Source organism: Cupressus sempervirens, chromosome 5 (genome assembly GCF_028749045.1).
Source record: "Cupressus sempervirens isolate cs-2001-9-10 chromosome 5, ASM2874904v1, whole genome shotgun sequence".
NCBI classification, from domain to species: domain Eukaryota; kingdom Viridiplantae; phylum Streptophyta; class Pinopsida; order Cupressales; family Cupressaceae; genus Cupressus; species Cupressus sempervirens.
In genome coordinates, this window is record NC_143122.1 from 956,951,068 (window position 1) to 957,023,156 (window position 72,089).

The 72,089-nt window shown below is 33.4% G+C and overlaps 1 protein-coding gene and 1 pseudogene across 1 annotated transcript; one reads left to right on the top strand and one right to left on the bottom strand.

Moving 5' to 3' along the window:
- Positions 1-25,669: 25,669 nt before the first annotated feature.
- LOC149559134 (putative polygalacturonase At1g80170) lies at positions 25,670-40,992 on the bottom strand (annotated as a pseudogene).
- A 21,956-nt stretch (positions 40,993-62,948) lies between these two features.
- LOC149559135 (putative UPF0481 protein At3g02645) lies at positions 62,949-64,487 on the top strand. The gene has a single exon (XM_089831257.1). The coding sequence runs from the start codon at positions 62,949-62,951 to the stop codon at positions 64,485-64,487; it is 1,539 nt and encodes a 512-aa protein (XP_089687383.1).
- The last annotated feature ends 7,602 nt before the right edge of the window (positions 64,488-72,089 follow it).

Below are 72,089 nucleotides of genomic sequence, written 5' to 3' on the forward strand. Positions count from 1 at the left end.
CTCAACATTAACTAGCTTCTGATGGTTGAACAATACTACATTGCTCAACATCCACTATCAAATCACTTGGCATGAACTAAAGTTTACTAATGTTTGATATCAACAAAACTTTACTCAGCATCCATTTTTTTACTTGACTTACACTAAAATTGACTTTTTCTTAGCTCCAACTAATTTTCTACTTGGGTTGCACTAACTTTGCTTAGCACCTACTATGCAAATTGTCATGCTTGGCAGACACACTTTGTTTAACTTTTTCTTCTAAACTTAATTAGTGTAACCAACCTTTGCAACCTCAAATAGATCATCAGTACACTATAATATCACTATCTTAACTAATTCTTGTACTCCTTTTACATATCATAACTCTTGTACTTAAAACATATAAGAAATTGTCTTACCAGAAAATAGCAAGTCAAGATCTAATTCAGCAATTGAGGAACACGTAGCAATATAAAAAGAAACTAAATTTTGTAAATTATAGTTTTACACTATCCTAAAACTATTGCATATTTGAGCATACCATTCCATCCGCCAGGGCCTACATAAGTAGCCCACTTATCAATCTTGTCAGCTGTAAATGTCATTCTAAAAATTTGAAACTTCAGTAGTAAGAATTATATATAAAGAGGGAATTTTCCATGTTTGAAATCAAATCCTAACAATGAAGTGTCATATATGTTTAATACTAGTGGATACAATTGATTAATTATGTATTGTCTTTGATGTTACACAAATGTCATATAATTATCAATTAGTCTATGCCGAGCTCACTTGGGTACGTAAGATAGTTTTCTATGTCTAACAAGCATTCCAAAGTTTTCCTAGTTTAAAAGGTGGTGTCTACCAAGTTCACTTGAGGGCCAAAGGAAATTTTATAGAAGATGAGTGTTAACTAAGCTCACTCGATTAATGATAGAAATATTCGATGGAACTAGTGTTAACCAAGCATGGCTTGCTAACAAAAGATTTTCTTATTTTGGCATATTGGGTTTAATTATTTTCTCTATTGGTTCTATCTGACTAAGAAGATGAATATTTTTTATTCTAAGTTGTATTCTAACCAACTTGAAAATATGAAAAATATAAGTATAAGGTCAAGTTATGGGTTAGAATGTGAGATGTAGTGTGTGTGTGTGAGTGTATTGAAGATTTGATGATGGTAAGAGGAAGTGAATCAAAAGGATAAGTAGAATATCCTTGTGAAGTTGAAAAGATATATTTGATAAAAAAGGATCAAGTATACAAGCCAAAATAGAGATATGTAATCAGCAATTTAGTTGCATTATAAATCAAGTCATCTCATTGTTACTGTCTAACAATTGTAGTAGTGATCTAAAATCTCTTAACAGAGTTGGCTTACCAACTATTTGTAAATCCTCTAACAAGGTGGCAATTCTATTGAATCATCTAAAGACCTCTAACAAGGCCACTCCTAACAAGGTAATTAAATTCTCTAATAGAGTCACACCTAATAGTTTCTTTTGTAACCTTTAATAGGGTTGGCTCCTAGCAAGGCTCACTTTAGAAGAGTGAAAATAGTAATAGGTTGCAATTGGTGGTTTTTCACAAATTAGGTTTCCATGTTAAATCTTGGTGTCAATTGTGTTCATGCTATTTTCTTTTATGTTTTTGTAATAGATTTAATGTAATGTTAATCATAGATAACATCTAAATTTTTCATCTTAGAAATTTACCAAGCATATTTAATATTTACTAAGTTACAAAATTTTATGTGTGTTTGTCAAGCATCAACAATGTTTAGTTTTTAGAGTTTGTTTTGTATTGACATCTAAGGGATCTAAGATTTATTTTTTTAGTAACTAATTCACCCCTCCCCTCTCATTTACTCCTTTTATATTTCCAACAATTGGTATCAGAGCTCTTGATGCTTGTAGAGAAGGTTTCAAGGACCTAAGCTAAAGATCAGGATGTCTTATAGAAGAGAGATTCCTAAGTTGAAAAAAGACTATTTTGTAGCATGACAAGGACTTATAAGGCTACATATAGAAACTATCAATGATTCAATTTGTAAATATCTTAATGCTGAATACAAGACTCCCACTGGAACTTTATCAATTGAAGACATTGCTGAAAAGAAGAATCATAACATCACGATCATTGATATTGCATATGCTTTTAGTTATGTTGAATTTGATGAAGTAAAAGACTATCAAATAGCCCATGAAATGTGGACCAAAATAAAAGACATTTATCAAGGAAATGACAATGTAAGAAGTGTATGCGTGAATTGTGGCCTCTGTTAACACACACACTTCAACACGATCATTATATGCAGATTCATCCTAGAATGAACATAAGATTATTCACCCAAGTTTTGCCCTAAAAGCCAACCTATTGCCTTTTATCTAAAGGGATTTTTCTTGTTAATATCCTCAGAATCAAGGTGCAGGCAGCCAGACCCTCTATGAAAGAAGGATTTGATATGCAAGCTAATCTATGTGAGAATGCAATGTAGTCTATGATGAGATATGCATTTAATCTAAGAACAAGTGAAGGAAACTAGATTAATCATATGCATATTATACTAAATGAAATTAAACTAAGGATGAAAATATATGCAAAATATGAGCAAATGTGAGCAAATGTGAGTATAAATTTCAACAACACTTCGATAGCAATTCAATTCATCCTTTTCCAGAATGAAGAAATGAGGGTCTCTTAAATAGATTTTCCTAGAATCTATCAATGGTTGAGATCAATTTCAATCAACGATCAACATTAAAGATTAGGTTCAGTTAAGGTGGAAGATTTCCAAATTAAACGAAGTTAACTAACTGAGATCTGAGTGTAAGAGTCAGTTTGCTCAGATAGACTTTAGTGTGAAAGCAAGTGATCTAGATCACTTCTAATTTGATTAGTAGTGAACTGGGAATTTCCATTTTTGAACTAAAGAGAAGAATTAGAAAGAATATTTAATTTAATAAAATGAGATATACTCTCATAAATACTTTTTGTATTTAATTAAATAATTTTATTTAATTAATTAGAGACACTTTTCTTATTTAATTAAATAACTTTGCTTAATTGATTAGAAATAGCTTTTCTATTTAATTAAATAATTTCATTTAATTAATTAAAATAAGCATATTTATTAAATTAAATAAATTTAATTCCATAGTACATTAACCTTGGGAGATAATTTTATTTAATAAAGTATGAATACTTTAGATTAAATTAAATTGAAATCAAATAGGTTTAACATGGCTAATATGAGTGCGTACTATAGAAATTAAATAATAAGTATGATGAATGCATATTAGGGTTTTTTGTATCTGACAATTAAGTCAAGTAGCGAGTAGCAGAATGAGAATTTGCCTAGTGAAATAGGTCTTAGAATTGATCAGAATAGACTAGAATTGGTGATCATGGCAATGAGCCAATTTTGGGGTATTAAATTTTTCCCCTCTTTGAATGAATGTGTGAGTAGCACGTTCAATTCAAAGAAAATCAGAAAGCATGATGCGAAGATCAAGAAATGAGATTGGTTCCAAAGTTGATGATAAGGAGACCGATTGATAAGCTTTTAAGGACTATCCCTAGAATAGAGCTTAATCCCAAGGAATCCATGTAGAATACCTAGATACCTAAAACTGATGAGCATTTAAAAGGTTTCTTTAGAATGAAGTTTGACCTTTAAGGATCCAGATAGAACACCTAGATACCTGAGACTGAAAGCATTTAAAAGATCATCTCCAAAATGAAGCTTAACCTTTAAGGATCTAGATAGAACACCTAGATACCTGAGATTGAAAGCATTTAAAAGATCATCTCTAGAATGGAGCTTAACCTTTAAAGATCTAGATAGAACACCTAGATACCTGAGATTGAAAGAATTTAAAAGATCATCTCCAGAAGAGAGCTTAATCTTTAAAGATCCAGATAGAACACCTAGATACCTGAGATTGAAAGAATTTAAAAGATCATCTCTAGAATGGAGCTTAACCTTTAAGGATCTAGATATAACACCTAGATATGAGATTGAAAGCATTTAAAAGATCATCTCTAGAATGGAGCTTAATCTTTAAGGATCTAGATGGAACACCTAGATACCTAAGATTGAAAGCATTTAAAAGGTCATCTCCAGAACAAAGCTTAACCTTTAAGGATCTAGATAGAACACCTAGATACCTGAGATTGAAAGCATTTAAAAGATCATCTCCAGAATGGAGCTTAACCTTTAAGGATCTAGATAGAACACCTAGATACCTAAGATAAATAAAAGATAACAAGATTCAATCATGAGTTTTAGAATTATCCCCAGAACAAGGCTTGATCCTCAGGAGTCGAGGTCTAGACTATCCCAATACCTATCCATCGAACCCTGAGATGAGTTGTTATAAGATTGATCAATTGATGAAAATATAAGATAGATAGCAAAGATGCCAGATAGGAGGGAGCTAGATGCCCTAGGTGATGAGATGTCCCAAGTGATGAGGACATAAGATAGGAACAAGGTGCCCCAAGTGATGAAGATTCAGATTGATTTGAAATTCAAATTCAATGATGTAACCATCCTACCCCCTCAAGAGTGAAATTGAAAGATGACACACCAGAAATACGATGTAAAGCAATATATAAAGAGATATAGAAGAAATCTGAGATGTAATAGAGTGTAGAAGAGATCAAAACAATCAAGAGAAAAGATGAAGAGATCAGAATGATCTTAAGAAATTTGGAAGTCGATCCAAAGTGATTTCAAGGTCCAAAAAATCAATTTTGACCAAGGATTTGACCAGAATTGAGCATAGTTGACTTGAGTTGACTATATCCAAAATGAGTTTAGAAAACATGAAGAATATAGAGTTGAAAGGATTCCAAGAATCGTAAAGGATTGAAAGATTTGGGCCACACAAGCGTTAAATTGTGTCGGTCCCCAAAATTTTAAAATGCATTTTTTAGGCACTTAAGTGTGTCAAATTTCAAATTTGATCCCAAAAATAGATTCAAAGTAGGCAAAATAGCCAAGAGGGTGATTGATCGATCATTTGTGCAGTCATTAAGAAATGTGATACTTCAAAGAGATTAGCAATCCCTCATTATAGAAGGTGAAAGTAGATTTTTAATTGAATCACATGCTTATGCAAGTGAATTATGTAATGCAAGACTATATTAAGTGCAACCCTAGGTCTAGTTATCAAGCCTCAACAATTTATCATCATTGGATATAGAACAAAGCTCATATGTTATAAAATTCCCACTAACATTGCAATCATGGGAAAATGAATAGAACATACGTTATAGGTTTGTCGAGATTAAATGTAAGCATTCGAGGCACAAGAAGCCAAAATGACCAGAACATTTGTCCCTTTTAATATAACAGGTTAACATAAACATCAAAGCATAAACGCTAGGATGACCTGAATGTTTCTTGCATGACAAGAACACCAAACACATGGAAGATCCTTCTCATGCTCAGTATTCAGTAAATATTCTATCCCCAATGACCCTTGTGCTCATAACTTGAGATAAAAATGTGCTAGCTATACTCGTAGTGACCCATACATTCACTTAAGAGGATGAGTATTAGTATATATTGTAGCATGAAGAGTTAACTTTAACAAACAAGGAGAAGTACCAACATTATTGATGTACTCATATAAAAGGAGTTGAGGTACACCTAGCCATCTAATGCGAGATGGAGGCTCTTATAGTCAACACCCCTCTTATAGGAATATGTCAACTAATTGGAGCTAAACTACAAATAGAAAGTAAAGAAAAGACCATGCCCCTAGTCATTACCTCTCTAATCAGAAATGACATCATCAAGTTTCTTGAGGGGACATGATAAAGTGAGAACAAAGAAAACAAAGAAAGAGTTTAGTATATCCAAACAAATATATCATTTTTGAGTTTAATGTTTTTGGGATTGATGTCAAGAGTCAATGTCCAGAACATGTTTGAGAGAAATCTCTTTAGTAGGGTGACAATAGTAGGCAGACACAATTAGAACGACTAGTGATTGAGGTCAAAGGGGAAATCTTCACAATGAAGAACCTAAAGAGGACTAAGTGACAGTAGATAGGCACAACCAAAATGACAGGTGACTGATGCAAGAGAGATCTTCCATAAAGGAATCTTGAGACATGACCCAAGCAATAGTAGGCAGACATAGCTGAAACAACTGGTGACTATTGTGAAAGAGATTTTATGAGGAGAATCTTGAAAAAGAGGTATAGTGGTGACAGTAGGAAGATGTAGTGAGGACCACTGGTGAATGTCATGAAGGAGATTCTATTAGGAGAATTATGAAAATAGTGACACTAGCGACACTAGGCAGATGTAGTGAGGACCATTGGTGACTATCGCGAAGGAGATTCTATGAGGAGAATCTCAAAAATAGTGACACTAAAGGGGAATTCCCTTGAGCTGTGACAAGACTCAATCCATGGATACATGAGGAGAAAGCAGGAAAAGAAGGAAAGCAAAAGCATGAAAGTGACTATACAGAATAGCCAGAAGATGCGCTACAAGATGGAGCATTGGGAACAAGAGGTGCCTATTTACTGGGTTTTCACCTTCTCTTTTTTTTGCTACCATGATGCCTGTTTCCAGGTTTTCACTAGTGGCACTTTTCTTGTTTTTCAAAATTTTTGGTATTTTTCTTTTTATTTTATTTTTTGCATTTTGTATTTTTGATTTTCACTTTTTTTGGTGTTACCAAGGCGCCTATTGCTAAGTTTTCACCAGGGTAACAAATTTTTTTTTTCAGGATTTTTTCTGATTTTTAAGATTTTTTCAAGACATATAGATATGTATAAAGAGCTTACTAACATTAGATCAACTGTAAAATTGCTTCAGGTGGAGAGTGTTGATAGGTTCTTTAAGCACTTCTCCTTTGGTTGTGGAAAGTTGATAGGTGCCATATCCATATACTGCAGTAATGATGTAAGGATTGAGCTAGTTCAGTTCAAACTTTCCTTTTTGGACTCGTTGTTGTTGATTCTTAGGGTTCTCTTTTAGGACAAGGTCACCTAGTTGGAAGTCACATGGCTTGACCCTCTGATTGTAGCTTCTTGCCATTCATTTTTGATATGCTTGCAAATGATCACATGCCACTTATTGATGCTCATCCATTAACACAAGCTCTTGAAGTCAAGCTATCTTGTAGTCATCATCAGTGATAAGGCCCTTCATAGAGATTCTCAAGGTAGGAATCTCGACCTCTATTAGAAGCATAGCATCCAAGATATACACCAACATAAAGGGAGTTGTGCCTGTTGGAGTTCTAATGCTTTCCTATATGCCCATAGGGCTGGATTGATTTGGAGATGCTAGTCTCTCCCTGATTTGCTGACTATGTGATGAAGAATTTTGAGGATCACCTTATTGGATGCCTTATCCTGGCCATTACCTTGGGGGTAATAAATGGAATACTAATGTTGTGTGATTTTGAAGTTCTTGCATAATTCCTTGAGGTCTTTATTCTTGAATTGTCGTCCATTGTCAGTAATGATTGAGGATGACACACCATATCTACAGATGATGTAGTTTGTGATAAAAAGTGCTACAATTTTGCCATCAGAAATTGTGAGAGGTACTGCCTCTACCCACTTTGTGAAATAATCTATAGTCATGATAATGAACTTATGTCCATTAGAGGAGGTTGGGTGGATCTTTCCCACCAAGTCAAAGGCCCATTGTTGGAATGGCCATGTTGTAGTAGAGGGAATCAGTTCTCTGGTTGGAGCATGGATGAGATCCCCATGTAGCTGACACTGCTTGCAGGATCTAGCATACTTGATAGCTTCTTGCTCCATTTTGGGCCAATAGTAACTAGTGCAAAGGAGTTTGTGAGCTAGTGTCAGGCCATTGGAATGAGATCCACAAATACCCTCATGAACATCAATTAGTGCGCATTTGGACTCTTTGGTTTCTAAAAACCTAAGGAATGTTCCGTCGAGACCTCTCCTATAAAGATTGTTAGCAATAATGACATAATGCAAAGCATTACATATTAAGTAACATTTCTCAATCTAGGTTAGACCTTCTGAAATGGTTTGATTGTGAAGGTAGGAATAAATGTGATGGTAGTGAGATGATTCTTGTCCTATAATAGAACAGATCATCTTAGAATTAAGGGTGTCATAGGCTGGGTAGTGTAATGCTTCCACCAAGAACTCATGTCGGAGATCATTTTTAGGCATTTGTAGCAAGGAGGCCAGAGTGGCCATGGCATTAGCCACTTTATTATCTACTTGTGGAACTTGCTATAAGGTGATAAGTGCAAAATAGTTCTTTAAGTCATCAACCATGCACTTGTAAGGAATTATTTTCTCATCCTTTGTTTGGTACACATCATTAACCTAGTTGATGATAAGCTGAGAGTCACCAAAGATATCTAACTGATCCACTCTCCATTCAGCTACAATTTTCATGCCATTGATCAAAGCCTCGTATTCAGTAATGTTGTTTGTACAAGGAAACAAAATCTTGTACACTTTGGGTAGTGAATATCTCTGTGGTGTAATGAAGAGTAATCCAGCACCTGATCCTTATTGTGTAAAGGACCCATCAAAGAACATAACCCATGTGTATTGCATGAGTGTCAAAATTGACTCATATGGGAAATCAATGTTCATTGGTAGAAGACTCTGTATGGGTGCATCGGCTAGCTGATCTGCAATTGCCTATCCCTTTATAGCCTTGCGTTCAACATATTAAATGTCAAATTTACTGAGTATCATAACCCATTTAGCCAATCTTCCTGTGAGAGCAGCCTTACTGAGCAAGTACTTTAGTGGGTCTATCTTAGCCACAAGCCTCATAGTGTGGGTAAGCATGTAGTGTCTAAACTTCTGGGAAGCAAAGAAAACTACCAAGCAAGCTTTCTCAATAATGCTATAGTTCTTCTCATAAGAGACCAGTGTTCGACTCAAGTAGTAAATAGCTCTTTCTTTTTTGTCATCATCTTCTTGAGCCAAAAGGATTCCCGCAGACATTTCAGTTGCCGAGATGTATAAAAGAAAAGGCTTCCCATGAATGGGAGGCATAAGGATTGGCAGATTGACAAGATATTGTTTGATCTGTGTTAAGATTTGCTCATAATCTTGGCTCCAATTGAATTTCACACCCTTATGTAAGGTCTTTGTGAAGGGTTGTGATCTATCAACCAATTGTGGAATAAACCTGCGAATAGATTGAAGCCTTCCCTATAGTCCTCTCATCTGACTGATGTTCTAAGGTAGTGGCATGTCATTTATTTCTTGTAACTTCTTTAGATCTACCTCAATTCCTTTTGCAGAAATAATGTATCCCACCAACTTTCCTAATGTGACACCAAATGTGCATTTCTTAGGATTGAGTTGAAGACTAAATTTTTCCATATGATCTAGGATGGGCTCCAAATCTTGCAGATGAGTATTGCGTTTAGCACTTTTGACCAAGGTATCATCAACGTAGTCCTCCATGGTTCTATGCATCATGTCATGGAAATTTTTAGTAACAACTTGCTGATACGTAGCATCAGAATTCTTCAAACCAAATGGCATCACATTCCAAGAAAAGGTTCCCCATGCACATGTGAAAGTCATTTTCTCCTAGTCTTCTGGTGCAATTTTTATCTGATTATATCCAGAAAAACCTTCCATAAGTGAGTATATCTCATAGCCAGCCATCATGTCCATGATCATATCAATATTAGGGAGCAGAAAGTCATCTTTAGGACATGCCAAGTTAAGATCACGAAAGTCTATACAAACCTTGATGAATTTATTATGCTTGGAAACTAGAACAATATTGGATAATGATTCGGCATAATCAATTGCACAGATGAAACCAGCTTTTAGAAGTTTCTCAAATTTTTCTTTAATGAGCAATGCAATGTGAGGATGCATTTTCTAAAGCTTTTTCTTAATTGGTTTGATTCCTGGTGCTATGGCCAAGTGATGCATGATAAGATCAAGATCCAATCCTGGCATGTTAGAGTATGTCCAAGAAAAATTTATTTTCTTTTCTTTGAGAAAGGCAATCAATTTTTCCTTCTCTTCAAGTGATAGTGACTATGCCAGATGTATCATATAAGGATGTTCTTCTATGCCTAGGTTAATTGGCTGTGTTGTCTCTATCAACAATGATGATCTCTCCTAAAAGTGACTGGGAAGTGGATCAAATATCTCATCTTCGGGCACCTCAGAGAGGTTTTCACCCTTGGATACATCTTTTGTTTTTACTTTTTTGGGTTCCGACACTGCCACAATGTGGTTTTCACCATCGGACCTTTTGCATTTTTTATTTTTAATTGTATGACTGAGATATTTGATGTCAGCCTCAATAATATTGATACTCTGCTCATTGGTGGAAGATGTTACAGGTTTGATAGCGTTTAGGTAATAGGTGATAGCATAGTCATTCTGGAACATGGGGACTTCACTAGATGCATTAGGGTTCCAGTCTATAAGCTCAGGATGTGTGAGTGAGATAGTAGTGGCTGGTTCAATTGCATTTACAATATAGTTATTAAGTGCTTGGACCAATAATTTGAGACCTACGATGAACTCATTCACAGGTGTATTCAAATGCCTTGAAGTATGAACATCAATAATTAATGACTCTAGGACACTGGTTGGATCAAACCCACATGAACTAACCCTAGATGTTTCACCCACTTCAATTTGGTTTTCATAGATATGCACTTGGTCAATGTCTTTATCAATAGTTGCTTCTAAAAGAGAGTCAAACTCATATTCTTTAGAATTAGTGTTACATGGCGAGAGATTATAGAACTCCCCAATAGTGATACGGACATACTTGCCTTCATCCTCTGGGTTCTTATGCAAATACTCAATACAAAATGACTGACTAGATTCTCCCTTTTCTGAATGATACTTGAGTTGCTCAGTATTGTCCTTAGAAGAGTCACTAGTAATTTCCATAGTGCTAACGTGTAGCACAAAGTCATCTAGCTTAGCAAAGAATTTAGTGAGATCATAAGGAATAGGATGAGGATAAAAATCTTCATGATCAGATTCTTCCTCTTGAGTATCTGATTCAGCTTGTAACTCATTTTCAGATGAACTCTTAGGTGTTGGTATAAATTTATTTGGTCCCAAATGAAAAGGAACCTTCTTAAATCCTAGGCTAGTTGTATCACTATTGCTTCAAGATCTTGCTTTTATAGGATCAATTAGGCCATTATTATTGCACCCAATAGGGCCAGCTCCCTTGTAACTGAAATGCTTCATAAGCCTAAGACTAGGCCCATATTTCTCAGGAGTGATTTCTCAAGCTTGCTCTATTAGGTCCATTGGATCCTCTTCTCTATAAAGCCATGCTACAATGGCTCTATTTTAACTTTCATCTTCTAAGGGTACTATAGCCTTGACAAAAGTGCCATTATACTTGGTCTGAGGTGTTGGCATGAATGACTTCTTTGCCTCTGAAGGTCTCCCATAATGTCAAGGAGACTCTGGGAGAGATGTTACTGAGAGCAGTGGTTCAATGTGGTACTCTCTGATGACAATTTTTTTCAATTTGAATGACTTTTTGATTTATTTCAGCTTATATTCATGATAATCAATGGATTCATAGTTAGCAAGGATGAAACTTTCAGTAGCCTTGAGCATGTTGTAGGTATAGCTAGTAGTCATAGGAATAGTAACTTTGGAGCCATGAAATGGGGACTTGATGCATTGGTGGTATGTGGATGGCATAGCATGCATCTCATGTATCCATGGCCATCCTAATAGAATGTTGTAAGCCAAGGGAATGTCAAGCACTTGACAGGTGACATCCCTTTCTATAGGACCAATGTGAATGGGTAAAACCACAAGACCTAGAGACTTTCTTTCCACTTCATCATTCGCTTTGATAGTGATCTTACGTTGAGGATTAATAGAGTCCTCAAAATAATTCAATTGTCTAAGTAGAGCAGTAGAGACAATATTTAGGCCAACACCATTATCGATGAGTACTCGACGAACACATGTCTGATGGATCATAACCTTGATATGTAGCGGTTGATTGTGTGGGTGACTCAGCGAGTTATCATCCTCCTTGGAGAAGGTCATGAGATAAGGTGAGGTTAGGTGACCTACAGTGGATTGAAATTGCTCAAGATCAAGATCTTGAGGAACATTTTCCTCCACAAGGGCTTTGTCCAGAGTCTACTTGTGAGCAGGCAAGATTTTAAGTAGCTCAAAGATGGAAATCTGAGCATTAGTTCATTTCAATTGATTGAGAACACTATAACTAGTTTTTGTCATGTTTGTTGTAGGCTTTGCACCTTTGCCAGATGGACTAGTAAGGGCTTTATCTTTGTGTTGTTCAAGATCTAAAGTAGGAGGTGCAAGGCCTTTGAGCACAAAATTGGCATGAGAACACATGACAACATTAGCATAGTGCTGTGAGGGTGTATTATCCATTGTATTGAGAGTAGGGACCCTTAAGACAAATGGTATCTTGGGTTTGTCATCATCTTGTTTTCCCTTAATGGTAATAACATCATAATATTCAAAATCTATAGGTTCAACCATATGAATGACATTGTCATCATTGAAATATGTATAGTTGATCTTGTTGTAGGGTTTTAGTTTTGAAGTCTCTCCTTTTTCATATGCTGGGAAAGGTTCTTTGAATGCCTTGTGATCTGAATTTTTGTTATATCCATCTACCACAAGATCACCAGCATCAATTATGTCCTGGACTTTATGGTGCAAGTTTATGCAGTTGCTATTTTTGTGTCCCTTATTTTGGTGATACTCATAGAATGAAGTTTCATTCCACCATGGTGGATGTGGTTGCAGATCATAGGGACAAGGATTATCCATTGGTGAAATAAGCTTATGTTGTAGCAATGTTTTGTAAACCATGTCCAAAGGTTCTCCCAAGGGTGTATACTCTCACTTAATGTGTGTGGCCTAGGAATTTCTCGGTTGTTTTCAGATGTTTTGTTGTTAGGAGGAGGTTTCTCAGCATTTTTGGCCACTTTGAGGCAATCTATGAGATTAAATGCCACTTTAACAAGTTTGGGTGTGAAATTTTCAATAACTCCATCATGTACAATTTCTAAGTTCTTGTTGACATGTTTGGTTTTATTCTTATTGGATGTGGAACCTTGTTTTATGTCCCTCTGAAGAGTAAGTTAAACTTTCTTGACCATAAATTCCTTGATACAGATAGCTTGCGTGATCATGTCTTCAAAGGTACATGGACCTTGAAGTTGGACTTTATATCTGAGATCAGGTAGGAGGTTATCAGTGAAAATATCAAGATTTTCCATTTCTTGAATTTTGTGGAAATACTTAGTGTATAGTTGTCTCCATTGTTGGAGGAATGTGAGAAAACGTTCTCCAACTTTCTGTTTAAGGTTGCATAAATCTCGAATGTTGATAGGGTGTTGTATGTTATGAGAATACCACTGAACAAATAGATTGGCAATTTCATCAAATGTCTTGATACTAGGAGGTAAATGTGAGAACCACTCCAAAGCCTGACCATCTAGGCTTCAAGGGAATAAATGCATGAGGTATGTTTGGTTGTGTATAAAATCCATAGACAAAGCACGAAATTCTCACAAGTGATCTTGGGGATCTATAGTACCAAAGTACTTGTCAGACTTGGGTAGCTCTATGCCTCATGAAAAAGGTGGCATGTTTATGCTTTTGTCAAATGGAAATGGACAAAGAGCATCTAATGTGTATGTCTTCGTGGGTTTCTCCTTCTCATGCATCATCTAAGCCAATTGATCTTGCATAATTTTCAATTGTTTGTGGAGTTTAGAAGTCTCAGTTTCTTCTTTAGGCATGATAATTGTTTCCACATCGAAATGAGAGGGTAGCTTAGCTCCCTCTTGGTCAAGTTTGAGAAAGTACTTTTCTTTTTCTTTGTTGAGTAGAATTCCCATGACCTTTTCAAAGCTTTTGTGTTTTCAACATTTTTCTATGTGTTCAGGGAGTATTTCCTCCTCTTCTTATTCCTCATCGGTGTCATAGTCTTTCTCTTTCTCTATCATTCCTAGGTGGTTCTTGGTTTCTACTATGACCACCATGTTCAGGTTCATGATTTGTAGGAACGTGTTCAGTTTCAATTTGTTGTGTTTCAAAAGTTCCTCTGAAAAAGGTATCATACATCATGTTTGGTGATAGAAGACCTCTACTTGTCTCAGTGTCCTCTTGATATAAAGGATTCCTAATTTGTTGCAAGTTTATGGAAATTTTTTTCCAAATTCTAGGTGACTTGGCAGGTGAGGGAGATCGTGAAGATGTGTCACTAGCCGAACTAGATATAGATTGTGTAATGAAAGGTAAGCGACCTCTGCCATGATTATGACCCCTAGCACAACCACATCTAAGGTTATGAGGATAAAACATGTTTCCAATCCTTGTCACTATAGTCATAGATGAGGGAAAATAGCAAAAAACCTATACAAGTACTAAACTAGAACTAAGTCTCAAAAGGAGAAGATAACAGTAAGAATGTTGTCCACCAAGGCACAAATGGTCTGGTTTAAAGCCTAGAATAGCTAGAGATTATGACCAATGTGACACAAAGCATGAAAAGCATTTGAGAGATGAAGACAAAAGATAACTCAAGAGATGAGACCAGTCAAAGTACAAGACACAAGTCTTTAGCTAAGAAAAGTGCCACTATTTCAAGATTGTACATAGACAGAAAAGGACAAATCAGTGCAAGAAACTGACTGGACTAAGATCGAAAATTGATCAAACTGATTGATTTGACTGTTCAGACTCAAGATCTCATGTGAATATCCTTTGAGAGGTGCATGAGAATGTACAGAGGGCCATGCAAAGACTTAGGATAGAATAAAGATTTCACACGAGGATGTGCTCCAGGCCACACAAAGTAGTTCAAGGTTAACAAAAAAAAAAGACATCTGAGGCAAGATCTTGCATGGAGATGTGCAACTAGTTGCATGAGAACTTGGATAGAGTTTCATGAAGAAGTGGTAGGAAAACAAGTATTTTCACAAAAGTTTGCAAACTGTGTGTGAAAATAGAAACTAGACTGACAACTGAACTAGATTTTGAAAAGACTTTGAAGATTTCAGACAATTTTGGATAGATTGTTGATTCATTTGGAAAATTTTAGATAGATAGGAAGGTTGATTTCTAAGTGTTTAAATAGCATTTGGTTTTGAACAAGGCAAGTGTTTTCAACAAGACATGGGAAGCAAGTAGTAGTCGAATACAATCCAACTGAGGGCAAAGAAACTCAAAAGGATAAAGGAGTCTTGACTTTTAGTTTGTTTGAGCAAGTTTGGACATGTTTAGGACTCAATAAAAAAGATGCTTTATCCCTAGAAATAGAAAATGGTAGAGAAGGAAAAACCTTTGTCCCACATCTTATGTGCATGCGTGTACCTCACACAGTCATGTCAACCCCTAGAGGGCACTTGTGTTTTTGGTGTATTCAAAGGACTCAATAGTATACGCTGAATGAGTGCCCTTGTGGTAGGGGATGAGCCACACTAGTATCTGAAAGTGTGCACTACTTTCTTAGCAAGCTAGGGGCTGGCACTGAGCAGTGCATAGACAGAGCCTCTCCTTGATGTGCGATGTCAAGAGTGAAGGAGAGGAAATTAATTCAGCCTTAGAGTCTTTCACTCTACAAGGCTTCTTTATTAGAGTGAGTTGGAATCTCCACCAAAAGGAGTGTGCTCACTTGGGTCATTCTTGGAGGTTGGATCACTCTGGTAGGCCCTCTAAAGGATTGAATCAGACTGGTGGATTGATCACAAGGGTCAAAGTTTCTAATTTCTCGCAAGGGGAAAGAGCATACTCCTCTACCTTACTTTCTTGCCCAAACATGCAAAACAAGTTAATCACCGACTTAGCTTAATCAATCCCACCTTGGCCTATTCCAAGACTTTGATTCCTGAAAAGGTAATCATCATCCCTTCATTAAAGGTTTCATCTGGGAGAACAACTAAGTTTCTTGCCTCCCTCGAAATGCCATCTTTCAGAAGTGTCTAGGTTTCTGATTCACCCTTGGTCATGACCTCCAAGTGGTGAAGAGCATAATCTCCCATTCTTCTATCTTGCACCCTAAGAAGTTCACAAGCCCTATTTAATCTAGTTTAGAAAGCAAGAAAAGAAGACACATTGTTTTGTGGGTTTTAAGTATAGTCTTCAACAAACGTGTCTTTGATAGTGTCCTGCAAACACATAGTCAGTTCATGTTTGGGAAAGTTTGTGTAAAGGAGTCTTCATCAAATGTCCTGCAGACAACTATTAGGCTGCAAAAAATTAGAAAAATCAAAATGAAGATGCTTCAGAGAAAACACGTTAGTGAAAATGAAAGCTTAACTATGGGAAAATAAAATTTAACTTTTTTTGTACTTTTTTATACCCATAAAATTGATTAGAAAATCTTGTGTAGGACTGTGTGAAGTCTTTCACTGTCTTGTGCAAAATCTTGCTATCTCACACGAAATCTTTTATCGAGCCATGCAAAAAAATTATGTGTCACGTGAAGATTTGTGCAATGGGGCACTTTTATGCACGATATAGTTTAAAATTTTGCGCGAGAACTCAAATCTTCATGTGAAAATGGAAGGTCTCGCATGAAGATTCAAGGTTCTATATGGAACAGTACAGACATAATGCTAAAATAATAGAAAAAAAATGTAGATGAGGCCAAAGAAATTGATTTCCTTGGCCCCATGGTGGGCACCAAAAATGTATGCATAAATTGTGGCCTCTGTTAACACACACACTTCAACATGGTCATTGTATGCAGATTCATCTTGGAATGAACATGAGATTGTTCACCCAAGATTTTCCCTACAAGCTGACCTATTTCCTTCTATCTAAAGGGATGTTGCCTATTAAATTTCCTCAGAATCAAGGTGCGGGCAACCAAACCCTCTAAGAACGAAGGGTTTCATATGAAAGCTAATCTATGTGAGAATGCAATGTAGTCTATGATGAGATATGCATTTAATCTAAGAATAAGTGAAGGAAACTAGATTAATCATATGCATATTATACTAAATGAAATTAAAATAAGGATGCAAATATATGCAAAATATGAGAAAATGTGAGCAAATGTGAGTATGAATTTCAACATCACTTCGATAGAAATTCAATTCATCCTTTTCCAAAATGAAGAAATGAGGGTCTCTTAAATACATTTTCCTGGAATCCATCAACGGTTGAGATTGATTTCAATCAATGGTCAAGATTAAATATGAGGTTCAGTTAAGGTGGAAGATTCCCAAATTAAAGGGAGTTAACTAACTCAGATCTGAGTGTAAGAGTCAATTAGCTCAGATAGAGTTTAGTATGAAAGCAAGTGATCTAGATCACTTCTAATTTGATCAGTAGTAAACTGGGAATTTCCATTTTTGAACCAAAGAGAAGAATTAAAAAGAATATTTAATTTAATAAAATGAGATATGCTCTCATAAATACCTTTTTTATTTAATTAAATAATTTTATTTAATTAATTAGAGACACTTTTCTTATTTAATTAAATAACTTCATTTAATCAATTAGGAATGGCTTCCTATTTAATTAAATAACTTTGCTTAATTGATTAGAAATAGCTTTTCTATTTAATTAAATAATTTCATTTAATTAATTAAAATAAGCATATTTCTTAAATTAAATAAATTTAATTCCATAGTACATTAGCCTTAGGAGATAATTTAATTTAATAAAGTATGAATACTTTAGATTAAATTAAATTGAAATCAAATAGGTTTAACGTGGTTGATATGAGTGCGTACTATAGAGATTAAATAATGAGTATGATGAATGTAGATTAGGATTTTCTGTATCTGACAATTATGTCAAGTAGCGAGTAGCAGAATGAGAATTTGCCTAATGAAATAGGTCTTAGAATTGATCAGAATAGACCAGAATTGGTGATCATGGCAATGAGCTAATTTTAGGGTATTATAAGAAGAGCTAAAGTTGAAAGTATTAGAGGTCATTTTGATTAGATTAAAATGAGAGAAGATGAGAACATTGCAAAATATGTAGAAAGAATCAAAGCAAGTGTGAGCACAATCAAAGCATCTAGAGGAGACATTGATGAAAAAATAGTTGTAAGTAAGGTACTTAAAACCCTTCTTCCTATTTATGCAATTAGAGTGTCTATTATTCAAGAGATGAGATGTGATCCAAATAATAAAATAACCTCAGATGCTCTAGTTGGAAGATTGATATCTTTTCAGTCGGATAACTATGATATCTATGTTTCTAGTTCCAAAGATATTGAGTCTACATTTGAAGCTAAACTCTCACTCAAGAAAAAGAAAAAGAAATCGAAAGCCAATCAATCAAGAAGTGAAGAAGAAGAAATAGAAGAAAGCTTAGATAGTTATCTTGAAGTTGTTGAAGCCCTACTTGCAAAAAAAGTATTCCAAAGGTAGAGGAAAGTACAAAGGTAAGGTTCCTGATCTATTTTTCTTGTGAATAAGTTGGTCACATTGCTGCAAGATGTCCAAATAGAGAAAAAAAGGATGAAAAGAAAAACAATATTCAGAAAGGCAAGAAGGATTTCAAAAACTACAAGAACTGCAAGTACAAAGGTAAGAAATCTTATTTTATGGCTAAAGATTCTGATAACAGTGAAGATGAAATAGTATATATTGTTCTAGAAAATGAGTCTGATGATGAAGGAGATAAAATGGCACTTATCTCTCATATTAGCAAAAATGATACATGGATTATTGACAGTGGTTGTTCACATTATATGATTGGAGATAAAAAAAAATTGAACACATAGAGTATTATGGTGGTGGTAGTGTGAGATTTGAAAACAATGAACTTGGTAACATAAAAGGAAAATGAGGTATTTCTTTGACTAATAAACTTGTATGTGATAATGCTTATTGGGTTGAAGGATTAAACCATAATCTACTAAGTGTGGCACAGTTGAATAACATTGGATTTAAGGTAGAATTAATGGATGGAAAGACCAAACTAATGGATGGAAAGAGAAATTTGGTTGGATTTGGCAAGCAAACAAAAGGTAATCTATTTTATTGTGGTCCTAGTGAAAGTTCATGTTTTATTGCTGAAGTAGAAGAAAGCTAGTTATGGCACAAAAGACTATGTCTTGTAAAATTTAATAATCTAGTTAAGATAAGAAAAAATAGAAGAGTAAGATAGATTCCTAGTTTGAAGAAACCTGATATGGGTCTATGAAAAAATTTCCAAGTTGGTAAGATGGAAAAGACCAGTTTCAAAAGAAAAAACTATCATTCAGAAGAAGTCTTATAGCTTGTGCGTACAGACTTATGTGGACTTATTGGAATAGAGAGTTACAGTAGAGATAAGTTTTTGATTATTTTTGTTGATAACTATTATAGAATGATGACTGTAATGCATCTAAAATAAAAATTGAAAGCTTTTCAAAAGTTTAAATGGTATCTAGCAAGAGTAGAAAAAGAATCTGTAATGAAATTGAAATGTTTAGAATTAGAAAAAGGTGGTGAATTCATCTCCAATGAATTTAATGAATTTTTCATTGAAAGAGGAATTAAAAAACAAATATCATCCCATGGTACATCTCAATAGAATGGCATAGCTGAAAGAAGGAATAGATCCATCATGGATTGTGCAAAAAATTGATGATAGAAAAAAATGTTGCAATCAGATACTTGAAGGAAGCTATCAGCACTATAGTTCATTCCTTGAATAGAGTACAATCAAAGAAAGACTCAAATCAAACTCCTTATGAAATATGGTACGACTAAAAACCTAATGTAAGTTACTTGAAAGTATTTGGTAGAAAATGTTATATCTTGAAAGAATCTAGAAAAGGAAAATTTGATGTCAAAAGAAACTCTTGTAGAAGTGAAACATACAAATGTTTGAATTTGTCTACTCATAAAATCATAGAAAGTGCACATGTGAGAATTGATGAGTTTGCATAAAAGAGTGAAGAAGAAAGCAACAAAGAGTCTAAGGATTATAGAAGATTTGTTTACTATGAATTTTATACCCTACCAAATCTATCTAGAAGAAAGGAGGATTCACTTCCTAAGTCTAAAAAAACTCCAATAGTTACCAAGTTGTAGACAGTGCAACCCAAGTCATAGCTTGAAGGATTCAAGTCATAGTCTAAGGCTACCGAGCTATTGCAATTTTAGTTTCATGGACCCAAGTCATAGATAGTGGGAACTGAGCTTGATACTAAAGTTCATGATGAAATCAATGAAACTCATTCCATATCCAGAGAACCTATGTTAGCAAGATATGTCAGAAGGCATCATGTACTTGATTAGATCATTGGAGACAAATTGGATGAAACAATGAAAAAAATAAAATTGAAAGGTACATGTTTACTTGTTGAATTTGAACCTAGAAATGCTAATGATGCAATGGATAATGAAAGTTGGATTGAAGCAATGAATGAAAAAATAGAATAGATAGAAAAGTACAAAACTTGGACTCTTGTTCCTAGACCCAGGGATAAAAATGTAATTGGCACAAAGTAGGTGTTTAGAAACAAGCTAAATGAAGATGGAAAAGTTTCAAGAAAAAAAGCAAGATTTTTATGTAAAGGTTATTATCAAGAAGAAGGTATTGATTATGGTGAAACTTTTGCTCTCGTTGCAAGACTAGAAGGTGTTAGAACTTTACTAGCATATGCAACACACCAAGTTTTTAAAGTGTACCAAATGGATGTTAAATTTACATTCTTGAATGGAATTCTTGATGAGGAAGTTTACATTGAACAACCAAAAGGTTTTGTAGATCATAGAAAAAAGGACATGGTCTACAAATTACACAAGAAATCATATGATCTCAAGCAAGCTCCTAGAGCTTGGTATATAGACTTCATAATTACCTAATACATATTGGCTTTCAAAGAATAAATGATAATAGTAGTCTATATATCAAAGAAGGACCAGACAAGAAGATTGTGTTAGCAAAAATATTTGTTAATGATACCATATCCATAAGAAATGATGGCTCATGTAGAGCATTTTTAGAATAAATGAGTAAAGAATTTGAGATGTTTATGTTTAGAGAGATAAAATTCTTTCTTGGTTTACAAATTTAGTAGAAGAAAGATAGTATCTACATTATTGAGTCTAATTAAATTAAGAAAATACAAAAGAATTTTGGAATGGAAAATTCAAGACTATTTGGAACCCCTATGTCTACTAGACATAAGCTTTCCAAGAATGATGATTCCAAAGAGGTAGATCAGACCACATACAAATAATTGATTGGAAAATTGTAGTATGTAGTGTATACAAGGCTTGATATTGCATTAGCAGTTTGTATGGTGGCAAGATTCTCAGCAAATCAAAAAGTAAATCACATGATGGAATCAAGGGAATCATGAGATGTCTTAAAGATACTAAGACTATAGCTTATGGTACAAAATTGGAGGAAATTTGGAATTGAAGGTATTCATTGATGCTGATTGGGTAGGAAGTCTTGATAATAGAAAAAGCACTCATGGTGGAGCATTCTTTATTGGTAAAATACTAGTGCCTTGGACAAGAAAGAAACAAAATTGTATCTCTCAATCCACAATAGAGGCAAAATATGTGGTAGAAATAGTTAATTGTTCTAAAATTGTTTAGTTCAAACAACTGATGTCAGGTATGAAGATAGAGATCAAAGATCTGGTAGTCATATATTGTGAAAACACCAGTGTAATCAATATATCAAAGAATCTAGTGATGCATACCAAAACAAAGCACACTGTTATAAAATATCACTTCTTAAGAGAATTGGTGCAAGATAAAGAATTTAGATTAGAATATATGAACACAAAAGAACAAATTGCAGACATATTCACAAAAGCATTACGTAAGGATGTATTTTTTTATCTATGAGGTAAGCTAAGGGTCATTCACCTATCTATAGCTCACTAAAAAAAGATTAGTGATGCATCAACCAGATCATGTTGAAGATCAATCAGTTGGTGCAGTATTGACAAGGGCATATTGTAAATGAATCATTACTTAAGGTACATTGATTTTCACCAAATATTGTCTTTGGCATGTGTTTTCAAATAGGGAGATGTTTACTATCATATCTCATAGATTTTTTTTTGAAAAATGGGAGAAGTTTGCTATCAGAAGTCGTTGTAGACAAAAGTTATTTGACAGAGGGAGAAACTAAAAGTAGAAAGAGTTCACACTAACAGAGGGAGTTCTCATGGATGAGAATTAGAATAAAACTAAGGATATATTCCTTATTTTATTCTTTCTTCAAAAATTTCATAATGTTATGACATGTTGTATTTCCATCAATGCTAAAGAGGGAGATTGTTGGATATAATTGATTAATTTTGTATTATCTTTGATGTTACTCAAATGTCATATCAACATCAATAGTGTATGGCATACTCACTCGGCTAGTGAAGACAATTTTCTGTGTCTAATCAGTTTTCCAAAGTTTTCCTAGTTTAGAAGGAAGTATCTACCAAGTTCACTTGGGCACCAAAGGAAAGTTTGCAGAAGATGAGTTAACCGAGCTCGCTCGATTACCAAAGGAACTTGAAAATATGCAATAATAACCGTGTTCACTTGGTTAACATAGGAAAATTATTTTTGAGTTAGTGTCTACTAAGCAAGTTCAACTAACAAAGGATTTTCTAGTTTTGGTATATTGAGTTTAATTGATTTATCTATTGGTTCTAGCCAAATGAGAAGATGCATATTAGGTAGTCTAAGTTTTATTCTATCTGTATTGATAATATGAAAGATATAAGTATAAGGTGAATTTGTGGGTTAGAGTGTGAGAAGTAGTGTGTTGAAGATTTGATGATGGTAAGAGGAAGTGAATCAGAAGGATACACAAAATATCCTTGTGGAGCTAAAAAGATATATTCGATTAGAAAGGATCAAGTATACAAGCTTGAATAGAGATTTGTAATCAACAATTCAGTTGCATCATAAATCAGGTCATCTCATTGTTGCTCTCTAACCATTGTAGCAGTCATCTAAATCTCTTAACAGAGTTGGCTTAACAACTATTTGTAAATCCTCCAGCTAGGTGGCAATTCTATTGAATTGTTTAAACACCTCTAACAAGGCCACTCCTAATAGGGTGATTAAATCATCTAACAAGATCACACCTAATAGTGTGTTTTGTAACTTTTAATAGGGTTGGCTCCTAACAGGGCTCACTTTAGAAGAGTGAAAATAATAACTAGTTGCAATTGGTGGTATTTCCCAAATTGGATTTCCACATTAAATATTGGAGTCAAATGTGTTTATGCTATTTTATTTTATGTGTTTGTAACTAAGTTAAAGTAATGGTGATAAAACATAATATCTAAAGTTTTCATGTTAAGTATTTACCAAGCATATTTAGTATTTATTAAGTTACAACATTTTATGTGTGTTTGTCGAGCATCAACAATGTTTAGTTTTTATAGTTTGTTTTGTATTGACATCTAAGGGATCTAGGATTTATTTTTGTAGTAACTAATTCACCCCTCCCCTCTGAATTACTCATCTTATATTTTCAACAAATACCTATGCCAGTCATCATGAATATCTCTTGTTATTATCCAACTATTTGAAACCTTAGGGCCCCAAATTCTTGGATCTTCTTGACCCCAAGTTCCAGGGTCTTCTTGGCCCCTAATTTTTTTGGACCTTATAAAAAAAAACTCATGAACATATATATACTTTAAACAAGGAAAGGCGTAAGCATACTTTCTTATAGGATTAATGAAATGCTTCTCACCATTCACACAATGAATAGAAAATAGAGTCGTCTATCTCGTTGAGTGCTCCACTCATTGTTGTATACAAGATATTTTGAAGAATATTTTATAGCCATGGATATCAAACAAAAACTTATAGATACATGAACTAGTGTGGAGATTATGTACCCCTATTTAGTATCTACTCCCTCATTGTGATAATTGTCATATTTCAAATAGTCTATTCTCTTCTTTTTTCACCATTCAATAGCTTTTACTTTATTATTTGAGGAAAAGGATTATGATAATATTTTGTTGAGTATCTAGAATGCATCTATGCATAAGCTATATTAAAAATAGTTTCATTAGTATATCACAACAACTTAATTACAATTTCTAGAATCATCATACTAATAAGAGATATAGTTACAATGATAGTAATGATTTATCCATGGAGCAAAAGTCTTGGTATCTTTCTCTTCATACCCAAGAGAGTTTGGTTGTATTCTGGTACGTGTCAATGACCTAAGAAATCAAGATCATTTGTAGGATAATTTGTTGACCTAATTGTGGTCACATTTAATATCCTTTTCCAAAACTTTAATTTTTATATAATTGTTAACATGGGTTTGTTAGGTTAATATGCATTTTTTCTATGCTCACCTTGCATATGAATATATTCCAATCATAAGTCACTTGGAATGAACAAAGTTTGCAAATGAATTTATGCTGGAAGGAAATATAATACAAAGTTGGCAACAAGATCATCCTAATGTTGGTATTCTACTAGAATTATGTATCCAATTTGAGTACCCTTATTGATTATTTATCTAAAATGTGATTGAGAAAACATAATTGTAACTTAAGGATGATGAGAGAGAAGTTTGATTACATGGCTTCCACCTTACAACCATCACTCATATGCTACACTTGGAAAAAATTAAAATAAGTGATTAAGGTTCTACTTTTTGAAAATAATAAAGAGAAACATGCCACACATGCCACATACCACAACCATCAAATCACTTTATTTCCCTATTATTTGGTGGATTAGTGGCTATCCAACCATGAAAAACATTTTCTTTGTAATTCTTTTTATCAAGTTTTGGAAAAAAAACTAAGTACACCCCCTTGGTATGCTTGGCAATTTTTGTGTCTCTATAGCCCTTGCCCCTATGGTGTATATGTACACTAAATCCTTAAACTCAATATCTTAGAATGTCCTAAAAAATCTCCCCAATGTGATTTGGAAATAAAGATAAATCAACAAACTAGATAGAATGTCTGCCATCATTTTGCTACCCCTCTTAGCATGTGTCACTTTGAGTTTCACAAAGGTAGATAAAATTTAATTTAATTTTAAATGAATTTATTTAAATGGAATGTTAGTTATTCTCTTTTAATGATTGAGTAGAATATGATTAATCAATCACCTTCTATGTGGATTCAAAATATTTATAATTTTTGGGCCAAATAAATTGCATGCAATAGCTTTAGTGTTTGCTTCATTATTTGTCCCATTGACTAGTTAATTTTCTCTAAAGGATTCATGTATCCAATCCAATCTCTTGTTGCAAACCCTGCACCATATGAGCTAGGGTTACCTTTTGATGCCCATTCAAAATTCAGTCCACCCCAACCTCTAATTTTTTCCAATCACCAGTTAAAACTCCTTGCTTATTTTGATTGACCGAAAAAGATCCATTAACATTCCTATAAGAAATTAAATATTTGTTATATGTAACAATGTAACATTATAAAAAAATAATAGTAAAATTATATAAAAACAATTATAAAACAATAATCCCAACCCTCAAGTAAAAATAAAATATTGACAATTCATACATTCAAAGATTTATATAAGCTCGTCCACAGTTGAGTGTTGATTGTTATTCCAATATACTTAGTATATTTAAAAGTTAACTAGTAATTGTCAAATTAAGGTAAACTAGCTAGTAATGCATGGGTCAAAGTTTCTCTATTTTATTAGAATTAGTACATGACATATTTTTTATTTTGAGCATTAAAAATACAAGTAGAGGTCCAACTTGATCTCCAGTCAATGCTTGCTAAGATAGTTAGATGGATAGATATCTCAAGAAGCAAATCCAAAAGCATTAATGCATTTTGACTTTGTATTAGAATTCATGATTGATTTTATATCAATACCTCTCATTGCAATTCCTCTGCATGGCACACTCATGCTACGCATCAACCTTACAACCATGGACATTAATGAGGCTCCTTTTATGTTATTGAAGGTCACATCTTCTACGTACACTACATAATTCTGCATAAGATTTTATGATATTAATTCAAGCCTTAAAAAAGATAACAAAATATTAATATTGGACTAAATTAGTATAGATAATATCAATCTTTACCTAATTTCCACAAGGTGAAGGGGAATCACAATAGTAATAGTCTATAGCTATGTGTTTTTCAATATTTAGAATTGTTGTCTTCAAATAAAACACCTCTCACATACCTAGAGCCATTCTATATGGAAATAAATCTCACTCAGCTCATACATTAAGAAAATGTAATCTAATCTTGAGTTGACTCCATGTAATAGTTTAAATACACTATGGTTTGCTTACTCTTGTATAACTAAGATATGTGTTCAAGAAATATAAATATAATAAACTTGCCAAGTCTTGATTCTCACTCTATTTCAGTTCCAATAAACAAAATGTTATGAACATCAATTTTTTCCATTGTTGTTTGTTCCTCGTCTTTTCCTAGGCTCCCAATACTGAAAATAACAACAAAAAAATATTAAAATCATCCCTTAGACATGTAATGTCTCATGATTAAGTCCTTAAATACTTGATGCCATGGCCTGGTCTAAATGTGATCTTTTTAATATCAACATTGGAGGATCTAGATATAATGGAGATATGATCATCCCCTACTTCATAATCAACAATAAGTAAAATGAAGTATAGTCAAAATTACCAAATTATAATGAAGTATAGACATTTCATAATTTACTAAGAACATTGTCACATAATCTTTTTATAATTAGCATAATTTTGGATATCTTTTAAGTTAACAACCATATATTTAAGGACTTGTCAAGGCAAGTCTAAAACTAAATGGTAGGCTTTATCAAGAGAGACCCAAAAAGCAACCAAGTATTCCTTATGCTATGATTTGAATATCATAACTATGACAATTTTGGTTATACAAAATATTTTCTTTCGATAGATGAAAAGTAATATGCAATATAGACTTGGAAACTTATTCCAATGCCCTTGTTTCTTATTTAGAGATTCCTGGCTCCTTGGAGATGAATTCCATATATATCTGGGCTCTACTTAGTAGCTCTAATCTTTAATTCCATGACTTGGATTTTTGAGGAGTAGATTAAAGCAAGGTGCATTTGTTGACTATTCCAAAATTACAATTTTTCCACCAAAACACTTGTACATTTTATGATAGACACTACCTAAAACATGGCAAAAAAAATCTAATTTGTTAAGATCTTCTGTAAAAAATTATAATACTATATTTAACCAATAAAATAGTGATAATTAGGAAAAACCCTACAACACAACTGTAAAATGTGAGCCTTTTTTCTTAGAGATCCTAAGTTAATGTGAACCATCACCAACTACTCCAAATTTTGTAACATTAAAAATCATTGAATAACCCCAATAATATTGCATAATAAGAATTGTATATTGTATAATTAACAAAGAGCATTATAAGCAAACAACTTTTCATTTATTATAATATTCTTTGGAGGTAATTAGTAATTAATCTTAAGCAATAATAAAAGTTCAATATATGTTTATATTTTATAGTATCTTATGGATCATGATCTAAAATATTATGTGTTCTTCTTATAAGATTTTGTGACACATGTGAGATCACCTGGTCAATATGGTGAGGGTTGTAGTGCACAACCTTCATGTAAGTAATAGTTTCCCTTTACAACATTATAACACTTAACTTTATCTTTATCCATTGCAAATGTCTTTGCTAAGAATGTTTCTTTAGCTCACGATGAAGTGTAGATGCCTCCTTCAGTTAGCACTTTGATATTGTCAATAACAAGAATATTGCAAACATCTGGGACTATACTAAGTACAACTGGAAAATCCTTATTTTTGTATATATTGTAATATGCTAATCATACATTATTTTTCTTGTTGAGTGGATTTTATATTCATGGGCCTATTTTGTGTACTAATAGATAAACCTTCAGTTGATAGAACAATAGAGACCAGTACTACCAAAGATGAACCATTTCCTAGAGTAGCCCATTTGACTAGTATTGATTTGTTCGTAGGGACATTGTTGCTAAACACGAAAATGATATTTTTGCTAAAATTATGAAACCTTCTAGGAGCTTTAAATTCTTTATTATTTATAGTGTAAGAGTATTTTATTTGTACAAAAATATTTTTGGATTAATAATCCGATGATGTTTTTGTAGGAAATAATATTTTCTATGATCATCATTTTGAAATTACATTAAGGTTATTTTGATGCAAGAGCATCCTGGACTTTCTTCCAATCCTACATGTTGGAGGAATTCTAGTTTATGGTTGTGGACTTAGTCACCAAAGAAGTGGTGCTCAATTGCTATTAGGAATAGTTTATGCCTAGGAGTTCTTGGCATACATTATGGAGCTTGACATGCACTCTGACGCTTGGTAAGGTCTTGCAACTTGGCATGGTCTTGGAGCTTGACATGGTCTATGGTGTATAGTTTGCATTATGAGCTCAACGATGCTCAGGAATTTACTAGTGTTCAGCTTGGTTTTGTTGACACTCAGCTTGGTCTTGGTTCCTATTGATGTTGAGTTGTCTATGAGAAAACTTTTGGCATTTAATTTCTATATGGCTATTTAATTTGTATTGTAGCTGACTTGTGGCTCAACATATATTTAATGTAAGAGATTTTTATTTGTTTGTGATGAGATGGGCTAACTTGTGGCTTAGTTGGGTATAACTAAGGAGTCTTGTAGAGTCTTTAGGCATTATGAGATGATTCATCTAGCTTGGAGAAGGGGATGAAGTGTAGATGCAAATTTTGAAGAGCTAGGGTTGTGGCTTGAGAACAAAGGATTACTTGGTGGACCTGAGGGTACAAGTGTGGATTCTTATTGGTGTTCTTATCTAGTTGTGTATCTTGACTAGCTGGGATTGAGATTGTAAGTTGGATCATGTGTGATCTTGCAGAACTGATATTGTAATTGTTGTTTGTATTTAGCCCTAACCCATAAGGTCTTACAACTAGGAATATTGCATGTAATTAGTTATTTATGAATAAAGAGTTATGATTTCCTATCAAATCTTCTTTATTATTGTGTTTTCATTATGTGGTTATTTTTTGGGGGTTTGGAAATCTCCTTGGGGATTCTCCTTCCTTGCATTGCAGTATATTTGAACCCACGATATGTAAAAGGTACCTAGTTTCATATCATTGCTACAATATTTATATTTTCTTCCATTTGTTGTACTATATTAAAGTTATTGTTATAACAATCTTATTTTAAAAAAAAGGGTGGAATGAACATGGTACTAAATTAAAAAATCAACTCATTACATCTTTTGAGGACATTTTTTGGAAAAAAAACATTTTTGACAGTATCCTACTTCTCAAAAGAGCATTTAAACATATAAAAACTATGAGGGACTAATATAGAAGGGGTCTAAAGGATAACCCAAAGTAAAAACATCCTCCTATAATTCCAAAAATGGAGTGGAATGAAATAATAGAAGATGCAAAAGAGAAAAGGCTATGTGGTAAAGCAAATGAACAAGGAAAGGGAAAAAGAAGAAATGTCGTGATAGTATTAAGTAGAATGTAATTATGCACTAATTAGTGATCTTTGTAAATATATAATCTAACATGTTTCAAACTTTTCATAGATTGTAGGACACATCAAAAGTTGTAGAAGAAAGACTACAAAAGGTTGGCCAACAGAAACTTGGCTCTGATGGCTATATGAATCTTCCCTCTTGACTTGTAAGTAGTAGCAATGAAATTTCATATAATTTTTTAAACATAATATTGCAAAAAAAATTGTTTTATCATATCATACATGCATAAATGGTGATATTAAGAAAAAAATACAGGGCACATAGTTCAATGTAGAGCCCATGGATGAAGATAAAATAATTTCCTTGAAGGAAGGCTATAAAGTTGTGGTTGCACACCTATGCCAAGAATCTAAAAGCCATACCTAAGAATTTAGTGCACCAAATGAGACATAGGTAAATTGGTCAAATGAAAAGTAGATCAAATTGAATGGTTGAGAAATTTCTTTTTTGGTGTTAGTTTCCAACATAAATCTGTACTACAAAATAATGTACATAACATTTCACTTCAGCCTTTAAATCCTATTATAGAACCTGCACATGATGAAGGACATGATGTGCATTATAGTGGTGGAGGTATTACTTTGTTGTTGAGAATTAATTACACAATTATGAATATAGTTTAACATCTTCAATTTCAAATTGATGAGTAACCTTTATTTAAATATATTAGAGCATGTTGAACATCATGGTGAAGGAATGGATAATGTTTGAAGTATTCAACATGTTGAGGTGGCAGCAGATCAAAATGTTATTATACATGATGTAATATTGCCTGGTAAAAAACATGCACGTTATGTTCTACTAGTTAATGAAATACTTGTAACAATTAAAAAAAGAAAAATAGTATGCCAATTTAACCCATTTATTTGTTATTGCAACAAAGCCCACTTTAGTGCAACAACCTCATGCTCCTCAAAATAGGAAGATGCATCATAATTTAACATTACATGTTCCAAAAGAGGAGAAGAATGAGGAAGATATTGATGTTCTTAGCAGCCTTCACCTTAAGAAAGCTAACAAAAAAAAAGAAGAAATGATTTTTTGAAAATGCTCTTTGATAAATCTTGTTTCATAAAATTTGTTGGATAATGAAAGAACTTTGTTTTAAGTAACTATCTATGAATGTTACATATTAATATTGGTTTTATTTTCATGTTAATGAATATTATTATGTGTTAATGAAGTCTTAATTAGTATTGTGTATTAAAGCATTATATATCATATTAATGAATGTTATGTGATTGTATTGATTAAATGTTATAGTTCATGAATGGATGAATGAATGAATGAAGTATGTAATTAGATTATAATGGGGAATTTAGATTAATGTTAGGGGGAGCTGAGGTGAGGCCAGATGAGATTCTACCTTCTCATGGTTGGCCTTATTAACTAGAGAATATTAAAGTATTCTCAAAACCAAGTGAAGCTCAAAGTAACATACCTTCATTAATTAATCAATTTCATTCATTGTAGGTCTATAGTGATGGGATATAGGTATGAATCTCTATAGGAATGTTAGGTACTCAATCTTCTAGCTTCAAAAAATTTACCACTTGCCTCATTTTGGGTCTTGCAGTTGGATCTGGATGGGAGCACTAGAACCCTAGATGCCTACTAATTGTTCCATTTCAACTTTCTCAAACTCCACATTTAATTTTATATCTGCATCATCTAAAAAATTTCCTTGACCATACAGATCCCATACCCACTCCACAAGCCTCATTGGATGCTCTTGCAAGGTCACATCTACTTCTCTCTTTCTTATCTCAATTTCCAAGGCCACAACCCCAAAACTATATAAACATATGATTCAAGGCTTGTTCTTCCTATCATCACACACTCGAGAGCTAGGTAACTGAGGGTTCTAGCTGCAATTGTAATATGAGACAAATTATTGTGCTCCAACATCTAGGATAAACTAAAATATGGATTGGAAATAATTGCAAAATAATTTACACAGTCGGCCATAGAACCTACAAGATATCTGACAATATACAACTCTATGTAATTCTTACTTATTTGCAAACATAAAAAAACATTACAAAACTTTTAAATATGCATTTCCAAAAAATTATCCATGAAAATGATGTAACCACAAGCTTTCTTAGACTGGAATTGGGAGGAGCTTTCTATGACAACAAATCCAATTCTCTACATTGATTTTTTTTAGGTGATGAAAATTTATACATCTCACTCTATATAAATACACACACACACACACACACACACACACACACACACACACACACACACACACACACACACACACACACACACACATACATATATATATACACATATGTATATATATATATATACACACATATGTATATATATATATATACACACACATATGTATATACATATATATACATATATATACACATATGTATATACATATATATATACACATATGTATATACATATCTATATACACATATGTATATACATATTATATATATATGTATATACATATGTATATATAGATATATGTACACACACACACACACACACACACACATATATATATATATATATATATATATATATATATATAGATATATATATGTATATACATATATATAGAGATATATGTACACACACACACAGACACATATATATATATATACATATGTATATATGTATATATACATATGTATATATATACATATGTACATATGTATATATACATATGTACATATGTATAGATATGTATATACATATATATGTATATATATATATACACATATGTATATATATGCATATATATATATATTATATGTACACACACACACACACACACACACACACACACACACAAAATAATAATAATAATAATTCTTTATATTATTTTTTCTTAGATAATGAAAATTTATAGAATTCAATCTATACATATACATATATAGAAAATAATTTCATATAACTAGCTAGATTTTGTATCTGAATAATGTAGGGAGCCATGACATGATTTGATGGATTCACAAACAATGATCTTGTAAACCTTGTAAAGAAAATTCCAATGCTTAGTCCTATTGCTTATCTAGATCATGTTACTTCTCCCCTATCAAGAATTGCAACAGAAATCAACCTTGATGAAGTACTTTTTTGTAATTGTTTGTTAACTACATTTCTATACTTTAATTCACATGTATACAGACTTTCTTTAATGCTCACCATTTTTTCTGACATGTATACTTGACTCTAGGCGTCTATGAATATAGTACACCAATATAAGTTGTAGAATCATCTATTGAATATCAATATGAATTTATGAATAAAATACAATACAAATTTATGAATATAAATATTTCATGTTACATTCTCTCTTTTAGACTAATTTAATCACTCTTTAAATCACCTTTGGGATTTTCCATTTTGTTAAGGGGAAGTAGTAGCAAGGGATATGAGGCTATGGATCTACAGATTCTTTTAGGAGTTCAAAAGATGTTGATCTTTAATTACTCGTGCACATATAGTAAGTTTTGATATATATTTCTAAATATTGAATATATGAATTAATAGTGTCCATTTGAAGTACACATTCATTAGGACGGTGTTGCAGAGATAGTACTAGATCTGCACATTACATGGATGGATAATGGTGGTGTAGCACAAGAAATATTCTTTCAAGATCTTGTATTGCTAATTATATTTGTAGTTCTCATAGACATAATGCTTGTTAAATTTATATCATATTCCTTGACCTTTTATATTCATCTATTCCTTATTGCAATCTAAGGAATTCAAGAAGATTATTGACACTATGATGCAAGATATGGCCTCTTATATTAGTCTTTCTTGTACTCATTGTTGTTGTCTATGGTTCTTGTGGTGTAGTTGTGATTATAGTTGTTGCATACTTAATCTCATCCAATATTTTTTGCAACTCTTCCACCTTAGTAATAGTGATAAGAATTCTATAAAATGTGCTTTTAGCTTGCCAAACAACCAAAATTTTGTGGGTAGAGATTAGTTTTTTCACAATTTAAATTATTGAAGATTCAACTCATTTATTGTGGGAAATTTTCCTTAAGAAGGCTCTATCTTACTCAATAGACAAAACACCAAAACTCCCTAGCTCTATATTAATATGATTTAGCTCTGTAAACTATAGAAAATCCCATGACTATATGCAAATAGAGTCACCATCATTATTGTCTTTAGCAAGGAAAGCCAAATTTGATAGATTGCTTGTGCTTTTCTTCTTGACTTTTCTAATTGTAACTCAAGCAGTGTTTTCCCTTTCCCTAACCTCAATTAGTTCATGTATTTTTCAACAATTACATTTCATAACTATTTTTTGAATGTGAGGGAAATTCTAGTATGTAGAATCTGAGTGAAAATGACTAGTTCCATTACTTTTCAGGAAAGAAAGGTGTAACACACAATATCTTGGAATTTGTAATATTCATAGGTAGAATGATAATTGTTTGTAGTGGATTTGAACTCCCACCACATATACATAGTTTGATTTTTATAAATTTTATGAGTGTGGGATGCAATGGGGATCTATATATGAAACTATTCATGTACCACCCCAATTTTTTGATGAAGGTGATATGACTTGTAGTAGATGGGATTATATTTGGATAAATGACCACAACCCTATAGGCTATATTAGATCTATCATTCATATTAATTTAGATAATGGGGAGGTGAATGAATTGGCAGGAGTATTAAATTATCATGGGATATGTTGTGTATCCATGTGACTTAGCTTATGCCCATGCCCTTAAGGCACTCTTCCCTCAATACATTTCCATTGTTACCTGATCAACTCATTAACTGTTACTGCATCAATAAAGGGTTTTTAAAGACCTTAAGAACTCTTAGGTTTATCCCATGCCCTAATTAGGTTTTGTTCATGCACTCTTCTCTCATTTCATTTCCATTGTTTCTTGAACTGATGAAATCTAAGTTCTATTGCGACACTCTTCCATCGGTAAATGTTTAAAATATTAGAGATTTCTTTTAAATTTATCATGTTCATATTGCAGTTGGATTTATTTTTAGTTAAAGCATTTTTACTATCATAAAGTATGTCAATTATTTATTTTAGGCTAATGCAATTTGATCTTTATTGTAATGTCAAAATAGATTCAAACTATTAGATTTTTTTATATTTCTGTTAGGAATGATAAATAATTTGTAAAAAAATAATGCTAGTTTTAGACTAGATGTAAAATTTCATGCTATTTTTATTTTAGTATCTATGATTGAGAGGATCCATTTCATAAAAGACCTATACCAAGTGTTTTACAGACCATTCAATCTTTTTCTACTTTTATTCTCTTTCAGAATTCTCTTTTAATTTGTTGTTCCCTTGTTAATGCAATTTAATAGTCAAGTTTGCATTGTAGGTTCTTGTGTATTGTATATTATTGTATAACTTGCAATGTTCAATTTTATAAAGGATGACAGGACTTGAATGTTATCTTTCATAAGTCAAAATTACATGATTTGAGATTGCCAAGTGAATTCCATTTCTTAAAAATAGTTATTTAAGCCGCAAAGATTTCTATTTCATCACCTCAAATAGTCCATGCATTGTTTTCCATTTCATCTTCAATGGTGGAACAAGTACATTGACTATTTTTACTTCTTGTTCCTTGGCACCCATCCTCTCATATTCTTTACATGTAATAATATTTGTGATATACCTAGATTAGAAATAGTAGTCATTATAGTGTCAACTTTCCTTTAAATGGTCTTTTAGATATCAAATCAATCTCCATAATATCTATCCATACTAACAATATCCAGGCTATTGATGCTCCCCCAAGAATGCCTATGGATATATTCTTTCACCTCCATAACATCACATCCACCACTATTCAAACAAAACAATACATAAAACCATTAAATCCCCATTATAGCTCTGTTACTTTAATCAACACAAGAATTTGAGTTTGTATACATCTAGTAACTTGAGTTATATACATTCAAGATCATCTAATTTAGTAAAATCAACATTATTTCATAGTTAATAGTCCAATGATCAGTAGATTAACAATTTTGATCTAAAACATGTATATGAAAAATAGATATGGGATTTTTATCCAAATGTTTCCAATACAAAATTTCACCTAATCCTCCACCCAAAATGTCATGAATGGTTGTTCTATTGGAGAGTTGCAAAAAATCACTATTAGAAGCCTACAAATTGGTAGAGATTTCAGCCATTAATATACCTTCAAAAGCTCACTTTAAAACCTAGATCTATCACTAAGTGTCTAAGACTTTGATCAACTTAGTCCCACACTCTTAGATGACCAAAACAGAACAGATGATGAATCTTCCTTGCGGATCGAGGAAAATTGATCAAGTGGGTAACATGGGATAAAGATCTACACATATATTATGTTATATTATTTAATGAAATACCAAATTTTTGGTTCATAGATTGATTCAAAACTGCAAATGTCTGACTTTGAACATTGTGATTTTTATCCTTTTCAATAGTTAAGGATTTTAGTTTTCTTTGCTTTCCATTTCTTTTTTCTTCTCACTTTTTCAATATTGCTTGAAATTTTGACTTTCATAAAATGGAAAATAAAGGATGGGGGAATAATGATATTGAATTTGGAAAGATGAAAGAAAGGTTGGTGTTGTTCTGATCTGAGGTGTTTTCATGATGTCAGTGGCCTAGAGAGAAAATATCTTCTTAAGACTTGTTGGGCAGCCATTTGTCATCATTAAGCCTGATAATCTACAAATACTTATCGCTCGAAACAAATGAATATTAGAAATGGATTGAATGCATGTAGCTTAAGTTTGAGGAAATAAGGAAAGATGACATGATGATTGGTGTCGATTCTGATACTAGGCATAATAGTCATCTTGTTAAGGATTTAATGGTTCTTTTTTATGAGACAGTGTATTTGAAGACAATTTTGTGATATATCCAGGTTGTGCCTCAAGAATATGCCCTTATGTCTTTTGTAAAGAACATGGATGGATCTGCTATCAAAATGAGTTTGTCTCCAATACATCCACTTTTCTCCTATCTTGCAAGTCTCTTTTACTCATCAATAGATTCATCTTTAGATAACTTTGATGCAACTATGGATGCCAAGCTTTAACATATTTAAAACTTGCTTTAAATTTTGAAATTTCTTTGTCACTACCATTTTATTTCCAAAGCATGATTTCTACATACACTTTCATTTAATTTGGTATGATTTATGTTTGAATTTTTCATGTTCTAAGCATGTTGTGTGATAAAATAGAAGTCACTATTTCCGAATATAGACTTCCAGATGTCATTCTTACTGCAATATCTATATAATTCTAATTGAATTCTCATACACTATCAACCTTGATTGGATTGCTATAATTCATTTGTGTTTAAATTCTCATCTTAAGTTTAGATATGATAGTAATCATGACATAATATCCTTGTAAACTACTTATACATCTTTTCAAAATGCTTTAAAATATTCTTATTTATCAAACTCAAATCTTGGCATGTACTACCACCATTATTGCAGATGATTGTAGTTTTCATTTCTATTTCCAACATTTTTAGGTGACACCTTAACATTTATGATATTTTGAAAGAAATAGATTCATATTTACATCTAGACAAGTTGCATTGCTATTACCATATTCTTCTCTAGACACAAGAAACACAATTTTTGAGTATATAGTCCTCAGAATGATCAGTGGAATTTACATTAAGGTGTAACACTGTAGTAACACATAAAATCTTAAAAAAAATAAATGTTGAATGGTTAAATTATTATGAAGCCTCAAAATAGAGAGAAGAGGGTTATCATCATATAGAATCTCATCCAAATAGAAATTAAAATACTAGTGAAATGGGTATATTACGTAGGAAAGAGGCATGAGTGTGTACTTGTAAGATAAGAAAAGTGGGAGAAAAGATGTATATATACATATCTTTAAAGGAGAGGCATGAAAGCAGTAATGGTACCCCTACCCCTCTGAATCTCATTTCCTAAAAAAATAGAAAACCTTTTTGCAGTTACCCTTGTAAAGAGAGATGAATGGGGGTAGGGAGAGAGAGAGAGAGAGAGAGAGAGAGAGAGAGAGAGAGAGAGAGAGAGAGAGAGAGAGAGAGAGAGAGAGAGAGAGCATACTCATGACTAGTGTATTTGAAGAGCTTTCCTGTACTGGAGAAAATGATGAGTGCTACTTTGACATTATAGAGGAGCTTTCTTTACTAAAATCATTCTCAAAGATGAATTGGATATTAAATGGTTATGAGAAGTATTGACAACATGTTTCCTAGGATGTCCATCCCTCCCTTTTTGTCAGCTAAAAAAAATGCTCTAGTAAGTATATAGTAAACATTTTGTCTCCCTACTTTATTTTTGACATCAATGACATAATAGCTAACATGAAGAAACATGGACATAATGTATGACCCTCTTTATCTTCTTACATGATTGGGTTGATAGTATTTTTCCTTCACCTTTTGCAAGTTTTGTCTTGCTTGGGCAACAAGAAAATTGGACTTCTTAGCTCTTAGTGACCATCCATCACAACCTTTCCATCTAACATTTTTTGCAGTGGTGTGAGAAAAATCAGAACCCTTTTGGTTTGAATCCACAATACATACTTCATTGTAGTGTTTCCAACTTGAATACCATCACAAGAGGACACCACATTATAATAACCTTAGTGTGAAATGGGTGCAACCACATGATTAGATCCGTTGCTGCAATAATTAAATAGGTGTCACCCCTTGGTATCTTGTTTTCATCCTATCCAGTGGGATGATCCATGGTTGTAACCATTTCCACTTTGTGATCAACATGATGACTCAATTGCATAGTATGAATTATTGGATCCAAAGATGTTTCTTCATTAGAACACCCACCTAATGATTGATTTTTTCATTCATTGTGGTCACTTCTAGGCTACAAGCTAGAAACAAGTGATTCGCCCTTGTTCAATATACCTCGAATTGTGTGAAAGGAAGTATATCCTATATATCTTGGGGAAGAGAGAAATAATTTTCATGGCTGGTCATTATCACTTTATTTATTACTGAGACACAAGGACTCTTCTAAGTTCTTTCTTTCCATCCTTATTTATTTATAGAAAACCATTCCATAATGTGCAATTCTACTACCCATAACCAAAACTAAAATTTAACTAAAATAATAATAACTTCTCTTTAGCCTACAAGTTGGCAAGATCATGCACTTATACTACTCAAAGATCCATTGAAAAATTCAGCCTCAAAATTAGAGACTCGAGGAACTTCATTAAATACATTGCAAACAATCTTTGTACATGTTGTTTCAATGTTTTAGTCTGTTAATGATTGCTTGGGATGATGTCAAATGTGTTTTAAATTCTCTCAAATTTTTACTAAGATGTCTATGTAAAGAACCATAATGAAAATGCAATTTTTTTGACTTTTGAATTCATATAGATGATGCACACTATATAAATATGTAGGTAGTCATTAATATAGATAGATGTCATGCAAATTAAATATGAGAGAGATAAGTTTTGACATTTAAACTCCTTGTGACTACAATAATGTTAGAATGCAATAAAATTGATTACATAGTGAAATGATAGGAAAAATGTCAACTTTTGGTTTAAAATGATGCATTTGATGAAATTTAAGAACTCCATAAATTGCTTTCAAAATGATGAACATTTAAATGAACCATGCCAAACATAAAATACTTTTTTCAATTCCATCTATTAATATACTACAACTTCATTCAAATAGTTGAAGTATGAACTACTGGCTCCTTAAACTCTACATCCTACTAGAAAGGCCTTCTAGCAGGTGATGGATTTGTATGGATGGGTATAAGCCTATAAGTCTTCCATATTCACTGAAAAATCAATCTTTCTACTATAAATTTGAAGCCAATATACTCAATTAGATATACATTTTGTGATGAGATATTTATGTAGATAAAAAGGGTTATTAATGGCCAAGGAAGATACAATGAGTTATTGCAATTGAAGGGCATAATACATTTTGATATGAGATATTTAGGGAATCATGAATTGATGCTACAAGGAATTATGAGTTTTGATTGGGTAGGAGGTGCAGGTGATAGGAAGAGGACTTTAGGATATTTCTTTAGAATATGACTTTTTCGATAATGATATGTCACCTAGTGTAAGTCTAGTTCAACTTTTATAAGTTTTCTTTTAGATAAACTAATAAATACCAAATGCCTGCTTAGTTTCTAGACATTGACACAAGGTAATGATTGATTTTCATTTTTCTCATGTAATCTTGAAATAATAGTAGTGCTTGATATTAAGTTTCAAATATTATTAGTTGTGTATTGGTAGGACCATGAGAATGATGATATAGGGGAGGAGATAGAAGATGTTGATGATGTGATGAAAAATATTGAAACTCTTAATTATGATGATCTAGACAATGTTTCAAAGCTACAGAAGACACAACACTATATTGATATCATGCAAGTATGTGGAGAACAAATACATAATATATGAAAATAAAATAGACATATAACTGTTAAAAACTAAATATTTTGCATGAATTTGGCTTAACCATTTGAAAGTAGAGTTGACATAACAATTTCCCAAGTGAGAAAATCATTTTGTGTAAGACTATTGGATTGAAGATTATTCCTAAAAAATTGATGATTATCCTTGATATGGAGCCCTCTACAGATGTCACTAGACTTAACTCTTTCTTGGATATATCAAGTACTTTGAAAAGTTCATTAGGAACTTTGCATAAAAATCCTATTGGTTGGATAGGCTAACTTAAAATGGCAAGCCATATGCATGGAAGATTGCAGAAGGAAATGCCTTCGAGGAGCTCAAACAAGGCTAGTGTGTATGCCCATTATGGCACATCTAAATTGGGACAAGGATTTCTATGTTCATGGGGTTAAAGATGAGGTGAAGAGTTAAGGCTACAAGGTTGAAAAATGCTTTGTTCACACCATCACATGGTTAAATGCTAAGTTAGGACCTCAATCTATGAGGATGCAGAATGAAATAAAAATAGGCAATTAAATGACAATCACAACATCACATGGTTTTATATAGGATTGTGTTTGGTAGTTGCAAGAAGGTGACAAGGTTAAGGATAAATGTATCATGACATCACACACTAAAAGGAATGTTAGGTCCTAACCATTGTGAAGGTGTGAAGTAGTCAGTTTTATGATGTTCACAAGGTCATTGCAGTTAGTGAGCTAGGGAGATTCCAATGTGCATAGTAACAATAGGGCTTAAAATGAAGAGGTCATAGTTTCCTAAGGCCATGTAGTTAACAAAGATTTTAAGTTGCAAAGCCACAAACATGAGTAGGTGTAGGTCAACATGACAATTAGAAAGTTGTGAGATGTGGTAGAATGTTTTAAGGATAAAGGGTCACATGGTGAAGTTTACTATTGAACTCAATTGACTTGATGACACAGATGACCTAGAATGATAGCAAACATGAAATCAAACAACTCTTTGATGGAAAATAGGTTTTTTGATCACCTGCAACAACCCTTTTGGTGTTCCCCATGCCTTGTAAGTGTAATTTTCATCCTTTTGCAACCTTGGATTATCCATCTGCCCAACTAGAGCATTTATGTTGCCATTTATGTCTCTTCAAAGCCAAAATTTGAATGTAAAGACCAGATTTTTTGCATATGGACGTGCACCTGATCAAGTCTTTCTGAAATCAGCAATGATTTTTCTCTATAACTTGTAGGTAGTAGTTTAGTTTTGGCTATAAAAAGAAAATTGTGTCACCCTTTTGAGGGTTGGTCTTTCTCTTATTCTGTATCAGTTGTATGGCACTCTTTGCTACTCTCATTTCCTTTGCCTTTGAATGAATATATTTCTTTGTTTTACCTCTTCTTCAGTTAATATATTGTGCAATATCTTTTGCCTTTTTTTAACGTGTTTCCTTCATTCTTCAACTTATATGATTGTTTCTACCTAGCCTTTGAATGATATAGAGTGAAGCTCCTTATAGAATTCTATTGGTTTTTGATCTAGATATGGTTGTTGAGCTAAAGGAAGGATTAAATCTATCTATTTTAAGATTATATTGATGAACTATGCATTTCTATGAAGAGATATGATTGAACATACTATTTGGTGTATCACTCCTCTAGATTAGACTAGGTAGTTATATTTTCATGCATTTCCTTTTTCCTTTCCCTCTCAAGAAGTAGTTAGATGCATTCTGATAGTAAGGAAGCCGACCTTCTGTAGAGATTCAATCTCATTGTTCAAGTCCCACAACTTGGAGATTGTTTCCATGTTTCACAAGGTTTCCTTTAGGTAAAACTTTAGGCAAGGGTGTAAAATTTAGTGACAAAAGTTTTTAGCACACCCAGTGGGACTACATTCAAGCTTACTAAGAAGTTTATTGGTTTCCTGGTGTCAAGAAAGGACTTCAAACTTCTATGCTGAGAAGAAAGTGCCACTCTTAGCATTTCAAGCCTCCAAAAAGCTCACATTCAATCACTTGGGGACTCCATCTCTACATCTTGGTTTCTAGACTAGAATTGTTGTAATTCATGCCCAAGGTTCAAACAAAGGCATCTTCTAGAGGTAGTTTTCAATATACTAAACTTTCATTTTCAAATCCTAGAAGAAAAAGAAGTAGATTCTCTCTATCACCAATTAGGAGTTTAGAAGTAGCACATAGACCCACTAGATTTCATTTTAATTTAAACTTAACAAAATATTCCAACTGGTTGTAACATAATGAGTAATCTAAATAAATCCTTTTCTTAGTTCACATTAATGATCATCTAATTTTAAAAGAATAGGCATATGATAAAATAAAGTACATTACTGATCATCTAATTTAAAGTTAGAATAGACTTATAATAATATAAAATAAACTTGAATATTCTATATAAGAAATACCTAACTATACTATACTGAAGCTTACTTACCATATCATGATCTCGATAAATATAGAGAACTACTGCTTAGCTCAAAGCTTCACTACCTTTACTGGAGTACATTATTGGTCTCATGCATTTATTTTTCTTGTCATTCAATACTTAGACTATTAGTTTGTACATGTTGAGCAATATGGAACTATTGTTCCACTCCTAGTTCTACCATCAAGTTAATCTACTTGTTAATTGTTGCATTGAAACTAAATTTATCTCCATTCATAGTTTTGGTACAATTCTTTGGAGAGTTAATAGTTATTAATTCTTATGCATTTATGTGTTATGCTATACATAATTTAGAAGTTATAATTATATTTTTCATGTTTATGGGATACATGTTGAATGCATGTGATGCAAACAAATAGAGTCGGCTATGTTTAGGAGATTAATTTGAGAGTACAAAGAAGTACACAAAGTATATAGATTCTATAAAATAAGAATGATATTGATGTAATCAATAAGTTGCATAATAGAAAGTGTGTCATAACAACCATTGTCTAAAGATCTCATATTGTCTAAAGATCTCATATTGGAGGCAATATGTATTAGAAAGAAAATGAATAAAAGATTCATTTTTTTAATGTAAAATTTTTGTACTCTCTTTGTGTTCTCTATTGTTCTACTCTTTCTCTATTTCTTGCTTTGTTACAAGTGTTTCAAATTCTATATTTGGTAACAGATTTGTATATAAAAATACAGGGTAGGATATTATTAGAGCAAATGAAGATCTTGGGATATGTTCATGATGTGATCAAATAATGAAAGACGATTCTACACATGTGTCATGGTTGCATATTAGATAAAGGAAAAGGGAAGGTTGTGCTAAAAGGATATCCATTTTTTTTAATTTTTCAAAGGGAGATCGAATATTTATAGAGGTTAAAGGAGACTCATTTTGTGCAATCCAAGAACAAGAGGTAATTAATTTATGTAAGGAAATTATTTTGTTCGAATGGGAAAAGATGGTCAAAAAGCAAGAAAGGAGAATGAAAATTTGATTTGTGAGAAAGATTCTTTGAAAGATGAGTTGATAAAGTTAGAAAAGTGTAATTCAAAATTGGAAAAGAATTTTTAGAAGTTGATGAAGGATGTTTATGATAATGTTTGTAAAAATAAGAATCTTGAAAAAGAATTTGAGAAGTTTAGAAAGGAAAATAATGAGTTGAAATTAAAATTGATCTTGTTTGATGAAGTCAAAAAGGAGAATGTTGATTTTGGTAAGAAGATAAAGATTTTGGAAAAAGGAAAAGAAGATTTGAAATTAAAGAAATTGGTTTGTAAAGCTACATGTGATACAATCTTAATTTTTTCCCATTTAATATTGATGATGTAGTCAAAGTTTCTTCAGAGAAAAAAGTTAAAGATGAAGGCAAGAAGACCTTTGAAAGTATAGAGGGAAATTTTTATGATGAATACAATAAATGTAATCATTTATGATGATGGATCACGTAGTGTGATTCAAAATATTGATGAAAAAAATCTTTACACAATCTAATCCAAAAACTCTGTATAACTACAATAAATATTTTAAAAATAATATCGGTTTGAAGATTATGCAAAAACATGGATTCAAAGGAAGCAAATTAGGAAAGAATGGGCAAGGCATGAAGGAGCCCATCCAACCTATTGGGAGACTAAAGTATGAAGGCTTGAGATTTAGTTTAAAAAGATAAAGTTGATGCCGCGAGTATGAAAAGTTTAGAGAAATCATCTGAATGAGTGCATTGTTCTCATTGCCATGGGGAAGGACATAATGAAGATAAATTTTGGGATCTTCACCCTTGTAGCATTTGTGGGTTGAAGATTCACAATGAAAAATCATTTTGGAATAGAGATTGTGCTCAACAATCTATGAAATTTTTTATGCAGATTGATTATGGATGGATCGATGAATCCTGTTGGTAGAAAGTGACAAGGATGTTGAGAAGGTTGTACAAACCTCCAATTTTGCATGTCAAGAGTGATTGTGATGGATTTAAGGTTTAAATGTTTTAGTGAAGTAGTTGATGACTACTTTTTTGATTGGCATAGGAAGTGTCATGTGCCTTCTCTATATTAAAAAAGGAGGGGAAAACTAAGCCTTGTTATGTCTCATGAAAGGGAGAAATTAAAAAAGAGATAGTTGACTTCTACTAGAAGTTCTATTTAAGTCTATAAGACTCTAGTGATGAAGAAAGGGAGAAATTGATAAAGAGATGGTTGAATTCTATTAGAAGTACCATGCGAGTCTATAAGACTCTAGTGATAAAAACTTATATGGAACAATTTGAGTATACAAAGATCAAACTATGAATTTCGATGTAAAAGGGGAGTATTTAGAGAACTGTTGCTCAACTCATAGTTCCACTGCCTTTACTAGAGTACATTATTGGTTTCATGCACCAATTTATCTTGTCATTCAACACTTAGACTATTATTTTTTTCATGTGGAGTAGCCAACATGGAACTATTGCTCCACTCGCAGTTCTACCATCAAGATAATCTGCCAGTTAACTATTGCATTGAAACTAAATTTACCTCCATGCATATTTTTAGTACAATTATTTGGAGAGATTATAGTTATTAATACTTATGCATTTATTTTCTATGGTATGCATAATTTAGAAGTTCTAATTATAGTTTTCATGATTATGAGACACATATTGAGAGTCAACTATGTTTAGGAGATTAATTTTAGAGTATGAAGAAGTCTACAAAGTTTGTATATTCTATAAAAGAAGAATGATACCGATGTAATCAATAAAAAAGTGTGTTATAACATCCATTGTGTAAAGACCACCTCATATTGGAAGAAATATGTTTTTATTATTATTTATGAATAGTCCTTTTCTATTAATAAATTAATATACTAGTTACAAATTAACAAAAAAGGGGTCTGGGGATACAAGATCACCCCGCAAGAGTTCACATAGCCATAGCCAAAATCAACAACTATTCACCAATTTTTTTCTAGCAACTGATCAAGCTTCCAAAGAAGTGTGAGCTAAGAGGGTTGGTTCATATTTATGGCAACACATGATGTACATGCTTGTTGTAAACCTCAAAAATAAAGATACTTAGGTTTTGATACTTAGAAAATTGTCTAAGTATGGAATTGGTTTACAAAAATGTATTGTTTTATATGTAAGTTGTTATTGATGACATATTATAACCAATGAGGTTACATGAAGGCAGAAGGAATTATGTTGGACATGTGGCTAACATCATGTGTAGGAATACTAACTCTAACACTAGTTATTGAAGTTTAGTGAAAGCAGTCCTGTGATTAGCATACAGGAACACTGAATAGTATTTAAAGTATAACTTGTTTATATGATGTTATTTTTAGAAGAGACATTAAATGTAAATGATATATATATATTTATGATGATGTGCAAAACCTTGGAAATCAGTATGGGCTATATGGATACAAGATACTCAAGCTCTATCGAACATTAGAATTAGAGGTAAAGGAATTATTTTGTTTACAAAATAATTACTTGACCAATTAGAGCCGACATCCTAGATGTTTACTCTAGCTTGTAAAAGTGTATTTTGGTCTTAGCCAACCTAGAAAAAATTTATGAAAAGGCATGGTGTTTATGCAAAGGCATCTTGCGAACTTATTTGAAGAAGTTGAAAATTATTTTGTAATGTGAATTATGAATGCAAACTTTTGTATCTTGTGAAGTGAAGTTTTTGAGAACATGTTTTTGTGATTTGAGATTGAGTTGAGATCAGAGATCAGTTGCAAAATACTTGAAGAATCCTTACTCCTATATTAGAGGAACTGAAAGACTAATTACTTGTTTGAGTAGTGAGTTCATCTTGTAATTGGAATTACTTGTTAGGGTGGTGAGCTCTTCTTGAATACTTTTGTACTACAACTACTAATAGGGTTAGAATCTCCTAATAGGGATCCAAAGCCTCCTAACAGGGACTCCTATTTAATGAATGTAGTTTATAGACTCCTAATAGGGTCCATCCTCTAATAAGAAACATATATATCAATATATATTTGTGGGCATAATTCCAAATAGGATTTTCCCTTGTCTAGAGTTTCCCTAGTTAACAAAATATGGTGTTATGAGTTATCTTTGTGCATGGTTACTATTATTGTTCATTATCACTTGTTTTCATTCTTATGTATGGTTCAAAATAAAAAATAATATCTAGTTAGCAACTAAAGTTTATAGATTATTGATTCACCCCCGCCCCCCCTTCTCACGCACAATTACTCAGAAGAGGCTTAAAAGCTTGAGTAAGATCCCTACAGATATGGAATAGTTGATGAAGAACCTTGAAGAGGCACTTGAACAAATTGATGTCCTTATTGAAGAAGGACATAAATTGAGAGATAGATATGAAGACTCCAAGTATACATTGGACAACTGAAGGACAAGATTGAACATCTCAAATTCAAGCCTGAAACAACTGCATCTGAAGTTGATGACGATGATGATGAATATTCAAAGCTAAAATAGAGTACAAGATCTTGAAGCATGAATTGAAGGTTACCAATTTGAAGTTGATCTTGAAGAGTGATCCTAGCAAAATTGAATCTGATTTGAAGGCTGAAAATTTAAATCTTAGAGAAAATTTAGAAAAGATAACATCTGAGCTTGAAGCATTAAAAGTAGATCATACAGAACTTCAAAATTACAACACTATTATGAAAGGTGAACTGACTCAAAGAAAATTATAGCTTGAAAAGCTTTATTCTATTAGAGAAAATCTTGATGATTCAATGCCAATATAGAGACCTACTTATGATAAGACTGGTCTTAGTTATCTATTTAACATGTCTACAAAGAAATCCAAAAATAGATCAGATCTGAAAGGAAAAGATAAATCTAAATAAGATTGAATCTAGTCAATCTTTTGATAAACCTAAAGAAGTTGGACACGACAAGGAAGTTGAGAAATTGGATGAACCAAAGCAAGCTGAATCTTCTAAGGAAACTAGGTATGAATTTAGAAGTAAGCATTTTTCATGTAATAAAATAGGTCATATGAAAAGAGATTGTACAAATAAATCAACTAATCATGTTACAAATTTTTATTGTCATAATTGTCATGGTATAGGTCATAAAGAAATTGATTGTAGGAAACCTAAATATGATAATGATAGAAGGAATAGTATAATTTCAGGAAGGAAGACCTTATGAAGAAAGAAGGTAGATCATGTGTTATAAGTGTAACAACTTTGGACATAGCCCAAAATTGTCATGTGCCTATTGATCAATAGAATCCTAGAAGCAGAACTGTAGTATAGTTATGCAACAACTTTAGACATATAAGAAAGTGTTGTAGAATGGATAAAAACATTGAAGATAGAAGGAACAATGGAATAAACTTTACAAAAAAAAAGGAATGATGGAAGAAATGTCGAAAATGACAAAAGGAACCATGAAAGGAACTCAAGAACTAGCAAAGATAATGAAGATCAAAGAAATGTAGTTCATGAAATTTGAGAAGAACTTAATGAGGAATTTGTAAAGGGATTGAATATTTCTAAAGAAAAGTTAGATGATGCAGAGATAGGAACATTGAAGTTAGTAATTGAGTTTGATTCAACAAAGTTGAATTAAGCTTAATCACAACACCAAAAATTGAAACTTCATTTAGAGATCAAACTATGGATAGTGACGTTAGGAAAAGGTGTATTGAGATAATTTTTAACTATAGCTAAGCTCACTTGCAATTTAGAGCTTATTGGAACTTGTTACGAAGGAATTAAGAGTTACTATTGTAATAGAGAAAGTTAATTATATAGTAGAAGATGAAAACTATATTGTTATAATAAATTTCATGGAACAAAAAATTTTGGAGCATTTTCATGATGCAAAGAAGCTATGGTAAACCTTGGGTAGCATTTGAAGGTCAAACAAAGATTTCAAGTAGATATTTGATTTTAGAATGTAATTGACATCTTTTTCTTGTTTGCAAAGTATGCAATTAATGCAAGTTTGAATTGAATGAATAAAATAGAATAAAAACTTGATTACCACTTCATTGCAATCATATCAAAAGCATAGAGCACTCAAAAGTGACTTCACAAGGAAGTGTCAAACTAAACCCTATTTTGAAAAGAGGTATTTTATCATTTATACATAAGAATTTTTTTGATAAAGTTTATATTTGATTAAACCATGGATATGTCAATAATTCATAGTGTTGTGAATGAGGAGAGACTAAAATTGAAGGTTATTTCTATGAAACCCATAGAAGGAAACCCTAATTTAGTAGTATCCATTACTTTGAACAATTAGTATATTTGGAAGATGTAAGAAGTTATCTTAATAGCAAGTTTGAAACTATTGGGAGTGAGTATATGAATAAAGATATGGAAATTGTCTTTAATCATGATATGTTAGTAAAGCACAATTTTGAACATTTCAAAGAACTAGACCTATTCAAATATCACTTCTATTGAGAATTGGACAATGAAGAATGGACTTAGATCATACTAAGTAGAATTCATGATGGAAAATTTTGGATGGAAGATAATGTAGTTGACATTTCAGCTGACCTTATTCATGAGGTAATTGGTCTTAGCAAATAAGGAAGTGTGCCTATTTGTGAGAAACTAGTTAAGAAGAAGGTTGAGAGCTACACTAAGGAATTTTATAATGGCAAGGCCATGGTGATTAGCACCATTAAAAAAGATGATGTAAGATTCCTAAGCAAGATCATTGCTTATTCTATTTGTGCAAGTTCTAAGATTGATGAATATTAGTAGGATTCATCTATGTAGATTATAAGATTTGTGTTGAGAAAGAAAAATTTAACCTAAGTGGAATTTTGAGAATGCAACTCCTTGAAAACTAAAAGGAAATAAAGAGGACCAAGAATGGTGTGTTTTGATTCCAATCATTGATCAATCATATATTCTTTCATGTACTTAAGAGATTTCCATACTTATCAATTACATAGATTATGAGTAGTGAGAGATGTACCATGGAAAAGATTTTAGATGTATGTAGAAGACATCCATCAGACAAAATCTTGGACAACAGAAATTTGATCATGAAGACATTTCAGGATGAGATGAAACACAGATTTAGAATTGCACCTGAAATTGTAGAAAGATTCAAATATGATATATGTTTTATGGTTAATACAGATTTAACTCATATTCAAGAAGTAGAACCTTAGGAAACATTCCTTGATCCCTTAGGTTATCAGTTAAGTGATAATGTAGAAATTGAATTTATTAATCTATTGTTGAACTCTAGAAAGGACCAAGTTGAGTACAAATTTGGGACATTTGAAGAGATTACCTAGTCAGCTTATCAAGAATCCTTGGAGAAAGTTTCTAAGAGGAAGATTAAGACAATAATAAAGAAAGCTCTAACTGAGGCCAGTATGACAGAAAATGAGTCATAGGCAGTTAGCCAAAAAATGAAACAAAGAGTAATGTATGTACATCCATTGTCAGTTGAGAAACCATTTGGTGTGTCGATTGCAGAAACTCTTTTAGAATAAAGAATTCAATATGTTTTTGTATCAATGGAACAACCTAGTGAGCTGAAGAGGAAATTAGAAAGATTAGTAAAAGTTGTGACTACCAAGACTAAAAGAGTCAAGCAATAGGCTACTAGACTAGGGGAAAGATAGAAGTCATTGTTGAAAATTGTAGAATCCAAAGATCAAGAAGAAGAAGAACATAAAGTAAAATAGGCAGAAAAAGTTATTATTTATAAAGAGACAACAGGAAAAGCAAGACAACCTTGGAAGCTAAAGATTGAGAAGATCAACTCAGCCATTGCAAATGAAGGGAACTTTGTTCACATGAATAAATTTTATGATCTATATAATGATATTGAGAAGGATCAAATTGATATCTCTACTATGAGATATCTAATTTCTAACAATCTAAAACTTGACAATATTAAAGGCATAGTAAATTACAAAGTCTATGACAGACTTATAGAGAAGAAAGCACAAGCTTGGGAAGAGCGTATAGAACTTTGAAAGTCTATGTCAAGAACTATATGAAAAATAGATGATGATGAAGAAGTCAAGAAATTGTTGAACAAGTTGGCACCCTACTTGAGGAACAAGATGAGACCATTTCTATTTATGGTGGGTGAGAAAAATAGAATAAGGAGTGAAAGAATTACAGCTATCAGTTATATGCAGGAAATATGGGCGTCACTCTTCACACACTCTTCAGCATGATCTTTATATGCAAAACCATCCAAAAATGAACATTAAGTCATTCACCTGAAACAATTTGGAAAACCAATCTATTGCCTCCTAACTAGATGGATTTTTCTATTGCTCTTAGAATGAGAAGCTAGCAACCAAACCTCTAGTATGAAGGATTTGATTAAGCTATATGAGAATGCAATGTTATACTAGATGAGATGCAATTAATCTAAGAATGAAGGAAAGAAAATTACACTATATGTATGCTTTTTAACACTAAGATGATATTATACTACAAGAAATTTAAGCTATGGATGTATGAGCAAATAGATAGATATTTCAGCATAAGTCTATACAAAAATCAGTTCAACCTCTGTAATGAGGAATTGAAGGCTCCTTATAAGGAATCCTAGGATCGATCCAAAGTGAAGATCAATTGGAATGAGTGGTCAAGATTGAAGATGAGATATAGTCAAAATGGAAAATTCCACGTGTAGGTGAAGTTAACTATTTTAGATCTGAGCATCATGGAGAGTTAACTGAGTATCTTCTGAGTGTGAGAAAGAATTAACTAAGTTAATTCCATTTCAAATTCTAGTTCACTTAGAATTTCCATTTTTGAACTAAAGAGAAGATCTTGGAGAAGATATTTAATTTAATAAAATAGGACATGGCCTCATAAATGAATAATCTTAATTAATTAAGTAATTAAACTCAATAATTAAAATAACAACATTATCTTATTAAAATTAAATACATTTAATTTATTTGTACATTAGCTAAAGTGGTCATTTTAATTTAATTAAAATATGAAGACCTATAATTAAATTAAAATTAATCAATAGGTTTATTGTAGCTAATTTGATTCAATACTTAGGAATTAAATAAAGAGTGTAATTAATACAGATTAGGGTTTTCTACATTTGACACTTAGGTCAAGTAGTGATTATTAGAATCATAATTGCCTCGTAAAATAAGATTTAGGAATGATTAAATAGACCATAATTGGTTTAGAATGGCAGTGCACCAATTTTGGGGTATTACATAAGTTAGATGATGACAAAGTCAAAGGCAAAACCTTCACCAACACATAAAACTTTAGAAGTGTTAGCAAGTGGTGACACTATGTAGATTGACTAGACCAATGTTACTATCAACATTGATGACACTAGCCCTTTTGAAAGTCTCAATCAACCTGAATCTCATTTTGAGGCTATTCAAGACCATTTGAAACTAATTAAAGAAGAGAAGAGGCAATTAGAGGCAGAAAAGAGAGAAATTGAAGAGGCCAAGCAGAAATTGGTTGAAGAAGAAATGGAAAGGAGAGTAGAGGTAGAAAAGAAGAAAAGAGTAGAGGAAGAAGAAAAGAAAGAGAAGAAAAGTAAAGAAAAGGAGGAGAAAGAAAAAGAAGAGAGAAGAGCTAAGGAGTTAGCAGAGAAGAAGAAAAAGGAAGATAAAACTAAACCATCTAGTTCATCTACTCTAGTTTCGTTTGCTAGCCTAACAAGTGATAATAATGATCAAATTGACTTGATCTCATCTTTGAAAAAATTGATTGAGAAGAATAGAAAATTAAAAAGCTTACAAAGAACCTTTATGGAGATAACTAACAGATTACACAATACTCTAGTAGTCAAGCATACAGAGGCATATCCCAAACATAGGGTACAAGGAGTGTTAAAATCTTTTGATGAGGAATTTACAAATTTGTTGAATATTGTAGAGTCAAAGGCCCAAATTTCTCATGATGCTAATCTATTTAGCATCATTTATCATAATATCAAGAATGATTTACTAAGTCTTGATACTTGTATCAAGGAACTTTAGAGATGTCAACAAGATGGAAAGGTGTTGTACATTAAGTGTACTTTATCTCATAAGTTGACCAAGAATTTTGATAGCAAGATTGAGGGAAAGTTGAGTGATCTAGAAGCTCTAACAAGCCAGATAAAACAACCTTCCAAAGAAGTTGATGACATTGAAGGACAAGTGATCATTGTTTATAATGATATTAGGAAACTAGAACTTAAGAAAGGACAAATTCTAAAGAGATTATCTAAATTTAGAGAGTCTATTACTCTGAATATATGAGCTATTGAGAGACAATTGGAGGAATGTGTCAAAGCCAAGGATACCTATTCAAATTTCTTATACTTTGACCTCAATGCAATTAAGATTGCATCATATGCCCAATGTGAAATTCTCACTTTTGTTGAAACAACCAAGGACACATGGAAAAAAGGTTTGAATGGTATCAAGGCAAGTTTTGAAGATTGCATGAAGATTTTATCAACTTAAGGTAGATGAATAGAGTTTTTGACAACAGATGAACAATTTTGATAGTTTTTGACATTCTGACCTTTGTCATTGATATCAAAGGGGGAGAAGATGCATAAGAAAATTGTAAGGCAAGACATGGGAGAAGATGCATAATAAATTTTTACATAAGGTAAGGTATATAATCATATCGAAAGGGGGAGCATGTGTAAGATGGATCAATTGTAATAGATGATTAATGTATTGATACTGTAATGTTTTGGAAAACTTTTTGACACTTAGCTAATTTTCCCTATTTTGTTGCCATCAATGCAAAAAGGGGAGATTGTTGACAATTTGCTAATGAAGATATGTAATTGTTATTATTTATGAAAACACATGATGTACATGCTTGTAGTAAACCTCTAAAATAAACATACTTATCTTTTGGTACACACAAAATTGTCTTTGGTTGGAATTGATTTACAACAATGTATTGTTTTATATGTAACTTGTTACTGGCATCATATTATGACCAACAAGGTTATGTGGAGGAATAAGGAAGTATGTCGGACATGTGGCTAAAATTGTGTGCAGAAATACTAACTCTAACACTTATTATTCAAGTTTTAGTGAAAGCAATTCTAGGATTATCAGACAAAAACAATGAGTAGTGTTGAAAGTATAACTTGTTTATATGATGTGATTTCTTGAAGAGAGGTTAAATTTAGATGGTATACATATTTATGATGATGTGTGCAACCTCACAAATGAGTACAAATTGTATGGATAAAAGATAATCAAGATTTACCAAACATCAGATTTGAAGGTAAAGGAATTATTTTGTTTAGAAAATAATTATTTGACCAATTAGAGTCAACATCTTAGATGCTTACTCTAAGTTGGGAAAGTGTATTTTGGTCTAAGCTAACTCAACAAAAATTTATGAAAAGGCATGGTATTTATGCAAAGGCATCTTTCAAACTTATTTGGAGAAGTTGAAAATGATTTTGTAATGTGAATCATGAATGTGAACTTTTGTATCTTGTGAAGTGAAGTTTTTGAGAACTTGTTTTTGTGATCCAAGATCAAGCTATGGGCAGAAATCATCCACAAAGTAGTTTAAGTATCCTTACTTCTCTATTAGAAGAATTGAAAGATTAATTACCTTTTTGAGCAGTGAGTTCATCTTGTAATTGGAATTGCCTATTTTGGCAGTGAGCTCTTCTTCCAAACTTTTGTACTACAACTCATAATAGGGTTGGAATCTCCTAACAAGGATTCAAATTCTTCTGATAGGGACTCCTATGTACTAAATGTGGTTTATAAACTCCTAATAGGGTCCATCCTCTAGCAAGGAATATATATATATATATATATATATATATATATATATATATATATATATATATATATATATATGTATGTATGTATGTATGTATGTATGTATGTATGTATGTATGTATGTATGTATGTATGTATGTATGTATGTATGTATGTATGTGTATTGTTATATGTATATGTATATGTTCCTTGTTAGAGGATGGATATATATGTATATATATGTCTGTCTGTATGTATATTTTTGTGTGCATCATTCCCATCGGGGTTTTCCGTTGGCCAAGGTTTCCCTAGTTAAAAAAATATGGTGTTATGAGTTATCTTTGTGCATGGTTATTGTTACTGTTCAACATTACTTGTTTACTTTCTTATGCATGGTTCAAAGTAATAATATAATATCCAGTTGGCAACTAAAGTTTTTAGATTACTGATTCACCACCACCCCCTGTCAATAATTCCTATTTCTAATACTCTGGCCATGATCAAGAGATAGCCAAGTTTAGGTGGAAAGGCCACTTGCCAGAAGCAATAGGAGGAGCACCCGGAGGGGTAGCCAATCGACCCTATGACCAACCAGAAACAAGTTGAGGTAGAGAAGCTAAGTAACAATGCTGTCAACCACCATCACCACCACTAGGAGAGTGGTGGTGAGGAGCCAATGAATGTGGCATGTGTGAATGGTGGGCAGAGGAGTTGCACCTCTGATGATGGCTCCTGGGTGAAGTATGGTCTGTCGAGGTGTCAGCAGGAACTATGACAATCATACAAGGTGCATTGCCCCAATGATTGAGTAGCTCTGAAAGGTGGGCCACCTCTAGGTCACTTTGTTAACTTGGACTTGAATCTACATCATGACATTATTACATATGCATGCTTTAGTGTACATAGAAACATTAATATAGAGAAAGCTATGAGTGAAAAGAACAAAATTCCTATCCTTCTATAATGTAAACAAAGTCTCCATCCTGAAGGTATGCCAGATCTCATAGGGATCTTGGAAGAATCAGCCAAAACAACCATATGCCAACAAAAGGGTTCTTTCGTTAAAGGCTTAAAGAAATCATGTATCCAATGCTAGTAATTTTGAGCATGCCTAAAGAACAAAAAAATATGCAAAACTGATTATGGTTGCCCACAAAAAGGACATCAAGGACTAGGAACCATAATGTGCTTAAGCCATGATCCAAGGGGAAGCCCTTGAAAAGGAAGGCACCAAGCAAAGTGGGCAACCTTGGGCTCAGAGATAGCACACAAAATAGTATCAAAAGACATCCTCCATTGATAAAGAGAAGACTACAAATGCCATCGCCGGTTGAGATTTTTCATCATAGGAAGATGGGGAGAGAGCCATTGATATCCCAAACTTGGCTTGTAACTGGTGAAGGGCATAACAGGATACCACTTCCAGTCCTTTCATCAAGGTCATACATATTGAATTCCCACCCTATAAATTAAATGAGCTGGAATTACAGATAGAAACAACTCAAAAGTTTGTTGATCTAGATGAACAAGACAGAATTGGACTTGCATATCCTACAAAGATCAGAGACTCATAGAGACCCTAGGAAAGAGGGTTTTAGGAGTCTTGAAGTTGTGTTTGAAAAAAAGTAGAGCACTCTCACCTCTTGTCTTGGCTAGAGGAACGCCTTGAATGGAAAACAACAAGGACCAGCAAAGGTTCTACTGGTTCAAAGAAAGCCCATCATGAAATTCATCACCAGCCCATTGAAACCAAGGCTTGATAGCTTCCCAAGCCTTCCATATGCTCTTGATCAGAAAAGAGCCTTGGATATGAATAGGTTCCCGTATGACAAGAAGGGTTTAAAAGCCAATCCCCTTCCATCCATCCCTATTGAGAGGAAATCCTGCAGTGTCGAACCTATAGCTTCCAAGCTTCATCATCACTGATAGCATCTTGTTAGGATAAACCATGGATAGAAATAAAAAACTACATGCAAATATAACCAATAAAAAAAATAATAGATCACACAGAAATGAACAGAATGCACTAAGATTTAACGTGGTTCACCCAATCCCTGGGCTACGTCCACCAAACAGCAAGTCTGATCTTATTAAAATCCAGTGATTACAACCTAATTACAATCTGTAATCCCTTACAACTCAATACCGCCACAAGAACCAATTTCGCATCATAACATAATGAAAAATACCCAACCCTAAACCCTTTTATACAAGTATTAAACCACTTTAGGGTTATAACATGTTGGCCATATGTCAACCATAATATGTCGGCTACCATGTCGGCCATGGCCCAAAAAAAAATTTCGGGGTGATGCCTCGAACCCCACTATTTATGAAGTATGTACAGTACTTTCCTGATCAGTCACCATAATCTAACAATCACCCACTTGGGGACTGATCAGGCTCCACACTAAACAACAATCTCCCACTGGGAGACTGATCCTGTAGCAATACCACTACCACATGGGGCTCCCACTGGATCAAACCACCCTAGACTCTGCTATTCTTTTATTCATGTTCAGTCTAAAAGACCAACCGAAGCTGAAGAGGAGTTCAGCTTCTCCCGTGTTACAACCCTTGTCAACATATCTGCTGGATTGTCATTGGTATGTATCTTCTCTAGTTTTAACTATCCATCCTCCAAAATTGACCGAATGAAATAGTACCGCAACTGTATGAGTTTGGTCTTAGAATGCAGAGCTAGATTCTTAGCAAGATGAATGGCACTCTGACTATCTGTGAACAAATAATTATCCTTCTAAGGATCTCCCAATTCTTCCAACAAGAACTGAAGCTAGATCATCTCTTTAGCTGCCTCTATAGTAGCAACATACTCTGCCTTTGTAGTGGATAGAGCATTAATCTTCTGTAACCTAGAAACCCAGCTCACAGCTGCCCCAACAACAATAAAGACATAACCTGTAGTACTCCACCTGGTATCAATATCCCCAGCCAAATCTAAGTCAACATAGCCCTGTAAATCAATAGTAGAGCCCCCAAAGTGTAAATACTTATTGGATGTTCCTCTCAAATATCCGAGAACCCACTTGAGAACATTCCAATGCTCAAATCCTGGATGACTCATACACCTGCTAATGACTCCCACTGCATGTGTAATATCTGGCCTAGTGCATACCATAGCATACATCAAGCTTCCTACAACTAAAGCATAGGGTACCTTGGACATCGTATCCTCCTCTTCCTGTGTCTTCGGACACATCTCCATAGTCAATTTCAAATGACCAGGTAAAGGTGTGCTGACAACTTTAGTATTCTCCATAGAGAAACATTGCAACACCTTCTCAACATAATCAGTTTGAGATAGCGTCAATGTTCTATTCTTCCTATCTCTGCAAATCTTCATACCAAGGATTTGTTTTGTTGCCCCCAAATCCTTCATAGCAAATGCATGTGCTAACTGGCGTTTTAGCCCCTTAATATGATCCATGTTAGACCCAGCTATAAGCATATCATCAACATATAAACATAAAATAATGTTGCTAGATCATCATCCAACCTCTTAAAATAAAGACAATAATTTGAATGACACCTGTTATATCCATGCTCATGCATAAACTGTCAAATTTTAGATACCATTGCCGAGGTGCTTGCTTCAAGCCATATAAACTTTTCTTCAATTTGCACACTAAGTTCTCCTTACCTTTGACCTCAAAACCCTTTGGCTGAGCCATATATATTTCTTCATCCAAATCACCATGAAGAAATGTTGTTTTAACATCTAGCTGCTCTAAATGCAAATCTTCAGTAGCCACAAGACATAAAACAGTACAAATAGAAGTCATTTTAACAATAGGAGAAAATATCTCATCAAAATCAATTCCCTTTTTCTGTGCAAATCCTTTTACAACTAACCTGGCCTTAAATATTTTCTTACCTCCTTCCTCTTCTTCCAACCTGTAAACCCACTTATTCTGTAAAGCCTTTTTACTTGCAGGCAACTTGCACAAATCCCATGTCTTATTTTTCAGCAAAGAGCCCATTTCATCTTTCATTGCAGACTCCCACTAAATCTTAGTATCCACCTGCACAACTTCATCATGACTTTCAGGTTCACCAGCATCAATAAGTAAAATAGAATACAAAGAGGGAGAAAACCTTTGTGGAGGTCTAATTTGCCTTGTTGATCGTCTAACATTTACTGGTGTGTGAGGTATTTGTTGTTGCAGTTGTGGCACATCATGAGAAATGGCAGGAACATCAACTTTTGGAGTATCATCCAGCACTACATAATCATCTTTTTTCTTCTCATGTTGCTGCAATAGATCTGTGTACAACACTTTCTCATTGAATATGACATCTCGACTTCTAACAATTTTAAGATTTTCAAAATCCTAAAGCCTATAACCAAATTCATTAATGCCATATCCAACAAAGACACATTTCTTTGATTTAGCTTCTAGCTTGGTTATATTTTTAGAGTCTATATGAGCAAAAGCTTCACAACCGAAGGTCTTGAGAAAAGAATAACTCACCTTCTTACCAGTCCATGCTTCCTCTGGAATACCATAGCCCAAAGGAGTAGAGGGACCTCTATTAATCAAATATACTGCAGTATTCACAACCTCCGCCCACATGTGTAAGGGCAACCTAGCATGCAACCTCATGCTCCTTGCACGCTCCATTATAGTCCTGTTCATGCGTTCAGCCACTCCATTTTCCTGTGGAGTCCTTGGAATAGTTTTCTGTCTACGAATACCATTAGTGAAGCAATAATATTCAAATTCATGACTACAATACTCACCACCATTATCAGATCTGAGACATTTTAATTTCTTACTAGTCTCATTTTCAACCAAGCATTTCCATTTCTTAAAAGTTTGAAATACATCAGATTTCTGTCTAAGAAAATAAACCCATACTTTTCTAGTTGCGTCATCAATAAATGCAACATAATAATGAGAGCCACCAAGGGAAGATACCTGAGCTGGTCCCCATACATCTGTATGCACAAGCTCTAATTTCTCCTTTTTGTTTTCCTTCCCTGTCTTTACAAAACTCACTCTCTTTTGTTTTCCATACACACAACTTTCACAAAAATTCATATTCACACATTTCGAACCTGGTAAAACTTTCTTTGAATGAAGTACTTTCATACCTTTCTCGCTCATGTGCCCAAGTCTATTGTGCCATAGCGCTGTATTAGAATCTACAGCAACTATTTGTTCTCCCTGCTCAACTGCAACAATTGTTCCTAAACATTCATTTTTCTCTGAAACAATCAAAGTAGAAGGAACAATATGACCTGTACAAAGATATAAGGTGCCTACTTTCATAACTTTTGCTACTACAAGGGAACCTTTTGAAACCTTCCAATTTTTATCATTAAGAGTAACTACACAACCCTCATCATCGAGTTTCCCGGCTGAAATTAAATTTCTACTTAGCCTTGGAACATGTCTTACCTCATGTAGTAGCCCATGATTCCCATTCTACAACTTAATCTTAATTTTTTCCTTTCCAACAATCCGACAGGGTTCATTATCCCCCAAATAAACAAGCCCAAAATCCCCTTGGACATAATCAATGAAATAACCTCTATGAGGTGTAGCATGAAATGAAGCACCAGAATCTAAAACCCATGAATCATCAACACTCTCTAAAGACAGAAGCAAAGTGTCCTCTTTGGATTTGTTACTTACCACATTTGCCTCTTTGTCTCCATCTGATTTATCTCCTTCATTTTTCTTTCGATTCCAACAATCTTTCTTTTCGTGCCCTGGTTTCCCACAGTACCAGCAATCATTTGGTCCTCTCGATTAAGACCTCCTCCCCTTTGACTTTCCTCTTGATTTCCCACGATTTCCAGAGTTATTTCTTCTCTCAGTTGTTTTGCCCCCGCTTTGTGCATTCAAAGCACTTCCTGATGTAGATCCACCTGAGGATTTTTATGAGTTTCCTCACTTCAAATAACACCGATCACATCATCATATTTTAGGGTACTAGATCCAGGAACAGACTTACTCACTGCCATTACCAAGCCATTCCAGCTTTTAGGCAAAGAACACAAAATTAAGAGAGCCCTAATTTCTTCATCAAAATTGATACCCACAGAAGATAACTGACTAGTAATAGTATTAAACTCATTTGAATTATCTGCAAAAAATCCACCTTCCACCATTTTCATATTAAATAAACACTTCATGAGAAATACCTTGTTTGAAGCAGAGGGCTTTTCATATAGTGTCGCTAGGGTTTTCATCAAATCTTTTGTCATCTTTTTTTTCGTAATATTAAATGTCATCGATGGTGCCAAGCATAATCGAATGCTTTCGAGTGCCTTTCTATCCAAAAGATCCCATTCAGCCTCTGACATAGTTCCCTGATTCTTGGCTTTGCCTTCCAACAGCTTCCATAAATCTTTCTGATATAGATAGTCTTCCATTTGCATCTTCCATAACTGGAAGTTCTGCCCATTAAACCTGTCAACCCTCAACTTACCCTCATCTGCCATCGCTCCCACTCAACCATGAGACTTTCTTGTAGAGGATAACTGAAAGACAACCTCGCTCTGATACCACTTGTTAGGATAAACCACAGACAGAAATAAAAAACTACATGCAAATATAACCAATAACAAAAATAATAGATCACATAGAAATGAATAGAAGGCACCAAGATTTAACGTAGTTCACCCAATCCCTGGGCTACGTCCACCAAATAGCAAGTCCGATCTTATAAGAATCCAGTGATTACAACTCGATTACAATCCGTAATCTCTTACAGCTCAATACCGTCGCAAGAACCAATTTCGCATCACAACATAATGAAAAATACCCAACCCTAAACCCTTTTATACAAGTATTAAACTGCTTTAGGGTTATAACATGTCGGCTATATGTCAGCCATAATATGTTGGCTACCATGTCGGCCACGGCCCAAATTTTTTTTTTGTGGCGATGCCCCGAACTCCACTATTTATGAAGTATGTACAGTACTTTCTTGGTCAGTCACCATAATCTAACACATCTCAATTTGAAGCTTTCAGCTCTTTCGATCCATTAAGTAGGGGCAACAATATGTATTTGAAACGAAATGAATCAAAGATTTTTATTGTGTAAAAAAATTGTATTGTCTTTGTGTTCTCTGCAATTCTACTCTTTCTCTGTTTCTTACATCGCTGGAGGTGTTTCAGACTATACAATAAAGAATACAATACTTTTTAGGGAGTTCTAAATGGTGCAATAATATTTCTAGACTATAACTTATATTTCCATGCATCTCTAGTGCCTGTTCATGTGCAAACTACCTAAAATTGCAAGGTAATTTGCTAGTTTTCCATTGTCATGAATTGAAACTTGATCTCTGAATCAAATTGAATTTCCTTTGTGGTGCGCGAGGATAATGTTTAATTCACGAAAAATAATATCGTTGACGATGAATTTTTTTATCAATATCCAGTCGTATGTGTGAGAAATATTATAAACTTAAATTACAACTCACAACCCTAAACCTAAAATCTTTACTCGGCACTTGAAAAAGTGCTCGGCACATGAAGGTGCCAAGTGCTAGGTTTTCTCGGCACTTGCTCAGCACAGGAAGGTGCCGAGTGATAGATTGCTCGGCACTTGATGTGCCGAGTGACAAGCAACAGGTGTTGAGTAACCTCGGCACTCAAAGGAGAAAGCTCAACACCAATGGATGCCAAGTGAGCTCGGCTCACAAAGGAAATGCTCGGCACAAAAATGCAGTAGGTGCCGAGTGTTCTGTTTCAACTGAAATATTATAACTTAGAGAAATTCAACGTGAATGCTTTCACCATTAAAACTAGAAAGGCCAAAGCTTTAAGCTTTCAAACAAACTACTCAAATGCAACATACAACGGAAGAGCAATGGATTCAAATATGCATTCTTGCCTTCTATTCAATCTTTGATATAAACTATTACAAAATTTGGGAGCATTCGACTTCAACCAGAAAACCCTAAAACAACCTTAAACTGGTAAAACTTCAAACTTCAATAAACTTTAAACCTGCAACTCTAATGGCTACATACAATGGTGCCTGGAACAATCACTGCTTCAACAGGACAAATCCAAACAACAACTTACAGAATGAACAAAGGAGTCATGTGCAACTGGAGACACTGAACACTTCCTTCTGTCTCTGCAACAAGTGGATCTGCTGACCACTTTCTTCTTCTTCCTTTTCTACTCAGCTCTGCAACTTCTCTCTGATTTGCTTGATCTGCTTGAACTCTTTGAATGAATGAATAAGCATTCCTTTTTGTCATATCTTTCCCCCTCAACATCCAAATTCAAAATCTCACCTACCAAAAATAAATGCCTGCCGTGACCTGACAGGGTAGATGCGCGTGGGGCTCGAGGACAACCTGCTGGCTCTTCAACATTTAAGTTTTCCAACATTATGAAGGTTAACGTTGTCTCCCATGAAAGTTTCTACTCTGGTAGAGTGTAGTAATACATTTGTCAATGAACATTAGTCTTAGCTGTTAAAAGCTAAACTGCTTTTGTTTATTTTATTATTCTTGTTTTACTGTCCTAGAATTCTGGTCAGAGTTTGCGGAAAGTAAAGCCTTCCCCAAACAAGTCGATGGACTCGGGAAATATCAGTTCAATAATAACAATATTGAATGGATCGAGCAGGTGCACATCAGATCAAGTCAAAAGTATAGAAGAAAACAAAAGTATTTGTGCGTGGCATCCTATATAATAAATTCAATCTTGTAATCCGCGTGAGTATAGAAAACATAGTATTCATCTGAGACACGTTAGACAAGTGCTCAACCATCCTTGTTTTTCCGTGCCCGCGAACAGCTTTTACCTAAGGTTTCACCGTCAACGGTATTGAGGAGGAGGGGAGTTAGGGTTTTGCATAGGCAATCTCAAAATCTGCCCTTGATCGCAAGAAAACCCAAATGGCGAGTAGGAGCAGGTCTGTAATTCGTGTGGGATACGAGATGGTGATAGATGAAGAGGATATAACAGATGCAACCTCCTCCTGTATCTTCAACGTGCCAAAGCCACTGCGAGACTTCAACGACCGGTTGTACAGTCCACACCTTGTTTCCATCGGCCCTTTCCATTATGGGAAAAACGAGCTTGAAAGCATGGAGAATTCCAAATCTGAGGCAGTTCGGAGAATGCAAAAGAGAATTCAGAGGACACATGGTTTTGCTTCTATCGAGTCAATTGTGGAGAACCGAATAGTGCCCAAGGACGGGGAGATTAGGGCATTTTACGGTAAAAGTATTCCTTACAACCCCATTCAATTGGCGTGGATGGTCACCAGGGACGCTTGTTTTCTCTTTGAGTTCCTCGTTAACTATGCAAAGTTCTTCTCAAGTGGTAAGATTATATACAAGGAAGACGTGGCTGCGTTCTCGTGGAAGAGTGACTATGTTTTCGACGTCGCTTATCAGAATCCGACGAGGGAAAGGATTATGGACGACATACTTTTGTTTGAAAACCAAATACCTCTTTGGATTTTGCAGAATCTCCTTGAAGTTGAGATGGGTTCAAAGGAGGCTGCTGATCAGAAGTTGGATTTCTTGATGGAATTGCTGCTCAAGTCTGCGAATAGGCACAAGGTTTTCATGTGGTACAACTCAGATTTGTACAGCATGTGCGGTCACGTTTTGGAGGTAGTCTATTACGGGATGTGTGGCAGAGATGTTAGCTCCTACGCCCATGCTGAGGCTCCCGAATTGCCGCCTTCCCCGCGCAGTCAAATAAAAACCTACTTTGACAATGGGGTTGGTTTGTTCAGGTCAGTTTCTAGCCGTTGGCGTAGTCTCCCCTCCCAAGAGTCGTTGCAGCTTGAACTTCTGAAGCTTCCATCGGCGGTGGATCTGACACAACAAGGAGTGAAGATTCGCCCATTGCTGGTCGAAGAAGAAATCAGATGCGCATCGGGTCATCCAGCTCTTCAATGGATGAGATTTGACGAAGAGTCTTCCACGCTTTACATACCACAACTGAGGGTCACTCCGCAATCAGATTTAGTGATGAGGAGCATTGTTGCAATGGAGGTGAGCACGAAACACAGGTACCATCCACGGCCAATGACTCAGTTCGGCATATTTATGGATGACCTCATTGATACGGAAGAGGACGTTGCTGTGCTAACGAATGCAGATGTCATTAGAAACTTCTTTGGGAGCGATCAAGAAGTGGCGGATCTCTTCAACTCGATGACCAGAGGGATTACCCCTCTTCAGGGGTGCAAAGTGGTTGATGACGTCAGAAGGGGATTGCATAAGTATACTAGAAGGAAGTATAAGATTCTCTGGAGCGAGTTTGTGAGGGCTTATTTTTCCAAGCCCTGGTTAGTTGCTGGGTCCATTGGTGGCATGGCACAGGTGCTTAGGGAGTTTGTGGGTAGTTATTTTTCACTTCCCTGGCTTCTCGCTGTTTTAATGGCTACCGTACTGTTGTTTCTCCTTACATTGGCATAGATTATTCTCTTGGAAAATTATACTGTGACAAATCAGTGATGTGCAGGGGAGAAATTTAAAGCATTATTCCCCAGTGTCTTGTTTTAAAGAGATTTTTCATGGTTTTTAAATTAAAATCTATTTAAATGGAGAAGGTTAAGAACTTTATCTTGTTCTCAGAAGTTTCCTTTGTTTTTAGGTGGCATTGTTGAAACAGTCAAGCACCTTTTTGGTCATTTCAAGACATTTTGCATAGATGTCCACATCCGCGCAAGGACAGATGGCTTTCTGGCTATCTCCCTACTTTGGGTTTATGCTTGTTTCGTTTCATTGTAGGGGGGTGCAACAACATGCAGCTCACTTGCATCTATGCTTCTACACTTTGTTTCTATGCATGCCTGGGCGATTGTATTTCATATCTCTCTTGTAGTCTCCCTTTGAATTTCTGCTTAATAGTTAGACAAATGTCAAGATTTTGGAGTGCTATGCTTTTCATAAGTAGTTTGGTTGCTACACTTATTTGCCATTATCCACAATATTCTCCAAATATTTGGTATAGAGGACAGCAATCCTCATTGCCTCCCAACTACTCAACTCCCCTCATTGCAACTGTTACACAATTTTCTTACAAATGTCAATTTTTTCTGCAGGTTTTAGTTTTTATCTTCTCTTCAAATAACGTTTTTCATAGATAACCTCCATATTACATGCCAAATCATTGAAAACTCTGGAAATTTCAGAAGATAATATTTGAATAAACCTTTTCTGATTCAGATCATCACTAGAACTAAATGAACCTCATATCCTATGCCACACAGTGGCTTCCATAAAATTATCTCAAGTGCTTTTTGATTGAGGATCTCTTTCTAATTTGGCTGATCTCTTAATAGATTTAAAAACTTTCTTCCTGTCATTTTCAGATGCCTTTGGCTATAAATACTTGCATCCACTATTTTTTTAAATTGGTAAATATGAACAAGTTAGAACAAGATTTTTGGTCGTTCTTGCCTTGTGCTCATGCTTCTAGTTAGATAGCTTTTTGATATGGAAGACTCTTCTCTATAGAGCTAAAATTTTGGCATCATCAAACCATTTCAAAGAATATAAAGAACTAGTGATTGATTATCCTGATCTTCACTACCTTCCGTTTCAAAGAATATAAAAAACTAATGATTGATTATCCTGATCTTCACTAGCTTATATGTTGGGCGTACACCCTGAAAATAGTGCAACGAAATCTGAAGAAATATTTATGACTTTTAATATGTTAATTTCTAAATGAAAATATAATCATTTTACAATTGTTTTTGATTGTTCAGGACAGTGTGGTGCTTATTAATTATCAATGTACTGTTATGCATTGTTTTTAGATGGTATTTTGGTTTACCAATCTGTGAGCTGATTGATATAGTCTTCTAGTATTGAGTTAGTCCTTTATTATTTTTTTTTTTTTGCAGCCTTTTGTCTGCTACTCTCTCTTTTTGTAATTTTTAGCTTCCTTCAATTAAAAACAAAAATCAATGTATTGTACATTTTGTGCCCAATAGTGGCCAAACTTTTTTAATTAGGGTTTGTTGAGACAAGCGAATTTCAATTGAAACCGCTAAAATGGTAGTGATTATGATGAATACGTATTTCTCGTAATCTATTGGTGCAGGCATTGAAGCTATCTGTTAAAAATAAAAAATCCACATATTATGGCTGCATTTCTAGATTTGTATCCAAGATTGTTTATGGACTGGTATAATATCCATAAATAATTTATTTTAATATGAAGAAGCAACTTGTTTTAATTAAGCGATCTAGTTTTTTTTAATAGTTATTCATAATTAAAACTTTGTACGAAATATTTTGTTTTAATTAAGCAATGTGGTTGATATTGATTATTAAATATATTTTTTTAATATTTGATTATTTTTTTGAAATTTTTTGTATGTGTAAATTATTATCTTGATTAGCAAATGCTAAGAATTAATAATAGAAACTTATTTTTGAGTTTATAGTTTTAATCTAGATTACTTATTTTTTTGTATTAAGCATGTAAGCTTTTTAGGTAATGGACAAACAATATTTAATGATATTTTGGGTCTATAAAAAATTTACTCGAACATCTAATTTCACAAATGAGTTGGGTAAAGCTAGAAGAAATATTGAATCCTAGAACATAAAGCTCAACTTTAATAACCTAAAATATATATCAATATAACCACCTCATACATATTCTAATTAACACATGTGTGATAAAGTAACTTATTAAGGACCTAAAAAAATAGACAGTTCAACATATAAATAAAAATGTAAACTTTATCAAATCAAATGCTTTTTGGGGATGCTTTTGCTTGTATAATAATCAATAATGAGAATGTGAAGCCTTTGGGCTGTTCAGATCTATTCGTCAAGGCTATCCTTTGGCACCTTCTCTTTATGTTCTAGCTGCTGAAGGGTTTGGTTGTCTTCTTTCCAATGTCATTTCTCGAGGCCTCATCCACAACATCTCCCTCCCCAATTCCACTGCGTAGCTTGTGAATGACTATTTTACATATGATTCTTTTCTCACCCTTCTTGAAGATGAGGACATTATTGCTAATGCCTTGCAATGCGTGGATACTTTATTTCTCATTTCTAACTCATTTATTCAATGGCATAAGACCCTCTCCTATAGATAATCTTTCATTCTTGGCCCCTAATTGCTTGAATGCTATCAGTGGAAATGTGTGCAGTGTGAATTTTTTTTGGCTTTCTGGGCATCCCCTTCACTTTTCAAGCCTCCCTTATAGAGTTATGGAATGATGCCCTTGCCCAAATTGAAAAGAAGTTTGAGTATTGGATCACTAAACCTCTTTCCCTGGTTGATAAGTTTCAGATATGCTAGCTGCTATGTATGTATATTATTCCTCTTGTTGGGCTCCTTTGAAAGCTAAATACCTCAAACTTGAGAATCTTTTGAGGGACTTCCTCTAGGCCTTAGATGCTTTGCATCATGGCTTTCATAGAATGGCCTAGGATTTCTCTGGCCTACCCAAAGACTCTAGTGGTGTTTGGCTACTTTCTACTCAAAACCAAGGCATTGCCCTTTGTGCAAAATGGGTCCTTCAGGCTCTCATCAGTGATGATGCTTGGAAAAATCTTGTTGCATCACAATATTTCTTCAAGATTTTTGATTAACCAGCCAACCTAGAAGGGTATTGGTCTCAAACCCTTCTTGTGATAATTGAACTGATGCAAATTTCTCATTTCTCATTTCTCCATTCTTGGACAATTCTCCTTTCTTAGTGCATGAATGTCCTTACTCGTCAGAATAGCTTGATGACTTCATAAGTTCTTCAAGGTATTTCATTTCTTCATTTCATTCTTCAATGATTTCAGGTTTGCAATATCCACATCTTTTTGATTTAGTTTTTGATTTTCATTCATTAGTTGATTCACTAGATCTATTTGTGTATTTATGAGCTTCTATAGATCTGATATCATTTCTTCCAGTCTAGTAGCCATTACCCTTTTGTCTTCTTCATCCATAGTCCTGTCTTCTTTAGATTTCTTTCTTTGTTTAGTCATTTCACATAGTCTCATTTATTAGATTTCATGTTCTCTTTTTAGTGCCATTATCCCTTCATTGAGGACTATGTTCATTTTAAGTAATTAAGAAGTTTTTCTCATTGGGATTGATTGGTTCAAATAGTCATCCAGTTTAAACTTCTTCATAAGAGATTTTCTTTATCTAGATGGAAATTTCCTTTCTCCTTTTTAGAGAATCCTTCATGTCTTTTCTTTCCTTCTCAAGTTTTTGTAGTGTGAATTGAATATCAATCACTTGATTTTCAATAGAGTTGTCTAGTTTGAAAGCCTTCATCTTCCAAGAGCTAATCTCCAAGCCTTTAAGCTTCTTTCAGAGAACTAGTGCTCTAATACCAATTGTTGATTTATGGAGGTGTAAAATAGATACTAAGAGTGGGGGTAAATCAAAATCAATAACACTTTATACCTTTTCACAGATTCATCCACTACAATAACAACTTGTGCATTTAAAACTATGAATGTAAACTTTTCTGTAACATGTAACATAGTTAATCACATGCACAAAAGTAATAACACACAACACAATATTTTGTACCCAAAAACCCTCCAAGGTGAAGGTAAACTTGTGTGGAGATGACACCTACAAATGTTCACTACTATAGTAATAAAGTTAACTAGTTAAGGTTACAATGTTTGACCATAATATATGATCTACCCTATGAGGAGTGTGTCATCTTAAAGACCTAAGAAATTATTAGGTTTCACCTTGTTAAAGGATTTGACACTTACAACTAAGTAAGGAATCTATTAGGATATTTTAAAGGATCTATTAAGACCACTATGTTAAGAGGTTTACCGTAATTCAAGTCTATTAAAATTGACTTAGTACCTAACTCTTAGTTTTCTCTACAAGAAAATTTTGAGTCTTCCCCTTACTAATTGATCCTCTCCTTTGATCTGATAACTCTTGTCTTTCCGTTATAGATTCACTACTTATGAATAGATTACTTTCTCTATTAGATGATAACATAACCCTTGAATGAATTCTGATAGTTTGCAATCCTTCTCTTCTGACTTCACACACACATATGATCTATGTTAAGATAATTTCTATTTAAGGATTTCATGAAGATTCTTCTAGATGGTTCTATGTTTTGCCTCTTTATCTTGATCATTGAACATACACATAGGGATATGTAATCTATGCCATATACATGTTATATAATAACCTCTTCAAGTATTAAATGTTCTATAACAACATATTGAAAACTTAAAAAAACCTTCCAAGTTGGCTTGATAATCATTTTTCCTGAAACTCTGTTCCCTTCCTAACTTTTATGTAAACTCTACATGGCTCAACCTTTACTATTACGGATTCTTAGCATTGTTGTTGCTCAACCTTTGTTAAAATTTTGATGCTTGACATATATTGTGCTCAGGACATACTATATCACTTGGTACTTATATACTTAGAATTTCACTTAGTTACTAATGACTTTCATATTCCATGATGATATATTACTCTCTAACCATATAGTTATTCAGCTTTATACAATTGTTCGGTACCTACTATCTTATGTACGTGACTCATCCTATGTAGAGTAGCTCAGTCATAGTGATGATCGATTGACTTTGCCTTATAAATGAGTAAGTTGTTGATACTAATAGACAACAATGGTTTGAGATACAAATAGATCATGCTAATTTTGAAGAACAAATTGCAAATGTGGTGGAATATAGAAACTAGAACTTTAATTCTTTAGGGATGTTTTGAAGGATAAAGAAAGTGTTACACAAATAATCATCATTTAGTTAGGATTTATTTTGTCAAACATATTATCTAAAAGTGTATGAATTTAAAATGTAATGGTTCAAAGCTTCTCACTTCCCTTTTTGAGGGAAACCACTACCATTTTTGGTATGCATATAATGCAAAGTAAACTCCTTTTTTGTTGATATGTAATAGTTTTGATTATTCAGTTGCATGGTCTTTTCTTTTGGGCTCTAGTTATTTTACAATAATAAGATGATGTATTTAATTATTACTTTCCAAATTTGTGTGAATTTTAATTTCATTTTCTAGTAATTACTTACTGGTTAATAGTAGTACACAGTACTAATGTTGTGTGCAAGTAGGAATTAATGTCTAAAGTGATGAGTTTTTGGGAAATGTTTTAAATAACATGCCATATCTCCAACATATGTGTGTAATTGGTAACATATTTTTGATCTCTAAGCCCAAGTGAGCTATTAGTGTCAATCACTTAGTCATCTCCAAGGAAGTGTTGGTTGGTCATCACTACAATTGAGCCATTGAGAGAAGGTTGAGTTATAAAATACTTTTTTATACTTCATTACATGTCAAGCAAGACAAATGTTTTAGAGTAGCCTATTGAGATTGAGCCAACATACATGCTAAGTAACATAGTATTGACCGAGCATTGGTAAACTTAATTAATGTCAAGTGATTCATTATATGTTGCCCGTATAGAAGTTGAGTGACTACATGAATGTTACTTATGATCGATCATTAGAATATTCAATTTTTGAGAAAATCAATTTTGACATATGAGTTTTTAATGGCACAAAAACTTATGTAAATCATTTTAGCTTACTTCTACATGACATTTAAAGATTGTAGATACAATTAACTAGGATATTATTCATATTTTTAGAAGGCATTATTTCCAAGAAAAGAAGACTAACAAATCAAATAATTAGAAGGGTAAAATGGAAACAAGATGAAATGTAGATCATTGATTAAGATCTATAACTTTCTATGATTATCTATTTAAGACGGATCCTAACCCTAAATTTACAAGGAGTGATAAAATGATGCAAATGGAAGCAAGATGAAAGCATGAAGGAGAAAATAAGTGAAGTTCAGAGTAAGGAATGCTAATTAAGATAGAAGATCATACAAGGAAACCTAGCAGTGAAGGACATAACATAGCATATCAGATTGAGACATTGAAGAGAGGAGATTTGTAAATAGCTTGTTGAGAAAATTGAAGGTTCAACTACTGAATCAGTTTTGATAGATTGAGTCAAGGAAAATCCCTTAATAAAGTTGTTTTAATAGACCTTATTTAAATCTCCTAGTAGAGTCCTTACTTCATTGTAAGTGTAAAATTTTTTAAACAAGGTGATACCTAACAGTCTTGTTAATATTTTAACAATGAGACCCCTCATAGGGTAGATTATTGGATATGATCAAATTGTAGCCCTAATAGGTAAACTTTTTTGTTCTAGCAGTAAAGATTTGTGGGTTTCATCCTCACGCAAATTTTACCTTCATCCTGGAGGGTTTCTAGGTTACCATAATCTTTGTGTCATGTGTTTATGTTTTCATGGATGTTATGCTTAGATAGATTTCATTTTTTCATTAAAAGTTTATGAATATATGATATGAGATCTAAAATATGAGATATATTAGGTATGGATATAGCTAAATTGAGATATTGTTTTAACAATGAAAAGTTTTATAGATCCTAATTAATCCCCCCCAGCCTTCTCAGTATCTTGTTTCTTGATAAGAATTTTAACAATTGGTATCAGAGCTTGGTTCTCTTGAAAGAAAACTAAGAGATTGAAAGTATATATCTTGGAAATAGAGGAATTACAAATTGGAAAATTTTTTGAGAATAAGATAATTGAAATCTAGATCATACTATGAGAAATTGAAGGAGAAAAAGAAGAGTTAAGGAAATCCTTAAAGAAAAGGAAAGACATGGTCATTCAATAGAATGACATACTGTACAAGGAAGTTGATGTCAAGGAATTTCTTAACAATGGAAATATTGGTGAAAGTGATTCAACAATAGAAAATAGAATGGAGAAGGAGAACTTTCTAAGCAAAAAAGTTAGAGAACTCAAATAAGGATAGGAAATTCAATCAAAAAGACAACATGAGGTGAAGAAAATAAGATCATGATTGAAGAAGGATAAAGAAAAATGGCTACCATACATGAAGAAAGAACATTTGGAGTCCAAAAGCTTGCAAATAATCAATTGGATGTGATGTATCAATTGTTACTTGAAAATTAGAAATTCAATAGAAAGGACATGGAGAACACAAATCTGAGATCAAAAAGTGATCAACTAAGA

Excerpts from the sequence above, each read along its gene's own strand:
- LOC149559135 (XM_089831257.1), top strand. The coding sequence starts at position 62,949 with ATGGCGAGTAGGAGCAGGTCTGTAATTCGTGTGGGATACGAGATGGTG.